Source organism: Rhinoraja longicauda, chromosome 1 (genome assembly GCF_053455715.1).
Source record: "Rhinoraja longicauda isolate Sanriku21f chromosome 1, sRhiLon1.1, whole genome shotgun sequence".
Taxonomy (NCBI): Eukaryota; Metazoa; Chordata; class Chondrichthyes; order Rajiformes; family Arhynchobatidae; genus Rhinoraja; species Rhinoraja longicauda.
Genome location: NC_135953.1, coordinates 143014849 through 143067159, shown reverse-complemented (window position 1 = coordinate 143067159; position 52311 = coordinate 143014849). Strand labels below are relative to the sequence as shown.

At 52.5% G+C, this 52311-nt stretch overlaps 2 protein-coding genes across 2 annotated transcripts; both read right to left on the bottom strand.

Moving 5' to 3' along the window:
* Positions 1-889: 889 nt before the first annotated feature.
* LOC144597999 (uncharacterized) lies at positions 890-3627 on the bottom strand. Its single transcript, XM_078407865.1, has 2 exons — positions 2287-3627; positions 890-2142 (listed from the first exon to the last, which is right to left on the bottom strand). Exon 1 carries the CDS (start codon positions 3526-3528, stop codon positions 2545-2547), a length of 984 nt encoding a protein of 327 aa, XP_078263991.1. The 5' UTR covers positions 3529-3627; the 3' UTR covers positions 890-2142; positions 2287-2544.
* A 138-nt stretch (positions 3628-3765) lies between these two features.
* LOC144598006 (complexin-1) lies at positions 3766-34399 on the bottom strand. The gene is made up of 3 exons (XM_078407878.1): positions 34279-34399; positions 9250-9425; positions 3766-5705 (listed from the first exon to the last, which is right to left on the bottom strand). Exons 1-3 carry the CDS (start codon positions 34307-34309, stop codon positions 5511-5513), a joined length of 402 nt encoding a protein of 133 aa, XP_078264004.1. The 5' UTR covers positions 34310-34399; the 3' UTR covers positions 3766-5510.
* Positions 34400-52311: the final 17912 nt, after the last annotated feature.

Sequence of the window (52311 nt, the reverse complement as noted above, 5' to 3'; positions counted from 1 at the left end):
TTCTAACTATGGTATTAAGAAAGCTGATGGCAAGTTGGCCTTCATAACGAGAGGATTTCAGTAGAGGAGTAAAGAGTCTCACCAGGGCCCTGCAGTTGTACAGGGCCCTGGTGAGACCACATCTGGAGTATTGTGTGCAGTTGTGATCTCTTAATTTGAGGAAGGACATCCTCGCTATTGAGGCAGTGCTGCGTAGGTTCACCAGGTTAATCCCCGGGATGGCGGGACTGTCATATGAGGAAAGATTGGAAAGACTGGGCTTGTATTCACTGGAGTTTAGAAGGATGAGAGGGTATCATATAAAGATATATAAAATTATAAAAGGACTGGACAAGTTAGATGCAGGAAAAATGTTCCCAATGTTGGGGGAGTCCAGAACCAGGGGCCACAGTCTAAGAATAATGGGGAGGCCATTTAAAATTGAGGTGAGAAAAAACTTTTTCACCCAGAGAGTTGTGAATTTGTGGAATTCTCTGCCACAGAGGGCAGTGGAGGCCAATTCACTGGATGGATTTAAAAGAGAGTTACATAGAGCTCTCGGGGCTAGTGGGATCAAGGGATATGGGGAGAAGGCAGGCACGGTTTACTGATTGTAGATGATCAGCCATGATCACAATGAATGGTGGTGCTGGCTTAAAGGGCCAAATGGCCTCCTCCTGCACCTATTTTCCATGTTTCTATGACCTGCTGAGTTACTCCAGCACTCTGTGTCCATGTTCTCCAGAGATGCTGCCTGACACGCTGAGTTACTTCGGCACTAACTGACCGTGCCTTGTACACTTCTCGGTTCCTTCCTGTGAATTGAGGAGGAGTGAGAGTCTGGGACCTTCCAATCTCCAGTTCATTTTGACAAATAAATCACAGCGGAAGCGAGGGAAATGTGAATGGAATGATTTTATTTTCCCTGTGGCTGAACATTTCAGTAACGTCTTCATGAAGGGCATGCAGTGACACCACAGCTGCTAATTGAACACAATTGTTAGTAACAAGTGTGTCCTTTGTTGATTGGGGAGGGGCTACACATGCACCTGGAGTGAAGCAGAATAGAATCCTTCACGTTACAAAACTCACCGTTACACACACACAAAAAGCTGTGAAACGCCGGAAGGTTTTCCCACGTTCCAACGGAACAAACAACATGGTTCAGACACTCTATGGCAAAGGGCATGTGAAGCAGTGGAAAACTGAGCAGAGATCTCAATTCAGGTCTCACCAAAGGGTGGAGTGCGAAGAAGAATCTGAACTCTCATCTGCACAGTTTGCATGTTTCTGTACAGACAAGATGAAAACCAGAACAAGGAACATTAACATCACTGGAAGACAAGAATAACTTGGACAGATCTACACAGACTAGATTGTTCATAGATATATTGCAGTCTCACAGAGGCCTGGCAGTCTTTAATTGCATTTAAACTCTTCACCGTTTGATGTTTGTGACACCAGGCAGTTTATTGTCTTTTTCTATTAGCTTATAACCTGTTTGAAGAAAATTACTGCAGAGGTAAATAAAATGGCATCAGACAATAAGGTGATTGGATGCACCCACTTATTTACTCCATGGGGACCAGCTGTGATCTCCAGGTCAACACCGAGACGTGGACCAGTATCTGCTGGATGTAGCTGCTTGACAGCCCCGTGTTCACCGGGTCAGTGGGCATTACACCCCTCCCCACACCAGCACGTCCATGCACCCAGGTGGGTGTGTGGGTGGGTGAGGTGTGGGTGGGTGTGGGTGGGAGTGGGTAACCCCTGCAGTGCCAGTGGAGCATTATTTTGCCCACTGCAACATTATTGCTTTGGTTTCTGCCTCAGTCACACAATATTCTCGTTGCAAATGCCTGTCCTTTGAGTGTGACAGTATCGGCCACTGTTTGATGAAACAGCTGCCTTATGTCTTATTGGACGATATCTCAGACTGCCAAGCCTACATTATGGCTTTCTCTGTTGAAACGTGGAGTTATCAATCACTGTCAGATGAAAGTTGCTTCTCGTTCTGCTCATTCCCCCATCGAGGGTTGCCAACTTTAGCCGGGACATCCGGCATATTGGGCTGAATTAGTTTGTCCCGTACGGGACAACTTAGGGTGGCCAACTTCCTCACTCCCAAATAAGGTGATGTCATCGCCACGCGCCCCACGTGACCTCACCCAGCCAGCGGCCACGTGCTCCCGCTCCACTAATGGCAGCCGCCCGGCCGGGAGGCGGGGTGCATAGCGGCCACCATTGGTGGGACGGGAGCACGTGTCCGCTGGCTGGGTGAGGTCAAGTGGGGCGCAGCGTGGTGACGTCACCTTGTCCCGTATTTGGGAGTGAGGAAGTTGGCACCCCCTAGTCCCACCCACTGGGAAGGCCATGGTGACCAATGGCCATGGTGAACAAGCCCCATGTGGACCTTGTCTGAGCAGTGAACCGTGACTGAACCAACAACCCCTGGAAATGCTGCTTCATCCTCACTGCATCCTCCACCATCAGCAGCCACGTCCCCTGCTTCAGCCCAAACCAGCCACCACCTCAACCATCACACCCAACTCTGAGACTTACCAATCATTCACATCGGAAAGAAAGGGGAGAATAAACAGTGGGAGGAGGGGAGAGGAGGGGGAGGGGAAGAGAAGAAGGGGGTGGGAAGAGGAAGGGGAGGGGGAGAGGGGGAAGGGGAGAGGAGGGGGGAGAGGAAGGGGAGGGGGAGAGGGGGAAAGGATGGGGAGGGGGAGAGGGGGAATGGGAGAGGAGGGGGGAGAGGAAGGGGAGGGGGAGAGGGGGAAGGGGAGAGGAGGGGGGAGAGGAAGGGGAGGGGGAGAGGGGGAAGGGGAGAGGAGGGGGAAGGGGAGAGGAGGGGGGAGAGGAAGGGGGGAGGAGGGGGAGGGGGAGAGGAAGGGGAGGGGGAGAGGGGGAAGGGATGGGGAGGGGGAGAGGAAGGGGGTGGGGAGAGGAAGGAGGGAGAGGAGGGGAGAGGGGGAGGGGTGAGAAGGGGGTTGGGGAGGAGAGGGGGAGAGGAGCGGGGGTGGGGGAGGGGGAGGAGAGGAGAAGGGAAAGGAGAGGGGGTGGGATAGGAGGGGGAGGGGGAGGGTGGTGAGGGGAGGGGAGGGTGGGGGGAAGGGGGAGGGTGAGGAGGGGGTGGGTAGGGGTAGGGGAGGGTGAGGGGAGGGTGGGGGGAAGGGGGAGGGTGAGGAGGGGGGTGGGTAGGGGTAGGGGAGGGTGAGGGGAGGGTGGGGGGAAGGGGGAGGGTGAGGAGGGGGGTGGGTAGGGGTAGGGGAGGGTGAGGGGAGGGTGGGGGGAAGGGGGAGGGTGAGGAGGGGGGTGGGTAGGGGTAGGGGAGGGTGAGGAGGGTGAGGGTGAGGTGGGGGAGGGGGGTCTCAGTGTGCTGGGGGTTGTACTATGGTGAGGGTCTCCTGGCTGCACCAGTGCTGGGTACAGCCGCTGGTGATACACAGACCCAGGGGAGAGGGGCTGAGCGAGTGAGAAGCCTCTTGCAATGTCTGGATTGATTCTCCTTACTACCTGGAGGTTCACAGTGATGATTTGCATGGGAAACCCATGTCCAGCAATATGATCTACTCTTCATCTCGATTCTAAATGGCTTACGTTTATATATAGTCGCTATTTACAATTCTGACCACTTTATTACATGTTATGGCAACACCATGGACCTCTCCTGTGGCAAACACAACCAGCAACACCACACACAGAACAACGGCCTGGAAACACAACCCTCTCCAGCAGTGTCTGACTGTGTCTGCCTGTCTGTCTCACACTGTGTGTTTGTGTGTGTGTGTGTGTGTGTGTGTGTGTGGGTGGGTGTGTGGGTGTGTGTATGTGTGTGTGTGTGGGGGGGTTAGTGTGTGAGTGTGTGTATGTGTGTGTGAGTGTGTGGGGGTTAGTGTGTGAGTGTGTGTGTGTGTGTGTGTGTGTGTGTGTGTGTGTGTGTGTGTGTGTGTGTGTGTGTGTGTGTGTGTGTGTGTGTGTGTGTGAGTGTGTGGGGGTTAGTGTGTGAGTGTGTGTATGTGTGTATGGGTGTGTGAGTGTGTGTCTCACACTGTGTGTGTGTGTGTGTGTGTGTGTGTGTGTATGTGGGTGTGTGAGTGTGAGTGTGTGTGTGTGTGAGTGTGTGTCTCACACTGTGTGTGTGTGTGTATGTGTGTGGGTGTGTGAGTGTGTGGGGGTTAGTGTGTGAGTGTGTGGGTGTGTGAGTGTGAGTGTGTGTGTATGTGGGTGTGTGAGTGTGTGTGTGTGTGTGTGTGTGAGTGTGTGTCTCACACTGTGTGTGTGTGTGTATGTGTGTGGGTGTGTGAGTGTGTGGGGGTTAGTGTGTGAGTGTGTGGGTGTGTGAGTGTGTGTGTATGTGTGTGTGGGTGTGTGTGTGTGAGTGTGTGGGTGTATGTGGGTGTGTGTGTGTATGGGTGTGTGAGTGTGTGTCTCACACTGTGTGTGTGTGTCCTTGCTCCTGCCGTCACTGTAATATAAGAAAATAACTGCAGATGCTGGTACAAATCGATTTATTCACAAATGCTGGAGTAACTCAGCAGGTCGGGCAGCATCTCGGGAGAGAAGGAATGGGTGACGATTGGGGTCGAGACCCTTCTTCAGACCCTGCGTCACCCATTCCTTCTCTCCCGAGATGCTGCCTGACCTGCTGAGTTATTCAGCATTTTGTGAATAAATCCTGCCTTCACTGTGACTGACACACCAGGTGCTCTCCCCCCCAGCCTTGCCAAGTGCAGGTAGAGGGGGGCATTGTGAGTGGCATCCCCAGGCCTCTCCACTGCCAGAGAGCCAGCAACAGTGAGACCATGTTGCTGGGGTCACTAACAGTACACTCACCCACTCTGTGTGCCCCGGTCACTGTCTGTACAGTCTTAAATTAACATTATATAACAGAAATAACTTTTACATATGATTCTAAAACTGCAGATTTCTACAAACCTGCTGAACTGAGGATTTCAGTGCCTGTATCACAGTCCGTGTGTACTGGTGTGCCTGTATCACACAGTCCGTGTGTACTGGTGTGCCTGTATCACACAGTCCGTGTGTACTGGTGTGCCTGTATCACACAGTCCGTGTGTACTGGTGTGCCTGTATTACAGTCCGTGTGTACTGGTGTTCCTGTATCACACAGTCCGTGTGTACTGGTGTGGACAGGGGAGGGAGGCTGGCTGTGTTGGAGAGGGCCAGGGCTGTCAACTGAGGCTGTTTTCCAACATGATGAACAGAAAGTGTCAGCTCCTTGAGGTTGGGCCAGGTGGGGAGGGGTGAAACAAGGTGTTTCTTCACTTCTCTATTTAGTTACTAGTTTTGAATTGACTATAAACATGGCTTATCAGGTTAGTTAATGTGCAGAGTATTACACAGACGTGGGTTCAGTGCGATGACGCTCCCATGCCACTACACATGGAGCTGGATGGTGGAAGTGCCCATTAGATAATGAGGATGGCTTACACACAGCAACAAAACCAGAGTGGCCGTCCCTCGGCCCAGTGGGCCTGCGGGGCCGGTGGGTGCCGGTGGGGGGCCTACTTCTTGAACATGTCTTGCAGGGGGGCGGGGAGGTACTTTAGCACAGTGTCCAGGATGCTCTCCTCCTCCTCCTCCTCATCGCCACAGCCCGTGGGCACGGCCTTCTTGGGCCGGGTCAAGCTGCCCTCTGCCTGGGCCTCCATCGCCGCCATGGCCTCCGCCTCCTTCTCCTCCTTCTTCTTGATTCCGTACTGTGGACACAGCGGGAAGATTCCGCATCAGACAGAAACACAGCCGCAACAAGCACAGTATCACGGGAAACGCTGCCATCAAACTTCATCAGTCCATCAGTAGGAGGAGCAGGGTGGCCAACTTCCTCACTCCCAAATACGGGACAAGGTAACATCACCGCCCCGCGCCTCACATGACCTCACCCAGCCAGTGGTCACATGCTCCCGCTCCACCAATGGCGGCCGACCGGACCGGGAGGCGGGTTGCTACGCAACAGCTAAAATGTCGGAAAGCTAGAGTGTCCGGACCTGAACTGTCAGGACCTACAGTGTAGGGGCCTTCAGTGTCGGGGCCTTCAGTGTCGGGGCCTAAACAGTCAGGACCTACAGTGTCGGGGCCTACAGTGTCGGGGCCTACAGTGTCAGGGCCTACAGTGTCGGGACCTACAGCATCGGGGCCTACAGCGTCGGGGCCTACAGTGTCGGGGCCTACAGCGTCGGGGCCTACAGTGTCGGGGCCTACAGTGTCGGGGCCTACAGTGTCGGGGTCTACAGTGTCGGGGCCTACAGTGTCGGGGCCTACAGTGTCGGGGCCTACAGTGTCGGGGCCTACAGTGTCGGGGTCTACAGTGTCGGGGCCTACAGTGTCGGGGCCTACAGTGTCGGGGCCTACAGTGTCGGGGCCTACCTACAGCGTCCGGGCCTACAGAGTCGGGGCCTACAGTGTCGGGGCCTACAGCGTCGGGGCCTACAGCGTCGGGGCCTACAGTGTCGGGGCCTAAACTGTCAGGACCTACAGTGTAGGGGCCTACAGTGTCGGGGCGTAAACTGTCGGAGCCTACAGTGTCGGGGCCTACAGTGTCGGAGCCTACAGTGTCGGGGCCTAAACTGTCGGAGCCTAAAGTGTCGGGGCCTACAGTGTCAGGGCCTACAGTGTCGGGGCCTACAGTGTCGGAGCCTACAGTGTCGGGGCCTACAGTGTCGGAGCCTACAGTGTCGGGGCCTACAGTGTCGGGGTCTACAGTGTCGGGGCCTACAGTGTGGGGGCCTATAGTGTCGGGGCCTACAGTGTCGGGGCCTACAGTGTAGGGGTCTACAGCGTCGGGGCCTACAGTGTCGGGGTCTACAGTGTCGGGGCCTACAGTGTCGGGGTCTACAGTGTCGGGGCCTACAGTGTCGGGGCCTACAGTGTCGGGGCCTACAGTGTCGGGGCCTACCTACAGCGTCCGGGCCTACAGAGTCGGGGCCTACAGTGTCGGGGCCTACAGCGTCGGGGCCTACAGCGTCGGGGCCTACAGTGTCGGGGCCTAAACTGTCAGGACCTACAGTGTAGGGGCCTACAGTGTCGGGGCCTAAACTGTCGGAGCCTACAGTGTCCGGGCCTACAGTGTCGGAGCCTACAGTGTCGGGGCCTAAACTGTCGGAGCCTAAAGTGTCGGGGCCTACAGTGTCGGGGCCTACAGTGTCGGAGCCTACAGTGTCGGGGCCTACAGTGTCGGGGTCTACAGTGTCGGGGCCTACAGTGTCGGGGTCTACAGTGTCGGGGCCTACAGTGTCGGGGTCTACAGTGTCGGGGCCTACAGTGTTGGGGCCTATAGTGTCGGGGCCTACAGTGTAGGGGTCTACAGCGTCGGGGCCTACAGTGTCGGGGTCTACAGTGTCCGGGCCTAGAGCGCCCCCTGTCCTAATATAGGACAAGGGTGGTCCCGTATGGGACAAACCAATTTAGCGCAAAGTGCGGGATGTCCCGGTTAATTCGGCCTATATAGTCTACGCCATTCAATCATGCCTGATCTTTCTCTCCCTGCTATACCCATTCTACCCACAACCCCACACTAAGATGAATCTATCTATCTCTGCCTTAAATATATCCACTGACTTAGTCTCCACAGCCTTCTGTGACAAAAAAAATCCACATATTAACCACCCTCTGACTAAAGAAATTCCTTCTCATCTCCTTCCAAAAAGAACATCCTATAATTCTGAGGCTGTGCCCTCTGGTCCTAGACTCGCCCACTAGTGGAAACATCCTCTCCACATCCACTCTATCCAGGCCTTTCACTATTCGGTAAGTTTCATCGAGGTCCCTCCTCATGCTTCTAAACTCCAGCGAGTACAGGCTGGGCAGACTCAGCCAGCACAGAAACACGCCCAGTCCCTGTCGACAGCTGGGCAGAGTGCAGGGACTAGAGACACAGGCAACTGCAATTCCTTACAAAAAAAGAATTCAAGTGCTGGAGTAACTCAGCGAGTCAGGCAGCATCTCTGGAGAACATGGACACAGAGTGCTGGAATAACTCAGCGGGTCAGGCAGCATCTCTGGAGAACATGGACACAGAGTGCTGGAATAACTCAGCGGGTCAGGCAGCATCTCTGGAGAACATGGACACAGAGTGCTGGAATAACTCAGCGGGTCAGGCAGCATCTCTGGAGAACATGGACATAGAGTGCTGGAATAACTCAGCGAGTCAGGCAGCATCTCTGGAGAACATGGACACAGAGTGCTGGAATAACTCAGCGGGTCAGGCAGCATCTCTGGAGATCGTGGATAGGTGATGTATCGATGGGATAGTCCCAGCCTCAACTACTTCCTCTGGCAGCTTGTTCGATACACCCACCACCCTCTGTGTGAAAAAGCTACCCCTCAGATTCCACTTAAGTCTTTCCCTCCTCACCTTAAACCTATGTCCTCTAGTCCTTGATTCACCTATTCCGGACAAGAGATTCTGTGGATTCACCTATTCTGGACAAGAGACCCAATCTATTCCTCTCATGATTTTGTACACCTCTATAAGATCGCCCCTCATCCTCCTGCGCTCCATGGAATAGAGACCCAGCCTACTCAACCTCTCCATATAGCTCACACCCTCTAGTCCAGGCAACATCCTCGTAAATCTTCTCTGCATCCTTTCCAGCTTGACAATATCTTTCCCACAACGTGGTGCCCAGAACTGAACACAATATTCTAAATGTGACATCACCAACGTCTTATACAACTGCAACATGACCTCCCATCTTCTATACTCAAATTGAGTTTCACTTTAACATTTCGAGAAGGGGGTTTTGACTGAGCTACATGGGTCAGCTATAGTGTACCTTGTCACCTTTGAGCTACATGGGTCAGCTATCGTGTACCTTGTCACGTATTACTGAGCTACATGGGTCAGTTATCGTGTACCTTGTCACGTATTACTGAGCTACATGGGTCAGTTATCGTGTACCTTGTCACGTATTACTGAGCTACATGGGCCAGCTATCGTGTACCTTGTCACGTATTACTGAGCTACATGGGTCAGCTATCGTGTACCTTGTCACGTATTACTGAGCTACATGGGCCAGCTATCGTGTACCTTGTCACGTATTACTGAGCTACATGGGTCAGTTATCGTGTACCTTGTCACGTATTACTGAGCTACATGGGCCAGCTATCGTGTACCTTGTCACGTATTACTGAGCTACATGGGTCAGCTATCGTGTACCTTGTCACGTATTACTGAGCTACGTGGGTCAGCTATCGTGTACCTTGTCACGTATTACTGAGCTACATGGGCCAGCTATCGTGTACCTTGTCACGTATTCCTTGCCGCATCACCTCGCGCTCTGCTTCCATCTTGGCGTATTTCCCTGCGCGCTCTTCCTCGGCCTGCCGCAGAGCTTCTAATCTTTCCTCTTCCTTCTTGTCCGCATCAGGGTCCTTCTCTTCATCGCCTCCCAACATCTTCCCCATGTCCTTGGTAGCTCCTACAACCACAAGAAAGATGGCGTTAGGTCATTATCACCGGGTGCTGGCTCCCCCAGGATATCCAACCCAAACATTCGCAGATGAACATTGCTTCATGTCAACAGAGCATCATTTAAAAGCAAACCATATTTTTCCCGACCAGAAACAACAGCTATCCATGTTCTCCAGAGATGCTGCCTGACCCGCTGAGTTACTCCAGCACTCTGTGTCCATGTTCTCCAGAGATGCTGCCTGACCCGCTGAGTTACTCCAGCACTCTGTGTCCATGTTCTCCAGAGATGCTGCCTGAGCCGCTGAGTTACTCCAGCACTCTGTGTCCATGTTCTCCAGAGATGCTGCCTGAGCCGCTGAGTTACTCCAGCACTCTGTGTCCATGTTCTCCAGAGATGCTGCCTGAGCCGCTGAGTTACTCCAGCACTCTGTGACTTGTTGTCTTGCCGTTACCCTGGGCAGCTGTACCCACTCATTTCTGATAGCAGTTGTGATATTTAGACAATCGGGGGATTCTGCAGCACGGATTGTGTATCTCGATCAACCTGGCGATTCCTCTCAGCACCAACGTCTTGGTCCTCAGCAGGGATTAACCTGGCACAGACCTTTTCCTCATCTCCATTCAGGCCCTGCGGAACGGCCAGGAGATGTGCCCTGTGTTCATAGTTCATCGTCCGTGGCTGTATCCACTGACATCACTTACATCTCCCTAGGCCACAGTTCACCGTGACTGCATAAGTGACAGGAGCAGAATTAGGCCAATGGCCCATCGAGTCTACCCCGCCATTCATTCATGGCTGATCTATCTCTCTCTCTCCTCACCCCATTCTCCAGCCTTCTCCCCATAACCTCTGACACCCATACTAATCAAGAATCTATCTATCACTGCTTTAAAAATATCCACTTATAGAGACATATAAATTTATGAAAGGACTGGACAAGCTAGATGCAGAAAAAATGTTCTCTATGTTGGGGGAGTCCAGAACGAGGGGCCACAGTCTAAGAATAAAGTGGAGGCCATTTAAAACTGAGGTGAAAAACATCTTTTTCACCCAGAGAGTTGTGAATTTGTGGAATTCTCTGCCACAGAGGGCAGTGGAGGCCAATTCACTGGATGAATTAAAAAAAGAGTTAGATAGAGCTCTAGGGGCTAGTGGAATCAAGGGATATGGGGAGAAGGCAGGCACGGGTTACTGATTGTGGACGGTCAGCCATGATCACAATGAATGGCGGTGCTGGCTCGAAGGGCAAAATGGCCTCCTCCTGCACCTATTTTCTATGTTTCTCTGTTTTCTATGACTTGGCCAAAAGAATTCCACAGATTCTCCATCCTCTGACTGAAGAAATTGCTCCTCATCTCCTTTCTAAAGGAACGTCCTTTAAATTTGAGGCTATGCTCTGGTGGAAATATCCTCTCCCCATCCACTGTGTGCAGGCCAGACCTCAATTACAACTCCCAGCCTGAAGTGCAAGCTGCAGTATCTTTAGTCCATAATTCCTCACGCAGGAAGCAGCTGGAACACCATTCACGTGAATGTACATTAGAATTATTGTCCACTCACTAAATTGAAAGAATTGATCTGGGCAATTGAAAGTATTGATCACTCCATAATTTGTCAGTTTAGGAGCAACCTCAAATAAAATTCATGTGTATATATATCAGAAATATTAGCTGCTGTCAAAAGTCAAAGTATTGATCAGGCCGCGTTGTTGAAGGCAAGCACCTCACCGAGGCAGTGCAGCCAGCAGCAAACCACAGGCCTTCCCAGAGCACTGAGGCCCAGCGTGGCCAGTGAAGGGGGCACCGCCACCGGCAGCTTCCACCTAGGGGTGCCAACTATCTCACTCCCAAATAAGGACAAAAGGTGACCTCACCCAGCCAGCGGCCACGTGCTCCCGCTCCACCAATGGCGGCCGCCCAGGCCGGGAGGCTGGTTGCTATGCAACCTCCGTTAGGCGGCACCCGGGCCTCCGGACCTACGAACCAACAGTGTCTGGGCCTACCGTGTCCGAGCCTACAGTGTCCGGGCCTGCAGTGTCGGGGCTACAGTGTCCGGGCCTACAGTGTCTGGGCCTACAGTGTCTGGGCCTACAGTGTCTGGGCCTACAGTGTCCGGGCCTTCAGTGTCCGGGCCTACAGTGTCCGGGCCTACAGTGTCTGGGCCTACAGCCCCCCCTGGGCCTAATATGGGACAAGGGCGGTCCCATATGGGACAAACCAATGTAGCCCAATATACGGGATGTCCCGGCGTTTATACGGGACAGTTGGCAACCCTAGTTCCACCCCATGCCAATACTGCCCTGCATAGTTCAACAATGCAGTCAGCGTTGCAGTCAGGTTCTACGGTGGAGCAGTGGTGCATGGATAATAGAGAGGAGGAACTGTGCTACCTTTCCTCACACGTGGATCAATCAAGACCAGCTGGCAAGGAGGAAGCATTGTCATAGTGCACGTGATGCTCTGAGATGCAAGCTGCCCACTACAGACTGGGAACTGGACAAAATGAGCCACATTGCACAGGCAATGAAAAGTATTTAAAGAATGCAGACATGAATTACTACAAAGGCTCATTCCTGAACATCAAATATTAAAAGCTGCTGGAAATCCAGAAGATGCAGAAACACTCAGCAGGACAGGCAGCATCTGTGGAAAGAGAAACGAGTTGACACATCAGGTCAAAAACTCTTGTTCACAAGTGCCTCACAGCGCCGGAGACCCGGGTTCCATCCCGACTACGGGCGCCGTCTGTACGGAGTTTGTACCTTCTCCCCGTGACCTGCGTGGGTTTTCACCGAGATCTTCGATTTCCTCCCTCATTCCAAAGACGTACAGGTTTGTAGGTTAATTGGCTTGGTATCAATGTTAAATTGTCCCTAGTGTGTGTAGGATGATGTTAGTGTGCGGGGATCGCTGGTCGGTGCGGAATCAGTGGGCTGAAGGTGTAGGAAAAAACCTGCAGTTGCTAGTTATAATTGAAGGTAGACACAAAATGCTGGAGTAACTCAGCGGGTCAGGCAGCATCTCTGGAGAGAAGGAATGGGTGACGTTTCGGGTCGAGACCCTTCTTCAGACTGATGTCAGGGGAGGGGGCGGGACAAAGATAGAATGTAGTTGGTGGGCTGAAGGGCCTGCTTCCGCGCTGTATCTCTAAACTGAACTGAACTAAACTGGTCTGCAATATCAGTAATGTGAACAAAAAGGTGAAGCCACATTGGCCAGACATGGTGAAGGACTGGCTATCTACCCAGCGCAAATTGGAGGAACAGCACCTCATATTTCGCTTGGGCAGCTTACACCCCAGCGGTATGAACATTGATAGCTCCTCTGTCCCTCTATTTCCCCTCTCCCTTCCCAGTTCTCCCACTGTCTTCCTGTCTCCAACTACATCCTTTCTTTGTCCCGCCCCCTACCCTGACATCAGTCTGAAGAAGGGTCTCGACCCGAAACGTCACCCATTCCTTCTCTCCTGAGATGCTGTCTGACCCGCTGAGTTACTCCAGCATTTTGTGATAACATCAGGGTAAAGATCAGTGAGATAGGGGAGTGAAAAGCTGAATGAATGAAAAGCAGGCTGTTTAGTTATCAGATGTACTGATAACAGAGCAATCAAATTCATATGTGCTGCACCTTAACAGGTCCATTAATGCAATAACACACCCATAATACACCGATCAGCCAAAACATTATGACCACTGACAGGCAAAGTGAATAACATTGATTATCTTGTTACAATGGCACCCGTCAAGGGGTGGGATATATTAGGCAGCAAGTGAACAGTCAGTTCTTGAAGTTGATGTGTTGGATGCAGGAGAAATGGGCAGGAGTAAAGACCTGAGCGACTTTGACAAGGGCCAAATTGTTCTGGCCAGACGACTGGGTCAGAGCATCTGTGAAACGGCAAGGCTTGTGGGGTGCTCCCGGTCAGCAGTGGTGAGTACCTACCGACAGTGGTCCGAGGAGGGACAAACCACAAACCGGCGACAGACAGGGTGTTGGGCGCCCAAGGCTCATCAATGCGCGTGGGCCGAACCGACAGAAGGTCGACTGTGGCACAAGTCACAGAAAATGTTAATGGTGGTCACGGGAGGAATGTGTCACAATACACAGTGCATCGCACCCTGCTGCGTATGGGGCTGCACACGGAGGACCAACAGCATATTAGGCAGGTGGTCATAATGTTTTGGCTCATCAGGTCATAATGTTTTAGCTCATGTGTGTATATAATCATCAATAACATCACAGATTAATAAGCCTAATTCTCGAATAGTGTGTGCTGTTCTGGTCACCCCATTACAGGAAGGGTGTGGGGGCTTTGGAGAGGAGGCAGACGAGGTTTACCAGAATGCTGCCTGGATTAGAGGGTTTCAGCTACAGGGAGAGGGTGGATAGACTTGGGTCATTTTCTCTGGAACGTCAGAGGTTGAGGGGAGACCTGATAGAAGTGTATACAATTATGAGAGGCATAGACAGGGTAGACAGCCAGAACCTTTTTCCCAGAGTGGAAATGTCCAACACCAGAGGGCATATCGATAAGGTGAGATGGGGAAAGTTTAATGGAGATTAGACAAAGTGGATCCATTGGGCCCAAACCTCTCCTGCATTGGTGCAGCACCCTGTCCTCCCCCCCCTCCCCTCTCTCCTCAACCCCACCTCCCCTCTCCCTTCTCCCCCCCTCCCCTTTCCCTTCTCCCCCCCTCCCCTCTCTCCTCAACCCCCCCTCCCCTCTCCTTTCTCCCCCCCTCCCCTCTCCCTTCTCCCCCCCTCCCCTCTCTCCTCAACCCCCCCTCCCCTCTCCCTTCTCCCCCCCTCCCCTCTCCTTTCTCCCCCCCTCCCCTCTCTCCTCAACCCCCCCTCCCCTCTCCCTTCTCCCCCCCTCCCCTCTCCCTTCTCCCCCACTCCCCCCTCCCTCCTCCCTCCACCCCCTCTGCTCCTTTTAAACTTTAAAATGTGAATAACTTTAAAAATATAACACCGATTTCAATAAAACTACTTGCATTATCACTAAAGTGACAATGGTGAGTAAGGTGGGCCTAAAATTGTCGCGCTATCGTGTGGCTGAAGTTCAGTCACAAACAAGATAACAAACGAGAGTTTTAGTATATAGATGTGTGGGACTTGTTTTTACACAGAGGGTGGTGGGGGCTGGGAACGTGCTGCCAGGGGTGGTGGTGGAGGCACATATGATAGTGGTGTTTAAGAGGCTTTTAGATCGGCACTTGGATATGCAGGGAATGGAGGGACATGGATCACCTGCAGGCATATGAGATTAACGTGGCATCATGTTCAGCAAAACATGGTGGGCCGAGAGGCCTGTTGTTGTGCTGTACTGTTCTATGTTATGTTCTATAAACATAATGGTATAAAAACCAAAGTCTGTTGTGCAGCCAAAGACACAGTCCATAGAAGATCACAGTTGCTGAGGTCAATGTTCAAGAGCCTGTTGGTTGCTGGGAAGAAGCTGTTCCTGAACCTGGAGGTCACGGTTTTCAGGCTCCTGGACCTTCCTCCTGTTGGTAGCAGCGAGATGAGAGTGTGGCCAGGGGGGTGTGGGTCAGTGAGAGTGTGGCCAGGGTGGTGTGGGTCAGTGAGAGTGTGGCCAGGGTGGTGTGGGTCAGTGAGAGTGTGGCCAGGGTGGTGTGGGTCAGTGAGAGTGTGGCCAGGGTGGTGTGGGTCAGTGAGAGTGTGGCCAGGGTGGTGTGGGTCAGTGAGAGTGTGGCCAGGGTGGTGTGGGTCAGTGAGTGTGTGGCCACGGTGGTGTGGGTCAGTGAGAGTGTGGCCAGGGTGGTGTGGGTCAGTGAGAGTGTGGCCAGGGTGGTGTGGGTCAGTGAGAGTGTGGGTCAGTGAGAGTGTGGGTCAGTGAGAGTGTGGCCAGGGTGGTGTGGGTCAGTGAGAGTGTGGGTCAGTGAGAGTGTGGGTCAGTGAGTGTGTGGCCAGGGTGGTGTGGGTCAGTGAGAGTGTGGCCAGGGTGGTGTGGGTCAGTGAGAGTGTGGCCAGGGTGGTGTGGGTCAGTGAGAGTGTGGCCAGGGTGGTGTGGGTCAGTGAGAGTGTGGCCAGGGTGGTGTGGGTCAGTGAGAGTGTGGCCAGGGTGGTGTGGGTCAGTGAGAGTGTGGCCAGGGTGGTGTGGGTCTCTGATGATGCTGGTTGCCTGTTTGAGGCAGTGACTCCTGTAGATCTCTTCAATGGTGGGGAGGTCAGTACGTGTGATGGGCCTTCGATGGTGGGAGGTCAGTCCATGATGGACCTTCGATAATGGGGAGGTCAGTACAGTGATGGACCAGGCAGTGCCCCCACTCTCTGTAATCTCCTTCATTCCTGGGCAATGGAGTTGCTGAACCAGGCCATGATGCAATGTGGATTGGGGTAGACCAGAAGAGGCCATGACTGCTGAAGGTGGATTGGAGATATTATCACCACCGGATGTGGGCAGATGTTGACCAATGGCAGCTTCTGAATGATGGCATCTCCTCACAAGCCTTGGCACATCTAAGGCCCGCAGAAACCAAGGTTCACGGGAGCATGCTGTGAACAACCAATGCCCACTCTGCAAACCAACAACTCTGGTGGTGTATTCTGGGAACGAGGGCTAGGTGGATGTCCTGGCGCTCGGCTCTGTCCCAGTGCCACGGGGCCACACTGCTGCACAGGGGGCTCCCTCTGTCTGTCAGGCAGCGACGAAGGAGGGGAAGAGTTTACCCGGGCAGGGGTTACGTGGGGCAGTGCGGGTCAATGGTCACAGGCCCATGCAGGGGTCTCAGAGAGCCATGGCGGGCATCACGTAGGTCAGGATGGGCACTGCCCACCCCCTAGGGTGCCAACTTCCTCACTGCCAAATAAGGGACAAAGGGTGATGTCACCGCCCCGCGCCCCACGTGACCTCACCCTGCCAGCGGTCATGTCCTCCCGCTCCACTAACGGTGGCTGCTCGGGTCGGGAGGCGGGTTGCTACATAACCTCCGTTAGGCGGCGCCCGGGCCTACACTGTCCGGGACTACAGCAGCCCCCGGGCTACAGTGTTCGGGCCTCCAGTGTCCGGGCCTAGAGTGTCCGGGCCTAGAGTGTCCAGGCCTACGGTGTCCGGGCCTACAGTGTCCGGGCCTACAGTGTCCGGGCCTACAGTGTCCGGGCCTACAGTGTCGGGGCCTACAATCTCCAGGCCCGCAGTGCCGTCCGGGTCTACAGCACCCTCCGGGCCTACAATGCCGTCCGGGCCTACAGCGCCATCGGGGCCTAATACGGGACACGGGTACGGGACAAACCACTTTATCCCAAAATACGGAATGTCCCGGCTAATATGGGACAGTTGGCAACCCACAGCCCATGGAAGGCTTCCGACCAGTTGGCTGCAGCCTAACACTTAGCTGGTTTGATTGATGCATTTCTTGCCCATTCTGCCAGCCACCATCTATGAAGCATGGAGTCCTACAGCACAGAAATAGGCCGTTCAGCCCAACTCATCCATGCTGACCAGCATGCCCGCGTTTGGCCCATATCCCCGTAAATGTTTGCTATCCGAGCAGGTTGCCAGGAATCGTGGGCCTGAACTATTGGGGGAGGTTGGGCAGGCTAGGACTCTATTCCTTGGAACGCAGGAGGATGAGGGGTGACAATAAACAAACCTTGAACCTTGAACCTTGAACCTTGAACCTTGTAGAAGTGTGGAAAGTCACGAGGGGAATAGATATGGGCTTTTACCCAGAATAGGGTAATCAAGAATCAGAGGACGTTGGTTGAAAGTGAGAGGGGAAAGATTTAATAGGGAAATGAGGGGTAACTTTTTCACACAGAAGGTGGTGGGTGTGCGGAACGAGCTGCCAGAGGAGGTAGTTGAGGCAAGTACTATCACAATATTTAAAAATACAATCAGTCAGGTACATGGACAGAACAGGTTTGGAGGGATATGATCCAAACGCAGGCAGGTGGGACTAGTGTAGATGGGGCATCTTGGTCAGCATTAGGGTTACCAACTGTCCGTATTAGCCGGGACATCCCGTATATTGGTTTGTCCCGTACGGGACCGCCCTTGTCCCGTATTAGGCCCGGGGGACGCTGTAGGCCCGGACACTGTAGGCCCTGACACAGTAGCCTGGGGGATACTGTAGGCCTGTCAGTGTAGGCCCGGACAGTGTAGGCCCAGACAGTGTAGGCCCGGACAGTGTATGCCCAGACATTGTAGGCCCGGACACTGTAGGCCCGGGGCCGGTGTAAGTCCGGACAGTGTAGGCCTGGGGGCCCGGGCGCCGCCTATCGGAGTTTGCGGTGCAACCCGCTTCGTGGCCCGGACGGCCGCCATTGGTGGAGTGGGAGCACTTGGCCGCTGGCTGGGTGAGGTCACGTGGGGCATAGAAACATAGAAATTAGGTGCAGGAGGAGGCCATTTGGCCCTTCGACCCAGCACCGCCATTCATTGTGATCATGGCTGATCGTCCCCAATCAATACCCCGAGCCTGCCTTCTCCCCATATTCCTTGATTCCACTAGCCCCTAGAGCTCTATCTAACTCTCTTTTAAATTCATCCAGTGAATTGGCCTTCACTGCCCTCTGTGGCAGAGAATTCCACAAATTCTCAACTCTCTGGGCGAAAAAACTTCTTCTCACCTCAGTTTTAAATGGCCTCCCCTTTATTCTTAGACTGTGGCCCCTGGTTCTGGACTTCATATCATATCATATCATATCATATATCTACAGCCGGAAACAGGCCTTTTCGGCCCTCCAAGTCCGTGCCGCCCAGTGATCCCCGCACATTAACATTATCCTACACCCACTAGGGACAATTTTTACATTTACCCAGCCAATTAACCTACATACCTGTACGTCTTTGGAGTGTGGGAGGAAACCGAAGATCTCGGAGAAAACCCACGCAGGTCACGGGGAGAACGTACAAACTCCTTACAGTGCAGCACCCGTAGTCAGGATCGAACCTGTGTCTCCGGCGCTGCATTCGCTGTAAAGCAGCAACTCTACCGCTGCGCTACCGTGCCGCCCTTAAACTTGCCCAACATTGGAAACATTTTTCCTGCATCTAGCTTGTCCAGTCCTTTTATAATTCTATACGTTTCTATAAGATCCCCTCTCATCCTTCTAAACTCTAGTGAATACAGTGAAGGGCGCGGGGCGGTGATGTCATCTTGTCCCTTGTTTGGGAGTGAGAAAGTTGGCAACCCCCAGTCAGCATGGATGTGTTGGGTTGAATGGCCTGTGTCCACACTGTGTGAATCTGTGACTGGTGGGCAGCTGGTGCTGGCTGGCAGAGCGGGTGATGGTGAGTGCCTGGTTCCTGGGCAGCTGAGATGGGCTTCTTGGTCAGCATGGATGAGTTGGGCTGAAGGGCCTGTTCCCATGCTGTATGACTGCATGACTCTACCTGGGTACCTGTAACAAGTGTGTTTAGAATAAGGAGGGTGTTCTGCACTGGCACTGCCTTGTGCACGGCACTGGCACGGCCTTGTGCACGGCACTGGCACGGCCTTGTGCACGGCACTGGCACGGCCTTGTGCACGGCACTGGCACGGCCTTGTGCACGGCACTGGCACGGCCTTGTGCACGGCACTGGCACGGCCTTGTGCACGGCACTGGCACTGCCTTGTGCACCGCACTGGCACGCACTGCCTTGTGCACCGCACTGGCACGGCCTTGTGCACGGCACTGGCACGGCCTTGTGCACCGCACTGGCACGGCCTTGTGCACCGCACTGGCACGGCCTTGTGCACGGCACTGGCACGGCCTTGTGCACCGCACTGGCACGCACTGCCTTGTGCACCGCACTGGCACGGCCTTGTGCACGGCACTGGCACGGCCTTGTGCACGGCACTGGCACGGCCTTGTGCACGGCACTGGCACGGCCTTGTGCACGGCACTGGCACGGCCTTGTGCACCGCACTGGCACGGCCTTGTGCACCGCACTGGCACGGCCTTGTGCACCGCACTGGCACGGCCTTGTGCACCGCACTGGCACGGCCATGTGCACCGCACTGGCACGGCCTTGTGCACCGCACTGGCACGGCCTTGTGCACCGCACTGGCACGGCCTTGTGCACGGCACTGGCACGGCCTTGTGCACCGCACTGGCACGGCCTTGTGCACGGCACTGGCACGGCCTTGTGCACCGCACTGGCACGGCCTTGTGCACGGCACTGGCACGGCCTTGTGCACCGCACTGGCACGGCCATGTGCACGGCACTGGCATGGCCTTGCCTCACTTTTTTTTTGTATCAAAAATAATTAATTTCATTACGACCACGATACAAGTCAAGCCCGCGGCACCACACCCACCACCATAGTAAGATCACCAAACTATCTGCATGCTAAATGTTCAGACAATTATGTTATTACAATCCTTACATATGTACTAAATAACGATGTCCCTCTCTAACCCCACCCGGGCACGGACGTAACCCCGGGAAAGGGGCTGGCAGCCGGCTCGGGCAGAGCCCTCTTCCGCCTGGCGCCGTGACTCACGGACGGCCAGCTTGGCCAGGCCCAGGGGCAACCCAACCAGGACATCTTCAGCCCCCCCCCACCCTCTCCCCTATGCACAGGGTGTCCAGAGATGAGGGCGGTGGGTGAGAAGTGCAGCCAGAAGGCAAGGACCAGCCCCTTTAGATATTGGAACAGGGGCTGCAACCTCACACACTCCATGTACACGTGGTACACAGACACATACGCTCCATGTACACGTGGTACACAGACTCACACACTGCATATACACGTGGTACACAGACTCACACACTCCATATACACGTGGTACACAGACTCACACACTCCATGTACACGTGGTACACAGACTCACACACTCCATGTACACGTGGTACACAGACTCACACACTCCATGTACACGTGGTACACAGACTCACACACTCCATGTACACGTGGTACACAGACTCACACACTCCATGTACATGTGGTACACAGACACATACACTCCATGTACACGTGGCAGGCAGCTGGCGAGTCTGTGAACTGCGAGAGGAACAGGTTACAGGGGACTCCTCGGTGCAGTCCCCTCCACCCCAGGCCCCTGATGCACTGCCCAGCTTAGCGCAGGGCAGTGCTGCTGAGAATACGGAGGTGGGCTCACTGAGTGGAGCAGTCACACTGCTGTGAACACAAGCCTGTGCTGCATCACTGCTGCCATCAGTATTCCCATCACATCTCAGGCACAAAGTGCAAACACTGCACATCAGCCCAGCCGCTCTGGAGAGGCAGCAATTATGCTGACAGCACCAATCACAGATTTAGCAGCACAGCAGTAACCAGCTATCTCACTCTGGCTGAGCCATGTTAAACATGACTGGCGATGAGTGCGTGAGAATGTACCGGCAGAACGGAACTAAACCACTTCATCAGTTGGTAAAGACCAAAACAATTTGACAAGCTTATTTTTGTTGCATTTGATATTTCTGCAGAGGGGAAGTCACAGAATCAAAGAGTCACACAGCACAGAAACAGGCCCTTCGGCCCAGCTGTTCATGATGCCCCATCTAAGCTAATCCCACTTGCCCACGTTTAACCCACAAACCTAATCCTCTAAACCTTTGCGGGTTAAACGTGGGCAAGTGGGATTAGCTTGGTGGCCAAGTCGGATTATCTGGGGCATCTTGGACAGCATGGTGGGCTGGGCCGAAGGGCCTGTTTCTGTGTTGTGTGACTCTTTGATTCGGTGACTTCCCCTCTGCAGAAATATCAAACGCAACAAAAATAACCTTGTTAATTTGTTTTGCTCTTTACATCCATCTACCTGTCCAAGTGTCTTTTATATATTGTTATAGTCCCAGCCTCAACTACATCCTCTGGCAGCTTGTTCTATACACCCGCCACCCTCTGCGTGAAAAAGTTACCCCCCAGATTCCTATTAAATCTTTCCCCTCTTTCCTTAAACCTATCATATGTCCTCAGGTTCTTGATTCCCTGACTCTGGAGAGAAGGCATGGGTGAGGTTTTGGGTCGAGACCCTTCTTCAGACTGACCTCCCCATCTTGGCAGGGATCTGCAGGAGACAGCCAGCATCCTCAATGACCCACACCACCCTGGTCAATGTCTCACCCCGCTGCTACCATCGGGAAGGTGGGATAGGATCCTGGAAACCATGACCTCCCTCACAATAACTCAGCAACGAACTACAGTGGGCTTTGTACAGGCTGCACTGTAGGCATATTTTTTTTCGCTGTAAGGCAGCAACTCTACTGCTGCACCACCATGACTGCCCATACTATTTGTTTTGTTGTGGTCTGGTGGAAGTGGGGGGGCAGGGTGAGACAAATCCAGATCTCTCCCCACTACTCCAGTCAATCTGAAGAAGAGTCCCGACCCAAAACGTTGCTAGTCCATTCCCTCCACAGGTGCTGCCTGTCCCGCTGAGCAGTCAGTATTGCGGTCGAAGAGGTGCTGCAGGTCCTGACTCGTATGAAGATACACAAATGATTTAGAGTATTGTGTTCAGTTATGGGCACCATGTCACAGGAAAGATGTTGTCAAGTTGGAAAGGGACTCGAGGGCCTGAGCTATAGGGAGAGGTTGAGCAGGCTGGGACTCTATTCCATGGAGCGCAGGAGGATAAGGGGGGGATCTTATAGAGGTGTATAAAATAATGAGAGGAATAGATCGGGTAGACGCACAGAGTCTCTTGCCCAGAGTAGGGGAATCAAGAACCAGAGGACATAGGTTTGTGAAGGAGGAAAGATGTAATGGGAACCTGAGGGGTAACTTTTTCACACAAAGGGTGGCGGGTGTATGGACCGAGCTGCAAGAGGAGGTAGTTAAGGCTGGGACTATTGCAACATTTAAGAAACATTTAGATAGGTACATGGATAGGACAGGTTTAGAGGGATATGGGCCAAACGAGGGCAGGTGGGACTAGTGTATATGGGGTATGTTGGTCGGTGTGGGCAAGTTGGGCTGAAGGGCCTGTTTCCACACTGTATGTCTCTACGACATTTTGTGCTTTCTTCTAGCTTCCTGCATCTGCAGTTCCTTGTGCCTTCAGTAGTAACAGATCTGGTGAGGTTGGGACAGGAAGAAACATAAATCACAGGCACCTTCAATTATAGAGTCACACAGTAAAATATTGCGGAAACAGGCCCTTCAGCCCAATGTGCCCACACTGACCAACATTTCCCATCTACACTAGTCCTACCTGCCTGCGTTTGGCCCTTCAAACCTGTCCTATCCATGTTAGGGTTGCCAACTGTCCCGAATTAGCCGGGACATCCGTATTTTGGGCTAAATTGGTTTGTCCCGCCCTTATTCCGTATTAGGCCCATGGGGGGGGAGGGGGGGGCTGTAGGCCCGGACACTGTAGGCCCGGACACTGTAGGCCCGGACACTGTAGGCCCGGACACTGTAGGCCCTGACACTGTAAGCCCTGACAGTTTAGGTCTGGACAGTCTAGGTCCAGAGGCCTGGGCGCCGCCTGATGGAGGTTGCGTAGCAACCCGCCTCCCGGCCCGGGCGGCCGCCATTGGTGGAGCGGGAGCACGTGTCCGCTGGCTGGGTGAGGTCACGTGGGGCGCGGGGTGGTGACGTCACCTTGTCCCGCGTTTGGGAGTGAGATAGTTGGCAACCCCTAATCCATGTATCCCTCAAAATGTCTGTTAAACGTTGTGACTGTACCTGCCTCAACTACCTCCTCCATCAGTTTGTTCTCTCCATCCACCGCCCGGTTAAACTGCACCTGACCGCACATGGACCATGTCCCTGCATAGGACAGCAGTGGTTCACACTGAAAGAGTTTCGAGATGCAAGGACTGCAGATGCTGGAATGTGGAGTTCAAATCAAGTTGCTGCAGAAACTCAGGAGGTCAGGCAGCATCAGTGGGGGAAAGAAATGACTGATATTTCAGCTCGAGCCCAGCATCAGAGAATGCTAAGAATTGTCAAAGACTTCATGCAGGTTGCAGTAAATATACATCCCGATTAAATCGGAAATGGTGCAAGCATCATTACTGGAGCAACTAACAATTGTGTGCGATCAAGGCAAAGGCTAACAACGCAGCTGGGAGACAGAAAGAGGGCCAAGGTATTGATGGGAGAAGGTGAAGGCGATAGGAAATCAGCAAGAAGCAACTTACACGCAACAGCAGACTCACACAGCACCAAACGTAGACTGGGCCATCGTTTCACTGAACACCTCCGCTCAGTCCGCCTTCCTGATCTCCCGGTTGCCAAACACTTTAACTCTTCCACCTATTCCCAATCTGACCTTTCTGTCCTGGGCCTCCTCCATTGTCAGAGTGAGGCCCAGTGCAAATTGGAGGAACAGCACCTCATATTTTGCTTTGGCAGCTTGCACCCCAGCGGTATGAACATTGACTTCTCTAACTTCAAGTAACCCTTGCTTCCCCTCTCTCTCCATCTCTCCATCCCTCCCCCACCCAAATCATTGTACTGCATTCGCTGTAAGGCAGCAACTCTACCGCTGCACCACCATGACTGCCCAACTACTCTCTACCTCTTTGGTGACCCTCGCACTATGCTGGCTTTACCTTGCACTAAACGTTATTCCTTTATCCTGTATCTATACTCTGTAAATGGCTCGATTGTAATCATGTATTGTCTTTCCGTGACAGGTTAGCACGCAACAAAAGCTTTTCACTGTACGTCGGTACACGTGATAATAAACTAAGCTGAATTAAACTGAAATAACTAAACAGAGGATACAGGTTGAAGGTAAGATGGGAGGGATTTGAGAGAGCGACTCTTTCATTCAAAGGTTTGTCCATATCTGAACTGCCAGAGGATGCTGTAACTACTCTCTGAATTAATGGATTGCCACTGAGGTCCCTCTTAAATCTCTCCAATGCCATCTGCTTTTACAATCATCTACCCTGGGAAAAAAAGTGTGTGTTCACATTATCCATGACCAATGTGATCTTCTGTACTTAAATCAGGTCACCCCTCAGCCTCCTACACTCCGAATAGGGTGGGACATGTTCAGTAAATGGTTGCACAGTGAGGAACGTTGATGATCAGGGGGTCCTTGGGTTCAAGGACATGGTTCCCTGAGCGTGGCAGCGACGCAGGTAGAGAGGGTGGGTGGACAAAGCAAGTGTCATGATTGCCTTCATGGGTCGCGGCTCGGGTATTTAAACGTTGGGCCATTATAGAGTCATAGAGTGATACAGTGTGGAAACAGGCCCTTCAGCCCAACTCACCCACACTGGCCAACATGTCCCAGCTACACTAGTCCCACTTGCCTGCGCTTGGTCCATAACCCTCCAAACCTGTCTTATCCATGTACCTGTCTAACGGTTTCTTAAATGATGGGATAGTCCCAGCCTCAACTACCTCCTCTGGCAGCTTGTTCCATACACCCACCACCCTTTGTGTGAAAAAGTTACCCCTCGGATTCCTATTAAATCTTTTCCCCTTCACCTTGAACCCATGTCCTCTGGTCCTCGATTCCCCTACTCTGGGTGAAAGACTGCATCTACCCAATCTATTCCTCTCATGATTTTGTACACCTCTATAAGATCTCCCCTCATCCTCCTGCACTCCATGGAATAGAGACCCAGCCTACTCAACCTCTCCCTGTAGCTCACACCCTCTAGTCCTGGCAACATCCTCGTAAATCTTCTCTGAACCCTTTCAAGCTTGACAATATCTTTCCCATAACATGGTGCCCAGAACTGAACACAATATTCTAATATAATGTTGCAGGTTTGGCCTGGTCTGGCCTGGTTCGGCCTGGTCCAGCCTAGTCCGGCCTGGTCCGGCCTGGTCCGGCCTGGTCCGGCCTGGTTCAGCTGCCCTTGAGTATTGTGTGCGGTTCTGGTCACTGGTTCTGCTCTGGAGGGAAGATGTGGTTGTGTTGGAGAGAGTGCCCACATTGGACAGGCTGGGCTTGTGTCCCCCGTAGAGGAGGCTGATAGAGGTTTATAACCTTAAGAGAGACATAAATAGGTAGGTCGTCAAAATCTTTTTACAACAGTTGGTCTCAAAAACAAAAAGGCAAAGGTTTAGGTTTAAAGAGGAAGGAGTTTGAAAGGGGGTCCTTATGGATTGGTTTTCACATAAAAATTGTTGATACTCGGCTAGGGGTCCCAACTTTCTCACTCCCAAATACAGGACAAGGTGACGTCACCGCCCCGTGCCCCACGTGACCTCATCCAGCCAGCGGCCACATGCTCCCGTTCCACCAACGGTGGCTGCCCGGGCCGGGAGGCGAGTTGTTACGCAACCTCCGTTAGGCGAACACACTCAGCCCTGCTCCCCGAACACACTCCGTTAGCCTACACTGTCCGGGCCTACAGTGGACCCCGAACCTACAGTTTCCAGGCCTACAGCGAACCCCTGGGCCTAATACGGGACAAAGGCGGTCCCGCACGGGACAAACCAATTTAGCTGAAAATACGGATGTCCCGGCTAATACAGGACAGTTGGCAACCCTATACTTGGCTGCCAGAGGTGGTGGTGGAATCTGGTACAATCCCAACGTTAAAGAGACGCCTACAATTGGCAAGCCACGGATAGATACAGTGCTGATGTGGGTAAACATGATGAGTGGAATTGGCAAGAAGGTTAGCATGGATATGATGGGCCAAAGGGCCTGTTTGTGTGCAGGATGATTCTATCATTCTTGATTGGGTCATGCAGCTGAGAGCTGGTCCTGAACGATTATGATAAAATTCACACACATATTCCACTAATATTGTGCCTTCCTTTTGGAGTTTGAAGGATATATTTTGAGCACATTGAGCTAATCTGAAGATTTCTTGACAGGGAAAGAGCAGATGGTTGGAGTTGAAGTGTGATTAGCATGGCCTGTTCTCCTGTGTTATATCACAACCTGCTTTAGGAATAGAACGCAGTTTAACAATTGTCAGCACTGTTGCCTGAGGTGCTGCATCAATTAAAAATGAAACCCAGTCCTGCGCAGCAAGATGGAAGAAATCGGTGTTACTTGGAAATGATAAGGGCTCCAGTTTCCTGAATGTTTTGTACCAGCCATTGCCAGGAAGAGACACATTATTGATCCACAATATCTGCAGGGGCTGCTCCTCAAGTTTTGGTTGCATTTTAGTCCCACGATCCCGGTGTTTGGGCACAGGGCAGGGAGTGGGGAGGGCCGATCGGGAGGGTGGGATCTCCGGTCTGCTCCTGGGCCTGGCCAAGATGGCCATTCACGGGGCCTGACCAAGATGGCCATTCGCGGGTCCAGACAGCGGGCGGTCGATGGTCACACCAGAGTTGCTGCCTGCCCCTCTTCCGGGCCTATGTCCGTGCTCGCGTGTACCACGCAGTGTCCACGGGGACTAGGCTTGCCAACTTTCCCACTCCCAAATAAGGGACAAAAGGTGACGTCACTGCCCCGTGCCCCACGTGACCTCACCCAACCAGCGGCCACATGCTACCGCTCCACAAATGGCGGCCGCCCGGGCCGGGAGGCGGGTTGCCATGCAACCTCCGCCAGGCGGCCTCTCGGCCTACAGTGTCCGGGCCTACAGTGTCCGGGCCTACAGTGTCCGGGCCTACGCTGTCCGGGCCTACACTGTCCGGGCCTACACTGTCCAGGAGTGCATTGTAGATAAAGATGCCACTATTGTATTATAATGATTGCCTGATGTAATGTGACTATTAAACGTTTTTGTACTTTCTGGTACACTGTAATAGGCAATTGTTGAATAAAGTCCTTGGAAGGGAAACAAAACGTTATTGATCCGCATGTGTGGGCCTTAATGCAGGCAAACCACCTGATCAGTGACTGCACCAGAAAATAGTAAATTACACATAACCCGGGAACATTGTGTGAAAGAGATTAGTCCTGCGGTTTCTGTCTTCATTGTGAAGTGCAGGTAGTAGTCCTGTCAGGTGCCTGTCCACACAGTGGAGAGAGCTGTTCCACCGTCACCTTGTGCCGAGAAGCAGTGAATCTGTGTCAGCTCAAGCAGTGAGAAGCAGACTCACGATGCACAGCACAGCTACCTCCTGATATTTGGCCACCCGGTACAGAGGGGGGAGGATCGGGAGGGAAGGGGGGGGTCACCCTGTTGGTCTGTTCCTGGGCCTGGCCAAGATGGCCATTCGCGGGTCCAGGCAGCGGGTAGTCGAGGGCCGTACAGGGGCCGGCTGCCTACCCCTCTTCCGGGCCTACGTCCGTGCCCGCTAGTCCCTGGAGAGGGAACACGTACACGCGGTGTCCACGGGAACGCTGGTCACCGCGGGAGGTCGAGTGTAATATTCATAAGGTTGGCGATATTTTAATTTGAAAACAGTTTGTTTGTAAACTGCTGATATAGGCAGCCTTTGATCGTGTTACTACTTTGTATGTTTGCTTTTGTTTTCTGAATAAAAGTATTTGTATGTTAAAAAATAAACAGCTACACCCACAGCCCCCTACACCAGTGCCCACCCACAGCCCCCTACAACAGTACCCACTTACAATGCCCCCACCCACAGCCCCCTACACCAGTGCCCACCCACAGCCCCCTACACCAGTGCCCACTTACAATGCCCCCACCCACAGCCCCCTACACCAGTGCCCACCCACAGCTACACCCACAGCCCCCTACACCAGTGCCCACCCACAGCCCCCTACACCAGTCCCCACTCACAGCCCCCTACACCAGTGCCCACTCACAATGCCCCCACTCACAGCCCCCTACACCAGTCCCCACTCACAGCCCCCTACACCAGTGCCCACCCACAGCCCCCTACACCAGTCCCCACTCACAGCCCCCTACACCAGTGCCCACCCACAGCCCCCTACACCAGTTCCCACCCACAGCCCCCTACACCAGTGCCCACCCACAGCCCCCTACACCAGTCCCCACTCACAGCCCCCTACACCAGTGCCCACTCACAATGCCCCCACTCACAGCCCCCTACACCAGTCCCCACTCACAACCCCCTACACCAGTGCCCACCCACAGCCCCCTACACCAGTCCCCACTCACAGCCCCCTACACCAGTGCCCACCCACAGCCCCCTACACCAGTGCCCACCCACAGCCCCCTACACCAGTCCCCACTCACAGCCCCCTACACCAGTGCCCACTCACAATGCCCCCACCCACAGCCCCCTACACCAGTCCCCACTCACAGCCCCCTACACCAGTGCCCACCCACAGCCCCCTACACCAGTGCCCACCCACAGCCCCCTACACCAGTGCCCACCCACAGCCCCCTACACCAGTGCCCACCCACAGCCCCCTACACCAGTCCCCACTCACAGCCCCCTACACCAGTGACCACTCACGATGCCCCCACCCACAGCCCCCTACACCAGTGCCCACTCACAATTAGGGTTGCCAATTGCCCCGTATTAGCCGGGACATCCTATATTTTGGGCTAAATTGGTTTGTCCCGTACGGGACCGCCCTTGTCCCGTATTAGGCCCGGGGGATGCTGTAGGCCCGGACGCTGTAGGCCCGGACAGTGTAGGCCCGGGCGCTGTAGGCCCGGACAGTGTAGTTCCAGACAGTGTAGGTCCAGACAGTATCGGTCTGGACAGTGTAGGCCCGGACACTGTAGGCTCAGACGCTGTAGTCCCAGACAGTGTAGGTTCAGAGGCCCGGGCGCCGCCTAACGGAGGTTGGGTAGCAACCCGCCTCCCAGCCCAGGCGGCCAACATTAGTGGAGCGGGAGCACGTGGCTGCTGGCTGGGTGAGGTCACGTGGGGCGCGGGGTGGTGACGTCACCTTGTCCCGTATTTGGGAGTGAGATAGTTGGCATCCCTAGCTCCAGGAACTTGTACAATTCCAACAACTTGTTCAGCTGTAACAATTAATATCTATATTTACTCCTGCTCTTTCACATCAAATGTATGAACAAATGTGGATGAAGCTCTCCTGAATAATGTCGTGCACACAGCCACCTTGCCCTCACTCCCACTCCTCTGCAGTTTGTTCTGTGGGGAATTCAGTCACCTGTGCTTCCACTGTGCACATTGTGCACTGGCATTTTGTGCCTGATTTGCAAACTGCATATTCTCCATATACCCAGCGGCAGAAATCTCCCAATGCAGTCTGGCCTGTCTGCATGGGCATCGCGCGCCAGATGCTTCATGTTGTGGACAGAGTTTCCAGCTTGTTACCCCACTGCATCTAGACTTCGTTTTTCAGCCATTAACTCATCCACCTCATCACACCTACAAAGGAGAGCCAGCTGACGTCTGTCACATAAATTAAACGTTAAACTATTATTGTCCCTTCTCTGGTTTCACAGATTCCTCTGCCTCCACCTCACATGTAAAAGACATTTAGACAGGGCTGTAACAAAGCTGGCACTCAGTACAAATACTCAGTATAATTGATATTTTAAATTATTCGTTTTACTTTGAATTATACTGGTGGGTTTGTTTCGTTTAGTTTAGTTTAGAGATACAGTGTGGAAACAGGCCCTTCGGCCCAATGGGTCCGCAACGACCACCGATCCCCGCACATTTACACCATCCTACACAAACAAGGGACGATTTTTACATTTACCAAGCCAATTAACCTACAAACCTGTTCGTCTTTGGCGTGTGGGAGGAAACCGAAGATCTCGGAGAAAACCCGAACGTACGGGGAGAACGTACAAACTCCGTACAGACAGCACCCGTAGTCGGGATGGAACCCGGGTCTCCGGCGCTGCATTCGCTGTAAGGCGGCAACTCTACCGCTGCGCCACCGTGCACATTATTGTGCATATTATTCCTGTATTAATTGATTACATTTATTTTTGGTTAAAAAAAATACCAGCCGGCTGACTGATCCTTGTCTGTAAGTACAGGTGCTCTACCGCTGCACCACCTAGTCTGATGCTACCTGTTTGTAAGGACAGGTGCCGGCAGCTGATTCAGCTGTGCCTCATTACTGGAGCTGTTTGAAATGATTAGCTCGAACTGCCTTGGTTATTATGAGGTGATGCAGCATTGTCCTCACAAGTACAATCAGCAGAATCCTGGGTGTCGGTCGGGGTGCCGACTGCGATCAGTGTCTCCTGCACGCCATCTGATTTATGGTGAGAGGCGGTAGGTGAGATCACCGTGTACCCACTGCCCTGCCGTGCTGCCGTTTCCTCCTGGTGAATTGTTTAGTTTAGAGATACAGTGCGGAAACAGGCCCCTTCGGCCCACCGGGTCCACGCCGGCCAGCATATTAGCACTATCCTACACACACTAGGGACAGATTTACAATTTACAGAAAGCCATTAATTCAAGATTCAAGATTTAAGATAACCTACAAACCCGCACGTCTTTGGAGTGTGGGAGGAAACCGGAGCACCCGGAGAAAACCCACGGGGAGTACGCACAAACTCTCGTACAGACAGCACCCGCAATCATGATGGAACCCGGGTCTCCAGAGCTGTGAGGCATCAACTCTACCGCTGCACCACCTAGTCTGATGCAAGCACCGTTCCTGGAATTAACCCGTGGCACCTCCCTCAGTCAGCATTTCCAAATGCGTCATGTCCCGCTGGCTCAGGAGAAGTAAGGCCAGCGGGATTAGTCCAGCACAAGGGAGCACCTTCCTACCTCCACCAACTCTCCATGACTCTGTGACCAACACCAACTCCCCATGACCATGACCTCCACCAACTCTCCATGACTCTACGACCTCCACCAACTCTCCATGACTCCATGACCATGACCTCCACCAACTCTCCATGACCATGACCTCCACCAACTCTCCATGACCATGACCTCCACCAACTCTCCGTGACTCTACGACCTCCACCAACTCTCCGTGACTCTATGACGAACACCAACTCTCCATGACCATGACCTCCACCAACTGTCCATGACCATGACCTCCACCAACACTCCATGACCATGACCTCCACCAACTCTCCGTGACTCTATGACCTCCTCTGGCAGTTCTTCCTGCACAACCCAACATCCTATTCACATCTCCTTTAAATTCCTCCCCTCACACCTTAAACCTGTGCACTCCACTCTTAGATTCCCCATCCGGGGACCAACTATCCTGTCTAAGCCCCTTATCATTTTGTACACCTCTACAGTGTAGACCCAAAATGGATGGAACAAAACAACTTCCAATGATTGATCCAACACTGGATAATTGGAATGTGTAGGAAGGAACTGCAGATGTTGGTTTAAACCAAAGATGGACACAGAGTGCTGGAGTAACTCAACGGGTCAGGCAGCATCTCTGGAGAGAAGGAATGGGTGACATTTCGGGTCGAGACCCTCTACAGATTGAAAAGTCTCAAACTGAAATGTCACCCATTCCTTCTCTCCAGGGATGCTGCCTGACCCACTGAGTTACTCCAGCATTTTGGATAACATCAGGGTAAAGATCAGTGAGATAGGGGAGTGAAAAGGTAGACAATCGAAGGTAGACACAAAATGCTAGCTGGATACAGAAGCAGAGAGAGGTGGTTGCACTGAGAGCATTGTGTTCAGCTTTGGTCAATCCACTGTAGGAAAGATACCATTAAGCTTGAAAGAGTGCAGGGAAGATTTACAAGGATGTTGCCAGGACTCGAGGGTCTGCGCTATAGGGAGTGGTTGGGCAGGCTAGGACTTTATTCCTTGGAGCGCAGGAGGATGGGGGATGATCTCATAGAGGTGCGTTAGATCATGAGGGGAATAGATAGGGTGAATGCACAGTCTTTTACCCAGAGTTGGGGCATCAAGAACAAGAAAACATAAGTTTAAGGTGAAAGGGGGGAAAGATTTAGCAGGAACCTGAGGAGCAACCTTTTTGCGGTGGGCTAAATGATCGAGCTGCCAGAGGAGGCAGGTACTGGAACAACATTTAAATGACATTTGGCCAGGTACATGGATAGTAATGGGTTTAGAGGGATATGTGTCAGGCACTAGTTTAGATGGGGCATCCTGGTCGGCATGAATGAGTTGGGCCGAAGGGCCTGTTTCTGTGCTGTGTGACTTGAGTGAATCTTCCCATGTAAAGGATAGCTGTAACCTGCAGAAGGCAGCCACAAGGGGGTGATGTTGAGTACAAGCGGTAGTCGATGTTGAGTGTAATGTGAACATCTGTACAGAGGCAGATGTGTAATGTGAACATCTGTACAGGGGCAGATGTGTATTGTGAACATCTGTACAGGGGCAGATGTTGAGTGTAATCTCCAGCACATTCACAGGAGGTTTGAGTTGGTGATAGACACAAAATGATGGAGTAATTCAGCGGCTCAGGCAGTATCTCTGGAGAACATGGACACAGAGTGCTGGAGTAACTCAGCGGGTCAGGCAGCATCTCTGGAGAGACGGAATGGGTGACGTTTCAGGTCGAGTCCCTTCTTCAGACTGATCTGTTTCAGTTGGTGTTGTGCTTGCCTGCACAGGAGGCAGTATACATGGGTGAGTGTTTGGACACTGGGTGTGTTCTGTGTACAGCAGGGCCACACACAAGGAAATGCTGACCACTGCAATGCACCATTTTTTATTGTAAACCTTTTCTAGAGACGTTGATCAAATTGCTTGGGTTAATTTTGTTCTAGCCGAATGGTGGAAAAGACTGAATGATAGAAACATAGAAACATAGGAAATAGGTGCAAGAGGAGGCCATTCGGCCCTTCGGCATTGTGATCATGGCTGGTCATCCACAATCAGTAACCCGTGCCTACCTTCTCCCCATATCCCTTGATTCCGCTAGCCCCTAAAACTCTCTTTTAAATTCATCCAGTCAATTGGCCTCCACTGCCTTCTGTGGCAGAGAATTCCACAGATTCACAACTCTCTGGGTGAAAAAGGTTTTTCTCACCTCAGTTTTAAATGGCGCCCCAAGTGACCTCACCCAGCCAGTGGCCACGTGCTCCCACTCCACCAATGGCGGCCGCCCGGGCCGGGAGGCAGGTTGCTATGCAACGTCCGTTAGGCGGCGCCCGGGCCCCCGGGCCAAGAGTATCCGGACCTACAGTGTCCGGGCCTACAGTGTCCGGGCCTACAGTGTCCGGGCCTACAGTGTCCAGGCCTACAGTGTCCGGGCCTACAGTGTCCGGGCCTACAGTGTCCGGGCCTACAGTGTCCGGGCCTACAGTGTCCAGACCTACAGTGTCCGGGCCAACAGTGTCCGGGCCTACAGTGTCCGGGCCTACAGTGTACTCCGAGCCTAATATGGACAAGGGCGGTCCTGTATGGGATAAACTAATTTAGCCCAAAATATGGGATGTCCCGGTTAATACGGGACAGTTGGCAACCCTACTCTGGGTGTCACCCTGCACCCCACTGACGGCGTCACCGTTCCCACAGTGTCCGTCTCCATTGCCTGTCCCCGTTGTCACCATTCCCACCGTGTCTGTCTCCATTGCCTGTCCCCGCCGTCACTGTTTGTACCGTGTCCGTCTCCATTGCCTGTCCCCGTTGTCACCATTCCCACTGTGTCCGTCTCCATTGCCTGTCCCCCCGTCACTGTTTGTACCGTGTCCGTCTCCATTGCCTGTCCCCGTTGTCACCATTCCCACCGTGTCCGTCTCCATTGCCTGTCCCCGCCGTCACTGTTTGCACCATGTCCGTCTCCATTGCCTGTCCCCGATGTCACCATTCCCACCGTGTGTCTGTCCCCGGTGTCTGTGTCCCGGTGTCACTGTTCCCACCATGTCCGTCTCCATTGCCTGTCCCCGCTGTCACTGTTTGTACCGTGTCCGTCTCCATTGCCTGTCCCCATTGTCACTGTTCCCACTCTGTCCATCTCCATTGCCTGTCCCCGGTGTCACCATTCCCACTGTGTCTGTCCCCGGTGTCTGTGTCCCGGTGTCACTGTTCCCGCCGTGTCCGTCTCCATTGCCTGTCCCCGCTGTCACTGTTTGTACCGTGTCCGGCTCCATTGCCTGTCCCCATTGTCACCGATCCCACTCTGACCGTCTCCATTGCCTGTCCCCGGTGTCACCATTCCCACTGTGTCTGTCCCCTGTGTCTGTGTCCCGGTGTCACTGTTCCCACCGTGCCTGCCTGCTGCTCACTCACCTCCCAGAGCCTGCTTCATAACAAAGTCCATGGTTTCTCCTGGTGATTTTTTCTGCCTTCGATTGAGGTTGTCACATGAATGTTACACAGAAATGGGTCTTCAAAGGGGCAGAAAACCTGCAGAAAGGCACAATAAAACGATTCACATGAGCTCCTGGCAATCTGTTTTCAATCAGTCTGAAGAAAGGCCCAGAACCGAAACATCACCTATCCATTCTATCCAAAGATGCTGCCTGACCCGCTGAGTTACTCCAGCACTCTGTGTCCATGTTCTCCAGAGATGTTGCCTGAGCCGCTGAGTTACTCCAGCACTCTGTGTCCATGTTCTCCACAGATGCTGCCTGATCCGCTGAGTTACTCCAGCACTCTGTGTCCATGTTCTCCAGAGATGCTACCTGAGCCGCTGAGTTACTCCAGCACTCTGTGTCCATGTTCTCCAGAGATGCTGCCTGTCCCGCTAAGTTACTCCAGCGTTTTGTGTCTATCTTCGGTATGAACCAGCATCTGCAGTTCTTTGTTTCTACTGTAAATCATTTTTGAAATATATTTGAACTAAAATGCAAGAACATCGAGCTGTGAAATCTTCAGTGACATTGCAACTGGAAACATAACCTGACCTAATTTGTCAAAGTTGGAGGTGTGTGGGTGAAACTGAGCCCCAGGCTGAGGTTGAGACCGCACTGTGGATGAAGTAGGCAGTGACCACATCACCAGACTGGAACACAGCCACAAAACAAACAGAGGCCACACAGTTGCAGTGATGAGCATTTTGTTTAGTTTAGAGATACAGCGCGGAAACAGGTCCTTCGGCCCACCGGGTCCGCGCCGACCAGCGATCCCCGCACATTAAAACTATCCTATACCCACTAGGGACAATTTTTACATTTACCAAGCCAATTAACCTACAAACCTGCACGTCTTTGGAGTGTGGGTGGAAACTGAAGATCTCAGAGAAACCCACGCAGGTTCACAGGGAGAACGTACAAACTCCGTACAGACAGCACCCGTAGTCAGGATGGAACCCGGGTCTCCGGCGCTGCATTCGCTGTAAGGCAGCAACTCTATCGCTGCACCACCGTTTGTCGGCACTGGGTTCGCTGGAGTTTAGAGGGATGAGGAGGCATCTCATTGAAACATACAGAATAGTGAGCGGCCTGGATAGAGTGGATGTGGAGAGGATGTTTCCACTAGTGGGAGAGTCTAGGACCAGAGGGCACAACCTCAGAATTAAAGGTCGTTCCTTTAGGACGGAGATGAGGAGGAATTTCTTTAGTCAGAGGGTGGTGAATCTGTGGAATTCATTGCCACAGAAGGCTGTGGAGGCCGTCAGTGGATATTTATAAGGTAGAGATAGATAGATTATTAGTATGGGTGAAACATACAAACATAAGGGCGGCACGGTAGCGCAGCGGTAGAGTTGCTGCTTTACAGCGAATGCAGCGCCGGAGACTCAGGTTTGATCCTGACTACGGGTGCTGCACTGTAAGGATTTGTACGTTCTCCCCGTGACCTGCGTGGGTTTTCTCCGAGATCTTCGGTTTCCTCCCACACTCCAAAGACGTACAGGTATGTAGGTTAATTGGCTGGGTAAATGTAAAAATTGTCCCTAGTGGGTGTAGGATAGTGTAAATGTACGGGGATCGCTGGGCGGCACGGACTTGGAGGGCCGAAAAGGCCGCACTGGTGGGTAAGGCAAAGCAGCGCCTTTGCCACCTTAGACAACTGAGGAAATTCAGAGTGTCCCTGAGGATCCTTCATTGCTTCTACTCTGGGGCTGTAGAGAGCATCCTGTCTGGCAACATTACAGTCTGGTTTGGGAACAGCTCTGCCCAGGACAGGATGGCCCTGCAGAGAGTAGTGCGTTCGGCAGAACGCACCATGGGAACTACACTCGTCCCCCTGCAGGACCTATACATCAGGAGGTGCAGATCCAGAGCAAGCAAGATCATGAGGGACCCCTGCCACCCCAGTAACGGACTGTTCCAGATGCTACGGTCAGGCAAACGCCTCCGCTGTCACGCTGTGAAAACGGAGAGGATGAGACGGAGCTTCTTCCCACAGGCCATCAGGACTGTCAACTTTGATAACCCCAGAGACTAAATTTTTGTCGACACTTTTTGTGCTATGTTTAGTAACTTATTAACTTTATTTATATGCTGTAACTGTAATTCTTTTTGTGCACAACCCGCAGGCATTGCCACTTTCATTTCACTGCACATCGAGTATGTGTATGTGACAAATAAATTTGACTTGACTTGACTTGATATGATATGATGATATGATAGAAAATAGGTGCAGGAGGAGGCCATTTGGTCCTTCAAGCCAGCACTTCATTGTGATCATGGCTGATCATCCACAAACAGTAACCCGTTCCTGCCTTTTCCCCATATCCCTTAATTCTGCAAGCTCCAAGAGCTCTATTTAACTCTCTCTTGAAAGCATTCAGTGAATTGGCCTCCACTGCCTACTGAGGCAGAGAATTCCACAAATTCACAACTCTCTGGGTGAAAAAGTTTTTCCTCATCTCAGTTCTAAATGGCCTATCCCTTATTCTTAAACTGTGGCCCCTGGTTCTGGATTCCCCCAACATTGGGAACATGTTTCCTGCATCTAGCCTGTCCAATCCCTTAAGAATTTTATATGTTTCTATAAGATCCCCTCTCATCCTTCTAAACTCCATTCTTTCATCATATGACAGTCCCGTCATCCCGGTGATTAACTTCGTGAACCTACGCTGCACTGCCTCAATAGCAAGAATGTCCTTTCTCAAATTAGGAGACCAAAACTGCTCACAATATTCCAGATGTGGTCTCACCTGGGCCCTGTACAACTGCAGAAGAACCTCTTTACTTCTATACTCAAATCCTCTCGTTGTGAAGGCTAACATGCCATTAGCTTTCTTCACTGCCTGCTGTACCTGCATGTTTACTTTCAGTGATCGATGTACAAGGACACCCAGGTCACGTTGCACCTCCCCTTTTTCCTAATCTGACACCATTCAGATAATAATCTGCCTTCTTGTTCTTTCTACCAAAGTGGATAACCTGACATTTATCCACATTATACTGCAACTGCCACGCATCTGCCCACTCACACAAACTGCCACGCATCTGCCCACTCACACAAACTGTCCAAGTCACCCTGCAACCTCATAGCATCCTCATTGCAGCTCACACTACCACCCAGCTTTGTGTCATCTGCAAATTTGCTAATTGTCATCTGGGTGTCAGGGGTTATGGGGAGAAGGCAGGAGAATGGGGTTAGGAGGGAGGGATAGATAAGCCACGATTAAACGGCGTAGACGATGGGCTGAATGGCCTAATTCTGCTTCTATCACGTATGACCTTCTGACGTAACCATTGTCCTGTCTGCTTGTTCCCCAGCTGGGCTGTGGGACTGAGGAGGCTCTGGCCCTGGATGGCACCATGGGCCTGAGGTCAGTGGTCGCCAGGGAACCATTCAGCGTGGTCTCACACCTTGGTCTCCAGTGCAATTCAGCTCAACCTGAGAGAGTGTCTGAAGAAGGGTCCTATCCCAAAACGTCACCTGTCCGTGCTCTCCAGAGATGCCACCTGACCCTATTATAGACTGACATCTATTACAAACCCACTGACTCCCACAACTATCTCGACTACACATCTTCCCACCCTGCTTCCTGCAAAATTCTATCCCTACTCCCAATTCTTGAGGTGAGGTGTTCCAAACCAGGACATCCGAGATGTCTTCATACTTTAGGGAATGGGGGTTCCCCTCTTCCATCATAGATGAGGCCCTCACTCGTGTCTCCTTGATACCCCACAGCTCCACCCTTGCTCCCCCTCCACTCAGTCGCAACAGAGACAGAGTCCCCCTAGTCCTCACCTTCCACCCCATCAGCCATTGCGTACAGCACATAATCCTCCAACACTTCTGCCACCTCCAACGGGATCCCACCACTAGCCACATCTTCCCATCTCCACCCCTTTCCGCTTTCCACAGAGACCGTTCCCTCCGCAACTCCGTGGTCAACTCATTCCTTCCCACCCAAACCACCCCCTCCCCAGGTACCTTCCCCTGCAACCGCAGAGGATGCCACATCTGTCCCTATACCTCCCCCCCTCGACTCTGTCCAGGGACAGTCCTTTCAGGTTGGGCTGAGGTTCACTTGCACCTCCTCCAACCTCATCTACTGTATCCGTTGTTCAAGATGTGGACCAATCGGCGACTACATCGGCGAGACCAAACGCAGACTGGGCGATCGTTTTGCGGAACACCTTCGCTCAGCCCGCCTGAACCAACCTGATCTCCCTGTTGCTGGACACTAATTCCCATTCCCATTCCCACACTGACCTTTCTGTCCTCGGTCTCCTCCATTGTCAGAGTGAGGCTAAATGCAAATTGGAGGAACAGCATCTGATATTTTGCTTGGGCAGCTTACAGCCCAGTGGTATGAACGTTGATTTCTCTCACTTCAAGTAATCCCTCTCTCTCTATCTCTCCACCAGCCAAGTCGTACCAGCTTGAAAGTGGTCTTGTTGAGTCTCATTGTCTGTAACCTGTTTTCACCTAGCCCACAGCTAACAGTGGCCTGTTCCCTTTATCATCCTTACTTTTTTGCACTTCTTTCATTCATTTGTTCCATATCTCTCTACATCTCTCGTCTCCCTCCCCCCTGAATCTCAGTCTGAAGAAGGGTCTCGACCCAACACATCACCCATTCCTGTTCTCCAGAGATGCTGCCTGACCTGCTAAGTTACTCCAGCTTTCTGTCTATCAGCAGACTACAGGAGGCTATTCCGCCCATCGAGTCTATGCTGGCTCACAAGGCATTCCAGTCCCCCATTAATTTTTCCTATGACCCATTCTTTCCCCTGACTCTCAGTCTGAAGAAGGGTCTTGACCCGAAAAGTCACCTATTTCTTCTCTCCAGAGACGCTGCCTGACCCGCTGAGTTACTCCAGCATTTTGTGTCGATCTTCGGTTTACATAGAAACATGGAAACATGGGAAATAGGTGCAGGAGGAGGCCATTTGGCCCTTTGAGCCAGCACTGCCATTCATTGTGATCATGGCTGATCATCCACAATCAGTAACTCATGCCTGCCTTCTCCCCATATCCCTTGATTCCACTAGCCCCTAAAGCTCTAACTCTCTTTTAAATTCATCCAGTGAATTGGCCTCCACTGTCCTCAGTGGCAGAGAATTCCACTAATTCACAACTCTCTGGGTGAAACAGTTTTTTCTCACCTCAGTTTTAAACAGTTTAGACCAGCATCTGCAGTTCCCTCCGACACACTCTAAGACTGCTCCTCTATTAACTCCATAGCCCTGAACACAGATTGATTTTTGAGAAGCATCTGTATGAGAAGTCTTGCTCTTCCTGCAGAGTTGTTTCAGATTGCAGGTTGACCTGTGACAGTGTGCTCTGCCCTTGTTTATATCCACTGGCACGGAATCCTTGTTCATCTCCAGCATTGTCCACGGGCAGTAGAGCCCAATGTAGAGTCTGACAAACACCATCAATACCGGCCCAGCCGATGGATAGCAGGGGTCTCCATGGCCAGGCATGGCCGGGCAGCCTCACGCCTCATCTACCATGGTGGCGGCATGGTGGCGCAGTGGTAGGGAGTTGCTGCCTTACAGCGAATGCAGCGCCGGAGACCCGGGTTCCATCCCGACTACGGGTGCTGCCTGTACGGAGTTTGTACGTTCTCCCAGTGACCTGCGTGGGTTTTCTCGAGATCTTCAGTTTCCTCCCACACTCCAAAGACGTGCAGGTTTGTAGGTTAATTGGCTTGGTAAATGTAAAAATTGTCACTAGTGTGTGTAGGATAGTGTTAATGTGCGGGGATCGCTGGTCGGCGCGGACCCGGTGGGCCGAAGGGCCTGTTTCCGCGCTGTACCTCTAAACTAAACAAACTAAAGTGAGGTAAACTAAACTACCACCCACTGACTGACCCCGATCCCCTCTATTCTCCCACCCAGTCACCATCTCCCGGGACCCCTGGCTGCCCACACCGTTTATCCATCTCAGCCTTGAACACAAGTAACTGCACACTGCCGGGCAGGAGCAGGAGCAGTACACCCTGGATGATGATGTTGCCCCTCGTCTCAGTGCGGCCCCTCACTGTGGAGAAGGCAGCCACCATCGTCACGGCCCACACCTGGGGCAATGCCCCACCACTGCCTCCCTGCCAACCCCACAGAGCTGTCTGTCCCAATGAATCACTGCATCCGCTGTTCCAGGTGTCAACTTCTCTACATTGGCGAGACCAAGCGCAGGCTCGGCAATCGTTTCGCTGAACACCTCCGCTCAGTCAGTCTGAAGAAGGGTCTCGACCCGAAACGTCACCCATTCCTTCTCTCCAGAGATGCTCCCTGACCTGCTGAGTTACTCCAGCATTTTGTGTATACCTTCGATTTGTACCAGCATCTGCAGTTATTTTCCTACACAACCTTCACTCAGTCCGTCTTCACCAACCTGATCTCCCGGTGGCTCAGCACTTCAACTCCCCCTCCCATTCTCAATCTGACCTTTCTGTCCTGGGCCTCCTCCATTGTCAGAGTGAGGCCCAGCACAAATTGCAGGAACAGCACCTCATATTTCGCTTGGGTAGTTTACACCCCAGTGGTATAAACATTGACTTCTCTAACTTCAGATAGCCCTTGCTTTCCCTCTCTATCCCCTCCCCCTTCCCAGATCTCCCATCAGTCTTACTGTCTCCAACTACATTCTATCTTTGTCCCGCCCCCTCCCCTGACTTCAGTCTGAAGAAGGGTCTCCACACGAAACGTCACCCATTCCTTCTCTCCTGAGATGCTGCCTGACCTGCTGAGTTACTCCAGCATTCTGTGTCTACCAATGAATCACTAATCATCGCCATCTCTCCTCATAGACATCCCCCTCACTCCTAAACTAGTTGCACCCACACCAGCACAGGTGTGCTCTAACCCACCAAGTCCACGCCGACCAGCAATCGCCATTCACACCAGTTCCATGTTATCCCACTTTCTCATCCACTCACTACACACATGGGGCAATTTACAGAGGCCGATTAACCTACAAACATGTCTATCTTTGGAGTGTGGGAGGAAACCGGAGCACCCGGAGAAAACCCACGCGGTCACAGGGAGAAAGTACAAACTCCCCTCCCTGGGGAAGGGCTAGGCACAGGAAGAGGGGGGAAGGGCCAGGGAGACGGGGGAGTGGCAGCACAGGGAGGGGGGAGGGGGCATGGCGAGGGGGGAAGGGGCTGGGAGAGGGAGAGGGGCGAAGGGCCAGGGAGAGTGATGGGGTGAGATTGGGCTGGGCTTGTGTTCACAATGTTCCAAATGCGGCCTGACCAGCGCCTTACAGAGCCACAGCACAGAGGGGGGGAGGGAGGGAATGTGGAGACTAGTGTTGCCAACTTCCTCACTCCTAAATAAGGGACAAAAGGTGACGTCACCGCCCCTCGCCCCACATGACCTCACCCAGCCAGCGGTCACGTGCTCCCACTCTAGCAATGGCGGCTGCCCGGGCCAAGAGGCGGGTTGCTATGCAACCTCCGTGAGGCCGTGCCCGAACCTCTGGGCCTACAGCGGCCCCTGAGCCTACAGTGTCCGGGCCTACAGCGTTCGGGCCTACAGCGTCCGGGCCTACAGTGTCCAGGCCTACAGTGTCCGGGCCTACAGTGTCCGGGCCTACAGTGTCCGGGCCTACAGCGTTTGGGCCTACAGCGTCCAAGCCTACAGCGTCCAGGCCTACACTGTCCGGGCCTAGAGTGTCCGGGCCTACAGTGTCCGGGCCTACATTGTCCGGGCCTACAGTGCCCCCTGGACCTAATAGGGGGCAAGGGCAGTCCCGTGCGGGATAAACCAATTTAGCCCTATATACGGGAAGTCCGGGCTAATACGGGACAGTTGCCAACCATAGTGGAGACTGAGAGAGACTGAGTGACTCCAGAGATAGTGGTACAGGCTGAGAGATGGTGGGGAGCGTTGATAGTCGGAGGTGGCCTGGGTGTGAAGAGGTGTTGAGGGAGGTGTGTGAATGAGAGAAGGAGTCAGAGAGATAGAGAGAGCAAGCACAGCTGGAACAGTCGAGCGACAGGAGAAAGCTGACTTCATTATCCAGTGCATTGAGCCATGTTCACTGGCGTGTGGGCAGGCTTAGAGCTGGAAGCTGCTGCTGCTGCTGCTTCAGGTATGGCCACTCTGCCAGATGGATTTTATCTGCCACACACCTTCAGGGTTGGCCTTAGGTCCACAGTACTCGGCCCTATCTGTGCACAACATTCTAACAGATACCTCTGCTGCTGGGACTTTCATTCAGTTGCAGTGTTAATACTTTCACTCAACATCTGAGGCTTGAATCTCAGCCACTGCGAGACAGGGCTGAAGTGCAGTCGTTAATTACAGCGAGGGTTTAGGTGACAGTCGATTAAACTCTCTTCAGGAACATCCTACCACAACTACTATCTATCTCTTTGGAGACCCTCGGACTATCCTTGATCGGACCTTGCTGGCTTCACCTTGCACTAAACGTTATTCCCATATTATGTATCTATACTAAGGTAGACACCAAATGCTGGAGTAACTCAGCGGGTCAGGCAGCATCTCCAGAGAGAAGGAATGGGTGATGTTTCGGGCGAGACCTGGATCTATACTCTGTAAATGGCTTGATTGTAATCATGTATTGTCTTTCATGCAACAAAAGCTTTTCGATACAATGCGATACGATACGATAGAAACTTATTTATCCCAGGAGGGAAATTAATCTGCCAACAGTCATAAAACACAAGATACGTGAAACATGAAACTAAAGAGGCGAGTGGAAAGGATTGGGGATGTGTAAAGATTGGGGGGGGGAGGGGGAGTCAGTCTCAGTCTACCCCACGACAGAAGGGGGAGGAGTTGTACCGTTTGATAGCCACAGGGAAGAAAGATCTCCTTTGGTGTTCTGTGCTGCATCTTGGTGGGACCAGTCTGTTGCTGAAGGTGCTCCTCAGGTTGACCAGTGTGTCATGGAGGGGGTGAGCTGTATTGTCCAGGATACTCCTCAGTTTGAGGAGCATCCTCCCCTCCAAGACCCACCTCCCATGAATCCAACTCCACTCCCAGGATGGAGCCAGCCTTCCTGATGAGCTTGTTGATCCTGTTGGCATCTACGACCTTCACCACTGGCTACCACCGACTGGTAGAACATCTGCAGCATCTCACTGCAGACGTTGAAGGAGTGGACCTTCTCAAACAGTACAGCCGGCTCTGTCCCTTCTTGTACAGGGCCTCAGCGTTCCTGGACCAGTCGAGTTTACTGTCCAGGTACATGCCAAGGTATTTGTACTCCCTTGTAAACTGCACATCCACACCATTGATGGAGACTGGGGACAGGGGTGGACTTCCTCTCCTGAAGTCCACCACTAACTCCTTAGTCTTGTTGGTGTTGAGCTGCAGGTGATTCAGCCCACACCACTCAACAATGTCATTGACTACACCTCTGTAATTAGCTTCCCTCCCCTCACTGAGGCAGCCCACAATTGCAGAGTCATCTGGAAACCTCTGCAGATGGCAGGAGACGGAGTTGTATCTGAAGGTAGGGAGAGTGAACAGGTAGTGAGAGAGGATCTGAAGTGAACAGGTAGGGAGAGAGGATCGTCCCCTGTGGGCCCCTGTGTGGCTCACCACCATGTCCGAGACACAGTTCTGTAGCCTGACATACTATGGTCATCCAGTCAGGTAGTTGGAGATCCAGGACACCAATGGAGCATCCACCCACATCTTCCTCAGTTGCTCCCTGGCAGTGCACGCCAGGTGGTGTTAACAGCACTGGTGAAGTCAAAAACATGACTCTCACATTGCTTCCCGGCCTATCCGGGTGAGCAGAGGAACGGTGGAGCAGGTGGGTGATGGTGTCCTCAACACCCATCTGTGTTTGGTCAGTGAACTGCAGGGGTCCAGGTTAACCTGCAGGTGAGTGGGCACCAGCCTCTCCAGGGACTTCATCATGTGTGGTTAGCGCCACTGGTCTGTAGTCATTGGAGGAGACACTGTACCTTGGTACACCTGACAACAAATTAAACTGAACTGAGCTGAACAGATTCACTCCGTCTACACCTCACGCTGCCTCGGCAAGGCCAGCAGCATCATCAAGGACCAGTCTCACCCCGGCCACTCCCTCTTCTCCCCTCTCCCAAAGGGCAAGAGGTACAGAAGTGTGGAAACGCACACCTCCAGATTCAGGGACAGTTTCATCCCAGCTGTTATCAGGCAACTGAACCGTCCTATCACCAACTAGAGAGTGGTCCTGACCTCCCATCTACCTCATTGGAGACCCTTGGACTAAGCTTAATCAGACTTTCCGGGACTTTACCTTGCTCTAAACGTTATTCCTTTTATCCTGAATCTGTACTCTGTGGACGGCTTGATTGTAATCATGTTTAGTCTATGCGCTGACTGCTTAGCACGGAACAAAAAAGCTTTTCTCTGTACCTCAGCACACGTGACAATAAACTGCTTGAATGCAGAGATGCAATGAATGATTGGTGACAGAGCAGTGTGAGATTCTCACTGACGTCATGTGACGTTCACCCTACCCCTGACTTGCCAGCTCAGGGGAAGGTGACAATGAGGCATACAATCAGCAAAATTCATCACCTCGTCCGCACAGCCTTTCCAGAGGTGTTGTCGTGTACTTTCACAAGTAACTCTACCTCATTTAGCTATTCCGTTATTTATATATTACTGAAACATCTTGTGTGGGGGTTTGTGTGTTTGTGCTTATATTTGTTCTGGAAATACAACCAAAACGGTACACGATAGCGCAACAATTTTAGGCCCACCATACTCACCATTCCCCCCACGGTCTCAATAAATCAAGTTTTGGTACTTTTTAAAAACAATTAACTTAGCAAACTTTTATAAATGTGCCCTCACCCCCCCGTCCCGGCATGCCCCGTGCCTGACCTTCCTACCATGGTGCAGCGTGGCGGCAGAGGGTCCAACAAGATGGCCGTCGCCGCCACTCGCTGTCGAGCTGCAGGAGAGGTTTTGGGTCCACGGCTCGCTCTGGCAGCAGCGCTGGCCGCACCGGGCCGAGGGGAGTGGCTCCCTCTCCCTTTCCCTGTCTCCCCTCGCTCGTCCACGGCCCCAGGGCACACTCCTAGCCCGCCAATGGGTCCACGGATCTTCAGTTGGGGAGGGTTCCCAGGCCCGCAGGAGAGGTTTGCACCCAACGAGGGTTGCTGTGCCCGCAGGAGAGGTTTGCACCCAGCTGGTCCACGCCCGGCTAGTGCATTTTAATATTCCTCCACTGTTTGCATTGTGCACCACCATTTTGCAGCATTGTGCTGTTGGACACTCACCAGTGTATTTATTGCTGCATTTGTCAATACTACAGGAAGACTATTTAATCTGTTAGCTTTATGTGAACAAGGAATTTCACCGCACCCTGTTGTTTTTGACAATAAACTAATCTGAATCTGAATCTAGTTTTTCCACTTCCCATTTCCTTATCAATGGTCTTCCCTCGTTGAAATCTAACATTCTGGCTGCTCTGTTTGGCAAATCTATTAAACCGTTTGCTCAAATCTATTAATCTTAATCTATTAATCTCAAATCTATTCATCTATGAACCTGCGCCATGGGCTGGCCAGGTAGTCTCTGGCTGGTATGGGACTGGCCAGGTAGTCTATAATCCTGGTCTAGGATTGGCCAGGTAGTCTATGGCTGATCTAGGATTGGCCAGGTAGTCTATGGCTGGTCTGGGACAGGCCAGGTAGTCTATGGCTGGTCTGGGACTGGCCAGGTAGTCTTATGGCTGGTCTGGGACTGGCCAGGTAGTCTAAGGGTGGTCTGGGACAGGCCAGGTAGTCTATGGCTGGTCTGGGACTGGCCAGATAGTCTATGGTCCTGATCACGGACTGGATGAACTAACTCAGCTGCCCGACACTGTTCCAGATTGTTCCGCGTTGCAAGTCTAGCACAGATGTTTGGTAAGCTTGTCAAAGACTGACAATGAAGGAGATATGTCTTCTGTGTATTTTATTCTCTCTGTAAATTTAATAAGAGATTGTGATGCATGTGACAACATGTGTTTTCAATGTCAATCCTAAACAAATCTCTGCTCAGAGAGAGCCCAGGGGAGATGGGAATTCTGCTGACAACGTTAGCTGAAGCTTCCACTCTCTGTGTTAATCTGGCAAAGCCCAACATCAGGATGACTGGCCACATCCCTCGTTAGCCCAAGACGTTGCTGGCAGGGGCGTGTGGCAGGGGGTAGGAAGGCAGCTCTTCCACCCTGACCTGCATGATTTATCAGGATGCAACACAGCTTGGTTTGGGAACAGCTCCATCCAAGACAGCAAGGAATTGCTGGGAATCGTGGACACAGCCCAGACCATCACACAAACCAACCTCCCTTCCATTGACACCATCTACACCTCACGCTGCCTCGGCAAGGCCAGCAGCACAATCAAGGATGAGTCGCACCCTGCCCACTCCCTCTTCTCCCCTCTCCCATCGGGCAAGAGGTACAGAAGTGTGAAAACGCACAGCTCCAGATTCAGGGACAGTTTCTTCCCAGCTGTTATCAGGCAACTGAACCATCCTACCACAACCAGAGAGCAGCGCTGAACTACTATCTACCTCATTGGTGACCTTCACATTCTCCTTGATCAAACCACTGGCTTTACCTTGCACTAAACGTTATTCCCTTATCATGTATCTATTCGCTGTAAATGGATTGATTGTAATCATGTATTGTCTTTCTGCTGACTGGATAGAGGAGGTAGTTGAGGCTGGGACTGTCCCATCGTTTAATAAACAGTTAGACAGGTACATGGACAGCACAGGTTTGGAGGAATATGGACCAAGCGCAGGCAAGTGGGACTAGTGTAGCTGGGACATGTTGGCCGGTGTGGGTGAGTTGGGCTGAAGGGCCTGTTTCCACACTGTATCATTATGACTCTATCTATGACTCTCCAGCGCCGGAGACCCGGGTCCCATCCGGACTACGGGTGCTGTCTGTAAGGAGTTTGTACGTTCTCCCCGTGACCTGCGTGGGTTTTTTTTCCAAGATCTTTGGTTTCCTCCCACACTCCAAAGACGTGCAGGTTTGTAGGTTAATTGGTTTGGTAAATGTAAAAATTGTCCCTCGTGTGTGTAGGATTGTGTTAATGTGCGGGGATCGCTGGGTGGGCTGAAGGGCCTGTTTCCGTGCTGTATCTCTAAACTAAACTAAATGATAGATATGGCTCGAGTGGTGTTGTAATGAAACAAGAACAGCTCGTAATCAGAATTGCTCAAGGTTATCTGGGAAAAGTGGGCAGGAAGGTAGAAAACAAGAGCAATCTGTACAATGGTGGGAGATTGCTTGACAGAAATAAATCAGAATGAGTGGAAATGTTTCAAGGACAGCTGGAGGTAATGCGGATGAAAGAATGGAGACTGAGAAGGAATGATTTAACCACAGGGATCGGGTGGCATTGATTGTGCGGTGTGTGAAAGGATTTTCTCACGACAGGAATATAATGCTGCACCACAAAAGGTCAAGTTCAAAGTCCCTTCATCAACCTTTTCACCACAACATCTTGACAATCGGCTGTATCAGATCTCCTCCATGTCTCCTGCTTCACTGGGCACTGCTTACTGTGGTGAGGGTGCATGCAGGTCCTGGCCCCAGAGAGGGCGAATCAAAAGCTAGAGGGCACAGGTTTAAGCAGAGAGGGGAAAGGTTTTTTAATAAGAACCTGAGGGGCAACTGGTGGGTGCATGGAGCAGGCTGCCAGCTGAGGTAAACATAGAAACATAGAAAACAGGTGCAGGAGGAGGCCATTTGGCCCTTTGAGCCAGCACCACCATCCATTGTGATCATGGCTGATCATCCACAATCAGTAACCCGTGCCTGCCTTCTCCCCATATCCCTTGATTCCGCTAGCCCCTAGAGCTCTATCTAACTCTCTTTTAAATTCATCCAATGAATTGGCCTCCACTGCCCTCTGTGGCAGAGAATTCCACAAATTCACAACTCTCTGGATGAAAAAGTTTTTCTCATCTCAGTTTTAAATGGCCTCCCCTTTATTCTTAGACTGTGGCCCCTGGTTCTGGACTCCCCCAACATTGGGAACATTTTTCCTGCATCTAGCTTGTCCAGTCCTTTTATAATTTTATACGTCTCTATAAGATCTCCTCTCATCCTTCTAAACTCCAGTGAATACAAGCCCAGTCCTTCCAATCTTTCCTCATATGACAGTCCCGCCATCCCGGGGATTAACCTGGTGAACCTACGCTGCACTGCCTCAATAGCAAGGATGTCCTTCCACAAATTAGGTAGTTGAGGCAGGTATTATAACAGCATTTAAAAGACACTTGCACAGGTACATGGATAGGAAAGGTTAGAGGGATATGGGTCAGACGAGCTTAGATGGGGCATCTTGGTTGGCATGGATGAGTTGGGTTGAAGGGCCTGTTTACGTGTTGTGTGACTCGCTGACTCTGAGTCTATGCTGTGTCACCTGAACCAAACCCCAAACTCTAAACCTGAACCCAGACTTGGGAGGGTACCTCTGATGAGAGGAAAGTCTACTTTGTGCAGGGGTCAGAGTTGGTTGGGGAACGCACTATTTAGTTTAGTTCAGTTTAGAGATACAGCGCAGAAACTGGCCCTCCGGCCCACTGAGTCCACACTCCGAACCCCGCACAATAACACTATCCTACACACACTGGGGACAATTTCACATTTATACCAAGCCAATTAACCTACAAACCTGTACGTCTTTGGAGTGTGGGAGGTAATCAAAGATCTCGGAGAAAACCAATACAGGTCACGGGGAGAACATACAAACTCCGTACAGACAGCACCCATAGTCGGGATGGAACCCGGGTCTCCGGCGCTGCATTCGCTGTAAGGCAGCAACTCTACCGCTGCGCCACCGCGCCACTGTTCTTTGTGAAATATAGACACTTTTGAGGGCAGACATTTCATACGTTTACAAGTGATAGGAGCAGAATTTGGCCGTTCGGCCCATCAAGTCTACTCCGCCATTTAATCATGGCTAACCTATCTCTCACTCCTAACCCCATCCTCCTGCCTTCTCCCCATAGTCTCTGACACCCGCACTAATCAAGAATTGATCTCTGCCTTAAAAATATCCACTGACTTGGCCTCCACAGCCTTCTGTGGCAAAGAATTCCATAGATTCACTGCCCTCTAACTAAAGAACTTCCTCCTCATCGCCTTCCTAAAGTAACGTCCTATAATTCCGAGGCTGTGCCCTCTGGTCCTGGACTCTCCCACTAGTGGAAACATCCTCTCCACATCCACTCTGTCCAGGCCGCTCACTCTTCGATAAGTTTCAATGAGGTCCCCCCTCATTCTTCTGAACGCCAGCAAGTACAGGCCCAGTGCCCGCAAACACTCATCATATATTAACCCACTCCTGGCTGGGATCATCATTCTCTGGTTAAACATACTGCACAGCGGGTGGGAAGGACATTCTGCTCTGGGCTCTGCCAGCTGCTTGCTGAAGCCTGCAGGGTGAAGCAGGTGCTTGTATTTATATTGGGCTCTCATAATTTAGTTTAGTTAGAGATACAGAGCTGAAACAGGCCCTTCGGCCCATCGGGTCCACGCCGACCAGTGATCCCCGCACTATAACACACACTAAGGACAATTTACATTTATACCAAGCCAATTAACCAACAAACCTGCACGTCTTTGGAATGTTGGAGGAAACCGAAGATCTTGGTGAAAACCCACGCAGGTCACGGGGAGAACGTACAAACCCCGTACAGACAACACCCGTGGTTGGGATGGAACCGGGGTCTCTGGCGCTGTGAGGCAGCAGCTGTACCTGGCAGGATCCTTAAGAGCATTGATGTACAGAGATGTACAGACTGCAGTGACCCCCGAGCTAGTGTCCGGGCCTACAGTGTCAGGGCCTCCAGTGTACGGGCCTACAGTGTCTGGGCCTCCAGTGTCTGGGCCTACAGTGTCCGGGCCTACAGTGGGCCCCGGGCCTACAGTGTCAGGGCCTCCAGTGTCCGGGCCTACAGTTTCGGGCCTACAGTGTCTGGGCCTACAGTGTCTGGGCCTACAGTGTCCGGGCCTACAGTGTCCGGGCCTAAGTGTCCGGGCCTACAGTGGCCCCCGGGCCTACAGTGTACAGGCCTCCAGTGTCCGGGCCTACAGTGTCCGGGCCTACAGCGGCCCCCGGGCCTACAGCATCCGGGCCTACAGTGTCTGGGCCTACAGTGTCCGGGCCTACAGCGGCCCCCTGGCCTACAGTATCCAGGCCTACATTGTCTGGGCCTACAGCGGCCCCCGGGCCTGCAGTGTCCGGGCCTACAGTGTCTGGGCCTACAGAGTCCAGGCCTACAGCGTCCCCCGGGCCTAATACAGGTCATGAGCAGCCCCGTACAGGACAAACCAACTTAGCCCAATATACGGGATGTCCCGGCTAATACGGGACAGTTGGTCACCCCAGGTGCAGGTGAGATGAATGGTCACAAGCTTAAATTGAACCTGAGGGCCAACCTTTCCGCACAGAGCGTGGTGGGTGTATGGAACGTGCTGCCAGAGGAAGCTGTAGAAGTGGATATCATTCAATCATTTAAAAGACATTTAGGAAAATGGATGGAGGAATTTGGGTGGTTGGTGGGGTATGGGAATGGCTCAGTGGGCACTAGGCCAGGATGGACAGGTTGGGCCGAAGGGTCTGGTCCATGCTGTGTGTTTCTCTGCTCCTCTCTCTCTCTCCCCTCAGTGACCTTGGTGTGACAGGGTGGGGAGCTTGCCCTCACGCACGCCAGCCGTGGGCTGAGATTGAGTGTGTCGAAGGGAACTGCAGATGCTGGTTTATACCGAATTAAGACACAAAGTCCTGGAGTAACTCAGCGCTTCACTGGAGAAAATGAATGGGTGATGTTTCTGGCCGGTTTGGAAGTAGGGTCCCGACCCGCAACGTCACCCATCTTTATTCCACAACAGATGCTGCCTGACTCCGTCAGATTTAGCTCTTGGGACTAAAGGAATCAAGGGATTTGGGGAGAAAGCAGGAACGGGGTACTGATTGTGGATGATCAGCCATGATCACAATGAATGGCGGTGCGTACAGGCTCGAAGGGCCAAATGGCCTCCTCCTGCAACTATTGTCTTTGTTTCTATGTTTCTATGAGATTGAGACTTGGCCATGGAAGCCTGGCGACGCCAACTAATGGGCAGCCCCTGCTCACACCACTCAACGCTTGGACCTTGGCCAAGGCTTGCGATGCTTTGCAGTGCACCATCAGGGAGATGCAATCCACTCTCTGGCTCGAGAAAGCACAGCGGGAATATTCGGGAAATGAGAGGCAGGCAAGGAAGCTGATGGCACCAGATCAGCAAATGAAATCAATCCCCAGATCAGCAAATGAAATCAATCACCAGATCAGCAAATGAAATCAATCACCAGATCAGCGGGCAAGAGCAATCTCACAGCAAGCTGGACACACACACACACACACACACACACACACACACGCACACGCACACGCACACGCACACGCGCACACACACACACACATGCACGCGCACACGCACATGCACATGCACACGCGCACACACCACACACACACCACACACGCACACGCGCACGCACACACACACGCACACGCACACGCACACGCACACGCACACGCACACGCACACGCACACGCACACGCACACACACACCCACACACGCACGCACACACCACACACACGCGCACATGCACACGCACGCGCACATGCGCACGCACACGCGCACACACACGCACACGCACACTCGCACGCACACACGCACACAAGCACACACACACACACCCACACACGCACGCACACACACACACAAACACACAAACACACACACGCAGACCCCACACACCGATATACACGCACACATCACACACACACGCACACATACACACACACACACACACCCAACACACCCCACACACACACACATACATACACCCCACACACACATACCCCCCACACACACCCACACACACACACACACCCCACATACAAGGACACACACACACACATGCACACCCCACA

Coding starts and splice junctions, on each gene's coding strand:
- LOC144598006 (XM_078407878.1), bottom strand. CDS start 34,309: ATGGACTTTGTTATGAAGCAGGCTCTGGGAG. Junction 9,426..34,278: donor TATGAAGCAGGCTCTGGGAG/GTGAGTGAGCAG, acceptor TTGTGGTTGTAG/GAGCTACCAAGGACATGGGG. Junction 5,706..9,249: donor GGCAAGGAATACGTGACAAG/GTACACGATAGC, acceptor CTGTGTCCACAG/TACGGAATCAAGAAGAAGGA.
- LOC144597999 (XM_078407865.1), bottom strand. CDS start 3,528: ATGCAAATCATCACTGTGAACCTCCAGGTAGTAAGGAGAATCAATCCA.